At 36.8% G+C, this 72,089-nt stretch overlaps 1 protein-coding gene and 2 long non-coding RNA genes across 5 annotated transcripts; 1 reads left to right on the forward strand and 2 right to left on the reverse strand.

Moving 5' to 3' along the window:
- Positions 1 to 458: 458 nt before the first annotated feature.
- On the forward strand, positions 459 to 2,054 carry LOC145618686 (uncharacterized). The gene is made up of 3 exons (XR_014107971.1): positions 459 to 562; positions 1,028 to 1,108; positions 1,674 to 2,054. It is a non-coding gene; the product is annotated as an uncharacterized LOC145618686 (long non-coding RNA).
- Positions 2,055 to 3,741: 1,687 nt separating this feature from the next.
- On the reverse strand, positions 3,742 to 6,950 carry LOC145616267 (uncharacterized). Its single transcript, XR_014107616.1, has 3 exons — positions 6,853 to 6,950; positions 6,273 to 6,376; positions 3,742 to 3,871 (listed from the first exon to the last, which is right to left on the reverse strand). It is a non-coding gene; the product is annotated as an uncharacterized LOC145616267 (long non-coding RNA).
- Positions 6,951 to 32,128: 25,178 nt separating this feature from the next.
- On the reverse strand, positions 32,129 to 53,214 carry LOC145617875 (uncharacterized). Of its 3 annotated transcripts, none has more exons than XM_081672628.1 (14): positions 53,062 to 53,214; positions 52,769 to 52,962; positions 52,625 to 52,668; positions 51,264 to 51,528; positions 49,228 to 49,574; positions 48,825 to 49,110; positions 47,516 to 47,583; positions 44,877 to 45,128; positions 43,236 to 43,311; positions 40,991 to 41,067; positions 40,851 to 40,900; positions 34,297 to 34,381; positions 32,902 to 33,000; positions 32,129 to 32,547 (listed from the first exon to the last, which is right to left on the reverse strand). In XM_081672628.1, exons 1-14 carry the CDS (start codon positions 53,064 to 53,066, stop codon positions 32,302 to 32,304), a joined length of 2,094 nt encoding a protein of 697 aa, XP_081528754.1. In that variant the 5' UTR covers positions 53,067 to 53,214; the 3' UTR covers positions 32,129 to 32,301. The 3 variants fall into 3 exon arrangements, with proteins under 3 accessions (XP_081528754.1, XP_081528757.1, XP_081528756.1); XM_081672631.1 differs by having other exon boundaries at positions 53,058 to 53,214; XM_081672630.1 differs by having other exon boundaries at positions 32,130 to 32,547; positions 49,228 to 49,571.
- Positions 53,215 to 72,089: the final 18,875 nt, after the last annotated feature.

Consider the following 72,089-nt stretch of genomic DNA (forward strand, 5'->3'; position numbering starts at 1 on the left):
AGGAAAATGTCTAATCTTTACAAATAATACGAAACAGAGGCAGTATTTAATTCATTTTTTTAAACTAGAGGAATCCAATATTATTACTTTCAGATTCACTCTCCTCTAATTTACCTTCTACCAACCCCACTACCTCTATATTTTATTACTTTCTCCAATTTCTCCTAAGACTCTGCGGCATGGAGAAATGGAGCAAGTATTCAAAAACAGAGGGAGTATTAGTATTAAGGAATCTTAAACTTTCTTAATTCTTGTGCAACATTATTACATCCCTTCCCTACCTTATCCCTACCTTATAAAAAGTGGAAAAAATCTCTTATGAATAGTGTGTTTCCAATTATATCCCTACCTTATAAAAAGTGGAAAAAATCTCTTATGAATAGTGTGTTTCCAATTATATCCTTCAAAATGTATATTTACATATTTATCCCTATTAAATATTAACCTTCAAATCTAAGCTTATCGTTTTACTTTCTCATAAACACTCTTTTCACCTCCTCTGCCTCCGTTGAAGCAACCTATGAGTTCTCCATTTCTCTCCTCCATTGAATAAGTTTCTAAGGTGAATTAAATTTATTTATTAATTAATTTATTTATTTTAGAGTATTGAATATCAAATTTCACAATCTGTGTTTATTGTTAAATTTATGATCTACATTTGTTTTATTGGAAAACTCAAATGCATGTATCTGAATCAATTTTATTTTTTGCTTTCTTCACTTTCCCTCACTTTGGTTTGATTGAATTTTACAACCCAATTCAGTCGATGAATTGAATTGAGACGATTTGATTGTAGAAAGGAGTTTGTTAAGGAGAAATCATTGAGGAAGAAAGTATTAAACTTTCAATAGGGTGATCGTACTTAGCGTGCGCCCATCGATACCCGCAATACCTTACCCCAAAACCACCTTTCTTATCCTGTAATTTTTCAACTGTATTGTTATTTATGTTTTTGTTATTTTTTTCCATAATTTTGATGTTTTAATTTAGTATAGAATTTGATTGGTTTAGTGGTTTTATTTGGTAGACTCCTAAATTAACGAATTGAACTAAGGAGCAATGGAAGTACGGTTGCCGAATTTCTCGAACGACTAAGAAATTCAATCTTGTAAGTTTCTCGTTGTTTTGCTATATTTTTACTTGCCGAATAATTTCCGTTTTAGTGTTAATAATGTGAGGTTTTGATAAGTGATATCATCATTTTATGTAGTGGTTTATAAGTTAATAATGTTGTTAATTATTGATTTTCAATTCGTCTTCAGTCTTCTCCTAAATTCTTAGCCCAAAACCCCATTTGTAATTTTTCCCTTAGCTTAATCTTTCTAATATTGAATCTTTTCATAAACAGAGTAGTTTATTTTATTTGCCCGTGCATTTGAATGTGGGAGAATGGGAAACCCCTTCTTCTCTCTATTCTTGTTCATTTGGAGTAGAGCAGCACTATCCTCATTCTTTTACGGCTTCTGAGAATTTTGAAAGTTTTATCAATTGAAATGATACATGGGGTTGGGTTTTCCTCAATACTATGAATTTAATGTAATCAAATGGTAAGGCGAAACTTCTTTTCCAATCAAGTTCATTGCAACCTCGCTAGCCATAGAATTTGTTCTGTTATTTCTTTTAATTAATTATCGAACGACTGGGATTAGGGTAATTAATGTAATACTTCTTAGGTAGTGGAGAAGAGTTTACCATGGAAGTTGCTAGGCTCATCTCAAGATAAGCTTATTTGGTGCTCGCAAGATGAGGAAATTATTACATTAATACTAGGCCAAATATTGTGGAGCACTAGAAGATGGCGATAAAGGCCTAGCTACAAAAGGGTGACCATGAAGTAATTTGATGGTTGGAGGTGGCAAATCTAATTGACGAAAACCTTGTGTTGTATAAAATGTGAAGGAATATTATTCTGTAATTGTTAAATATTGGGTATGTAGTCATATTATTATGTTGTACAGAAGACATTTCAAGCTTTTCAATTTTGAATATTGATTATGAATTATTTTGTATTTTGTTAAATTTTATGTATATAGATTTGCGAGCTCATATATATGTCAAGCACTTGAATCTCATATATGATATATTACTTCTTTCTTTCTAATTAATGTTCTTTTGTGAGATTTCTACACACTACAATTCTTCAACATTTAGTGTGCACATTCATATACATATTGACGGACACTTAGAATTATAGTTCAATAAAGCTCCAATATATTAATAAGGATTTTATTCTTAAAGCAAATCATCACAAGCCTCAATAGCCTTATATATAAGTTATAACTAACCATAAAACACACACTATCGAGGCTAGCTATTTCGCGCGCGTCGGACCCCCTAGTGTAATAAAAGGATAGAGGGTGTATTGACTAAGGTCTATGCCTTGTGCACACTCACCATTTTTATTTTAAGAAACGCTCATCGTTATTATGTTTGAATGAATAAATATATAAATACATTTATTTTGAAGTTTATCAAAAGTACAAGCACAACTCGTGATCTCTATATTGTTGTGAACTTGTGAGAAACTATGTATTTCGTATAAAAATTGATGTGTAAAGATGCGCTTCGTGCAGTGCCGGGCCACCGTAGGCCGTGCCTGGGGGTGGCTCGTGCCTGGCGGGCTGTGCCCGTGCCGGGCAACGGGCCACCACGGGTTTTAATTTATATAAATGAGTTTAAAAAAAAGTTCATATAAATTATTTTATTAATTTATGTTTATGTTTTGTATTATTATATTACTCCGTATTATTTAGCAAAAAACAACAATGTATATAATTAAAAAAATTTACGAGTGCGATAAGTCGATAACACAAAAATTGATGAATAACTTATTTTGTTATATGTCGATACCATAAATCGATAATACAATAATTTATTATGATAATTAAAAATCGTATAATAATTGGTGAATAACTTCAATTTGGGCGGGAAATTTGGTGAAATGGTTGAAAACTTCAATTTCGGTGCTATATTGGCACGGGTCGTGCTGGTGGGCCGTGTCGGCGTGCCGTCCCACGGGCTAACGACCGTGCCGCCCACTGTGCCCTTGCCAATTTCAAATTTTGTGTTCACGGCACGGCCCACTGCTCACAAGTGAGCCGCCGTGCCGTGCTGTGCCGGTGGCCGTGCCATGTCGGGCCGTGCCAGAATCGTGCCGGGCCCGTGCTGCCCGCATGTTGGCACGACCCATGCCCACCTTTATTGATGTGTGAATATAAAGTTATTGATTTATAGAATTGATGATATGTATAGAGATAATCTATGCACCAGACGTGTGCAGCATAAGTAGTTACTCTTAAATGTTTGTAAGAAAAACGTTATCAATTGTCAATAAATAATTTATTGAACACCATCACCCAGCTTTTACTAGTGCTTTTCTTTACTTTGGTAAAATGCTAAGGTTAATGCATTTAAAAGACTACAGACAGTGAGACACAACTTGATGGAACACTGATAGATGACAAAGACAACTTAAAATTATCTCACAAGGGTTCCACTCATAACTTCAACATGTAATACGATGATAACAATATTGAATCAGATGAAGTCTGATCGTAACTAGAAACAGCAAAACATACCCACAAAGATCAATCCAAGGACTGCAAAAAGGAAAATTGATACACAATTACGTTGTTCCATACTTGGGCACCATCTAGTACACATATAAGATCATCACTAAAAAGATTCAATTTAAAGCTAAGATCTTCATCTAAACCAAGGAGTCTTTTACGGCAGCAGGACCACTAGAAGATTCAAATGTCGCATTAAAACCGGCAGCAGCAATACATGTTGAAGGGGTTATAACTTATCCAGATTGCCATTGACAGAGAGAATTCTCACCAAACTTCATCATCCAGTCATCTTTTGATCTCTGCAGCACAAAAAAAAAGAAAGCAAAAATGTAAATATTTATGCTCTTTAGAGATAGTATAACAGTGTTGATTTAACATACTACATATTTTCTTTTTCCAAAATCTACATAACCCAAAAAATTAACAAGTTACTACAATGTCTACAATTACATAAGGGCATAGTTACAAAATCTACAAGATTAGAAGCATAAAGTAAAGTAAGTCCACTAATGTTTCCTATTCTAGCTACTAGCTCTCATGTTTTTCTTCAAGTTACTCCCTCTCTAATAATTTGCCAAAAAGTTAAACATACATATGGAGAATTGGAGAGTAATCTGTATAATGTTGAGCTCCTACAGCTGAAGTCAGTGTTACATGCTCCTACAAGGCTAAGTCTACAACATCCAGGAGATATCATTTAATAACAATTGAAAACCATTGCTTGTAGAATGTGGAGATTGTGGACATGCTTGATAGCATCATGGTTTTTTTTTTTCAATTAGGTATTGGAATTTTGGATCATAGAGACAGAAAACCATGACATGATCTGATCAAAATAAATACATCGGCTGACTTCTTGAAAGGTAATTAAGCTCCATCACATTTGTTAAGCCAGCCAATCAACAGGCAAAGAGATGATGGAGTGTGAAAAAAAATTAGGAATCAGGTCGCATAATTATAGACGGAAAAGAGGACATTGTGACTGTGGTCCACCAAAAAGGGTATTGTCATCTTCAATTCAGTACTCTTAACTATGATCAATTAGTGAGATTATTGAATCAACTAATAGAATTTAACTGCATTCAAAAATTCTAGGGCTGAAAAAAATGGAAGGATATTGCAAGAGAAACTATGGCCACTAATATAGATGGAGACATAAGAGGTGTAAAAAGAGTCATAAGTGCTAAAAACCTATTATTAGCAGCTAATGGGTTCATAACAGTGTACACATTAAAATTTATGATTTAACTTGTTCTCCATGAAAGAGATGACTTTTGATCAAGCTAAGCCATTACAATTTAAATTAATAGGAGTAGGACTACTATTCGGTACAGGTCATAGTGTTTTGCTAGAAACCTACTACAATTTATGGCTTAATAATTTGGGCCTAGTGCTAATTATAACCACATCGTATAAGGTCACACATAAAAGACTGATTGGATTTAAACACACCAAAAGCCAATAAGAGAACTAAAGGTGTCCGGTTAATGGTGAGAGTTACAAGGATCAATTTGGTGGTAATGCACCATTGAGCTATCTAATTACATCCTATAAAGTACGTATATATGTTGTTACATACAACTTAGAGAAAGAAAAGAAAAGTCTATTTTGTCTTTGCTTTCATGCAAACCCAAGACAAGTAAGATAGAAAATTGTTCCTTTCTTCCATACTAGCATACAATGGTCATCTTATCGGTGCTTGTGGAAAATTATCAGAAAAACGGCATTTAACATTCTAATATCTCCAACTAGAAGGTAGCAAATTGGTAGAGTAATTACGCATCAAATGTATAACATTTATATCTCTTGATTCGTATAAATTTATGCAAGGGATCATATTTAAATGCTAAGAAATAGTTTCTTGTAATTCCGCTAATCGCATCTAAAATCCCTTCACTGCATCAGAATTGGTCACCTCATTAATTGATGTATCCACTAGACCACTATAGAAGATGATGTCAATCCACAATATAACCAAAATAATTTTCCAACACTTAGGGGCAAGAATGCTTTCTAATAGCTTAAAAAAGGGATAATCAATATGTTTTCCTTCTTAAATTACTTCGATACCTTTCAAAATTATTCAAATATTTTGTTCATTTTAAGGTCATTGATTTCCCAGCCAAAAGAGAAGGGAAAATGTAACAATAGTGTTTCTTCTCCTAAACCCTTACCTCCAAAATCCCCCCCCCCCCTCGGGCTGAACCCCTAAATTACAACATACATCATTGGCATCCTACAACTTTAGGCACAACCTAAAACTTCATCACAATAGAGTATTAGCCTAAAACCTCGTAGTGTGAAATAGTGCTGCTCAACTATATCATTCTCTAGTCAGGACATTGATAAACCAACGGTGCCAAAGGTGATTACGAATCTTACAGTGTATAACTTATTGAGCAAACCATCATCCTGTACAAAATAGTGATTGTGGTTGTAAGGGCCAAGTAGAAGATATATAACTACTAAAAAGGCATTATAAGTGCCACATTGCATCTTTGGGTTCTAATACATGGCCACATAAACAAGCCTTGAAACTAATGTATTGACATAAACAAACAAATAACAATAATTTTCAATTCTAAACAAAACCATTTATATAACAAAACAAACAAAAATAAACAAGTTCGATACACTATATTTTTAGTTCTTTAAAGCCATTCATGGTGAAGGAAACAAACCATAAGCTTAAATTTGTACCTCTAATATTGTAATGTAGATATACATGAGGATTAAGATCCTACTTTTGGTCAGCATCATTGCCCGTGACTGATTTTAAGATGGAATCATAGTGTTGTAAGAACCTGCAGTGGACAAATGAATTAAAAACTTTCATAAAATTATCTTAGTCAAAGTTTAAGAGTACTTTAAACTCAATCATAGCTTTAAATAAAATAAAGTAAACTAAGAGTTGCTTAGAAACTTCATATAATTTCTTACCGAGTAAAAAACTAAATCAATGTTGATCTTAACATAGAAAAATTGAATTGTCAAATTAATGACCGTTAAGTCATATAGAGATCCTAACATTCATATACAAACACAAAGATCCTACCAAACTTCAGGGTTGATTGCATTTGTTTGCATCTAATGACCACAATGACCTTTAAATAAGAACCAAGATTCAAATGGCCACAAGCTAGGCCCACCCACATATGAAAGTACCAAAGGCGGATTTGTTACAAACAATAGATGTGTAGTTCCCTTTTATCTTTTGTTGAGAGTAAAGCAAAGGTATTACAAAAATCTAGTGAATGCCAAAAGTTACATCTTTGCATACCTCTTTGTTCTCCTCATCAACCTTTGCCGTTTGTTGTTCGTTTTCCGTTGCTGCCTGCTAGCAAGAACATATTCAGCATCCTTGAACATATGAAGGTTCTTTGAACACAAATGTGCACATAAAACTCTAGGGAAACCTGGGGGTTCAACTATCGTAGTCTCCAAAGTTTTCATGTCCAAAGAAGCAAGAACATATGAGTTATAGGTCAAAAACAATTGCTTTCGGCTCGACGAGAAAGAAAGAGGCTAATCCCCAATCATCTGTTGTTTCGGAAAACTAAACACCTTAGTCCAAGTTGCGGGTCTGTTATACTCTTTCATAGTCCATACATCACAATATTCAACATAATTCAGCATTACACACAGACAGTCATCAAGAATAATCCCTAAGTGAGCAACCATATACAACTCTATCTCGAAGTTAAGCAATGGCAAGGAGCTAAAACTTTCATCATTGATTGAAACTAACTATATGGAGAGGCATTACATTAGAATCGTGAATGGGCCAATGCAGAATTCCCTCAAAATAGACACAATAATTAAAGCGGCAATAAAAGTAATATGGAACATCATGAGCCCCCCGCCTCTAGGAATCCGACCTCAAGCTATAAATCATTACTTGACTTTCGAAAGAACCCCCTTCATCATCTGATTTATGCAGAAGAATCCTTACACACTTGTAGTCATCCGACACATGATCATAACCAAACTCAAGGCACTGACTCCCCTTGTGACGAAAAATAGATTTTTGTGGAAAAAATGGTAGGGGTTTGTGTTTTTGTGTAGTGGGGTTGTACAAGAAAACCGTGAAGGGGTAAGAGTGCATGGTGAAGCAAAGCAAGCCACGACACGATCCCTTGACATAAACATCACTCAAATTCTTAAAAGGATAATCAAGTTCAATGGTATTATCAAATGTGTCAAAATCAGTCAACTTAAAACCATTCTCCCAATAAACTATATCCAGATTATTGGATAGCTTAAAATGAGATCCAATGAAATTAGGGTCATTGATAATTTCATACCATAATTTGCACATACTCTTAAAGCTTAGCAAAGATTTTGCCGGCAATTTAAGTAGAATATCAATGATAACATCAACTGGAAGGAGTGACATAATAACTTAGATTGCAAATTGAATTGGGATTTTTGTATCCTGATCAAAAATTCAAGATTGGAAGAGATAGAGAAATGCAAAATTGAAACAAAATATTTGACATAAAAGGTTCAAAATTGCCCATGAATACCGATTTCCATCATTGTGTAAAATTAATGAACAACCAGAAAAAAGTTGAAATTAAAGTGGACGAAATTACCTTAATATAAATTGGTTAAGGAAAACTGAATGTGGATTGCTAATTCATTCCCGGCTTCTCGCTATTGATTGTGTCGTGTTTCATCAAGCTTGAAATGTTTTTGTAGTCGGCAATTCTTAAACAACATAGACTTCGTATATTTCTTGCTCGGATTTTTTTTTTGAAAAGTACTAAATGGAGGGAAAATTTTTACCTAGATGCGGAATAAGTTAATACTACCTCCATTACAGGTTATGTGCAACGATTTGGCATAAAGTAGAGAGGGGAAATGTCTAATTGTTGCATATAACCTGTAATGGAGGTAGTATTTTTAAAATGATTATATTCTAATTTTGCCTTTGTTGCGTTTAATTCTTCACAAACTTTTAAATAAAACGGATGTTCAGTAAATTACTGAACATCCGTTATAAAGTGACAATAAAATGCACAAAAGTTACACTAAAACGCACAAAAGTTACTCAACATATATAAGAGTTATTTATGCTTCATTGATAAATTTGACAAAAGTGACACTAAATTTGACAAAAGTGCACCCGATGTACAGTAAATTACTGAAAACCAGGTGTATAGAAAAGTTTTCCTTTATTCTTTACACTCTTAACTACAAGTATATAATCATCCCTATCGTTATTCAAAATTTCATTCTATTTGATATCCAATACAATAGAAATTTAAGGATTATAATGAAGTGCACCACGACGATTTTTTTGAGGTATGAAAATTATGTATTGTATTTTTTTCCCGCAAAATCAATTTATAGATGAACAATCAAACAAAATAGAAGTTCCATGTTATACGATTTTATTGGGAGGCATGTCAGGGTGACGGGATGTGTTTTTGGGGCTCAACAGTACTCCTCGAATCAGATTTCCAGGGGTCAATGGTAACCCTCAGATAAAATTTCTGGGGGTCAACATTAACCCCCGGATCATATTTCCGGGGGTCAATGGTACCCCCCGGATCAGATTTCTGGGGGTCAACAATACCCCCGGACAAGATTTCCGGGGGTCTACCCCGGATTAAAAAAAAAAAGAACGAAACTGTAGGGAATATTTCAAGCATTATGATAACCCCAAACTTGAACCCCACTGTGATCATACACTAAAGTACGGTGGCGTTCCAAAGGGAAAGACAAAGAGCAAAAAGAGTCGCCAACAAGTTTTAGGAACTTGTAAACCCAAAAGACAATCCAAAAGGACCATCAACTACTCCATAAGGTCTTGAACCAAACAGGGTCCGGGGATGAGGGTACGAATCCAATCTACAAAAGAAAGGACCCGCCCTATAAAATAGGCCTCTACTTTGTTCTGCTCGTATTCATGTGCGCTTTTCGAATAACATACAAACATCATATTGATCCTACCCTGTTTATCTATGTTGGTTGAATATTAATGCACAAATAAATCTATTATTGGCGATCACTTGAGTTAAAATCACATTAGCCTAAACCAAATTATTAATTATCTTATTAAGCGTGATTTCAAGTACAAATTCCCTTTAAACATGCATAAAAGGTGTGATCAAGCAATAACAATAAAATATATCAAGCAACATAAGAATAAACAATGAAAATAATGATGATCATAGCATGATAAGGCATAATAAAGCTTAATAATAATAGCAAGATCCTAGGCATGATACTAACAAGATTAATAACAAATCCTAGCATGTCACTAAGCAATAAAGATCAAAGCTTTAAACCTAACATGGTACTAACATGATATTAGAAAGGATAAAGGCACCCTAAACATGATTCTAGAAAGCATAGCTTTAAACCTAACATGGTACTAACATGATATTAGAAAGGATAAAGGCACCCTAAACATGATTCTAGAAAGCAATAAATAACATCCTAACATGATACTAGAAAGCATTAAAAGCATCCTAACATGATACTAGGAATCATAAAACAATAATAAGCATGCTTTCTACATTGTGAAAGAAATAGAGAGTAAGCTAATATACTTACTTTGAAGCCTCGTACCTCTTTCTAATAACAAAATACACAAGTTAGTAAACTTCAATGAAAATAATAAAGAATAATTAAAGAATTAAATTGAAATCAAATTAAACAAAGTTTAGACTAGTTTTGGACCAAACCCTCAGAAATATCAAACCTTGTACGTCTAGGGCGAAGGCAACTTCGAACTTGGCTAAGAGACTCTAGATCTAGCGAATGCGGAATATTGCATGTAAAAGGAAATTTAGAAAGAGAGGGAGAAAGAAAGCATATATTGCTCAAGAGAGAAAAGAGAGAATTAAGGAATAATTGAATGAGAATGGATGATTCTGAAAATAAGGAGTCGAACGCTATTTATAATGAAAATAGTCCGGAAAAATCATAGAATTTGATAAGGAATAAAACTCCACGCTGTCGCCAGGAATTAACTCTGTTGCGACGCGACAATGTGTGTCGCGAGGCGACAGGGTCTGTCGCGCGACGACAGCGTCTGTCGCGCGGCGACAGACTTGTCGTTTGGCGACAACTTGTATTAGCGCGTTTTTCTTCACGCGGAATCCGATCTTTAATCAACTTGATCTACGGAATCCGTACAGAAGATAAAATATATATTTAAGATAACAAAACAATATTTTATTCCAAATAAAAATTTATTAAAGATAATTAATCATTAAATCTAATAATATTAGAATTAAAAAGAACTTTCTAGAAAATTCTAGAAAACTACAATTAATCCTAATAATTTTAGGAATAATAATTAATATTGGGCCCTCCTCTAGATCATTGGGCCGTATTAAAATACTTAACTAGGCCCAGTTTAGTATTTTGGCCATAACTTCCTCAATACTCATCGGAATCGGGCTTATAATATATCGTTGGAAAGGTCTCTTCGAGCCCCATCCATCTACACTATTATTGGACCTTAGTTACAGACCAAACTAAACTGGTTCGGCTATCTTCAAATAAATGAAGTCATTTTCAAAAACAGAGAGAAAAGAATTTAATTAAAACTAAACCGCAACACTCGACTTTCAAATCACTTTCACCTAATTCGATAATAACACAACGTGCAAGGCATTCATCACTGGGTTTGGTTTTGGGGAGACACAAATGGGTGTCTACAGAAGCCCCCACTTTGACTGAGTTTGGAGAAACTTAGGTTTCGAAAACAAAAGTCAAAGTATCGATAGGGACGGAGAATGATTTAGAACGTTCTGCGATTCCAAATCATTCTTATAACGCCGATACCTGTAAAACAATGTTAGTTAAACAGATAAAAGAGTTAAGAAACGTGTATCTTGCACCGTCGAGCACACGTCTCTGAGCGTAACCGTTTTGCTGTTGCTTCATACGTTGTTTGTGACAACCTCCACAGTGCCTCGTGAACTCCATCGTTGAAGATAACCATATGTCGTCGTCTTCAATTTTCTTGGTGACAATCCTCCACAGTATTTCGGGAACATCGTCGAAAATAAATGTATGTCGTCATCTTCTAGGTTGTGGCCATATGTCGCCACGGCAGTACGTCGCCGATATAGACAATCTCTTCTTTACCTTGAGTGACCGTCGAAGGTGACCTTACCTCGCCATCTCCACTATTTGTGACACTACCTCGCCACGACCGTGCTTCGCCACTAGACAACTCCTCTTTATGTTGAGACGTTGCCAAAGAATCATTTTGCCTATTGACCCTTAATATACCGTTGTTTATCATCGCTTTTGTATATTTGTGCCAGTACTTTGGTGTTTTTGCCTTCGTAAACCATTACTTTGGTACATCTATTGAATCAATATTTCGGTGCCTTATTTGTTGAACCAATATTTCGGTGCCTTATTATGAGCCAATACTTAAGCGCTTTAAGCTAAGTGAGACGGTCTTTCATCAAGTCGATCACTTAATGCATTTCGATCAAGCTGACCAAATCATGTCAATTTGCTTAAAGGGGCTAACTGGTGTACCAAGGAACCCAAATTACTAAACTAAACCCACAAAGCCATAAGGAGGGACCCAGCACTCTGTCGCCGCTCCAGCGCTGGCCAGAAATGCCTGTCGCGAGGTTTTGGCTCTGTCGCCTCGCGACAATTCTGTCGTTTGGCGACATAATCGGGGTTTTAAAAACCCGTCTTCTTCTTCATTTCCGCTGCTGCTCTGCTTCTCACTCTCTCGCAAAAAACTCAATTCACTCGTTCTTGCTCATTTCTCAACCAAATTCGCTCAAACTTGTTGCAAATCGAAGCTTTTCTCATCTATTTTCGCGATCTATGTAAGTTTTGCTCAAACTCTTCTCGGTTTTTGATGAATTGTTAATTCTTGTTCGCGGTTTTTCGAAAAATCCGAAAATACTTTTGCTTAATTTGCTTTGTTCGTTGAATTTTATGCCTTGAATTTGTTTAATTATGCTTGTATATTACCTTGGGAGTATTTTGAGACTTGTTTGACTCAATTTGGTGAAGAAATGAAGGATTCATCATTGTTGGACCTCTTAAGGTCGTGAAGAACAATGTGGGTCGTTCTTTGCATTTTTACTGCTTTTACTTGTACAATTTGTCACAATATTCATCATATGTTTTGCAAGAAATTGTTTATTGGCTTAAAGAACATTTCCATGCTTGTTTGAAATTTTTGCTCAGTTTTAGTACTACGTACTCTGTTTTACGAACATAGTATCATGCGGCCTAGGCGAACTTTAGATACTGTAGAGCCTTAAACTTAATTACTTTTACATACTTTAGTATGGACAGACGACGTGGTTCCGGTTCTCGGTCGAGGGACACGCGTCGAGAGGACGAGCCCACCAGCGAGGGCGAGGACATGCCTTCTACTTCCAGGCTGGGTCTCATGCCGGACAGGGACGAGCGCACCCTGTTTCACGCGCCGGTTCATCATTTGTCGGAGCGGATCCGACGAGGTCTTGCGAGTGGGAGGACCCGTAGCCATGGCTCGGGTAATTCCACCATCATTTCTCTGTACGACAACTTCATCTGCCGCAATGAAGGGCTTCGTCGTCTTTGGGAGTCATGTGGATTGACTCCCCTGCTGCAGGCCACCCGGGCCATGTTTTCATACGACGGGGGTAACCTCGTCGTTCGGGCTTTGGTGGAGTTCTTTTGGGACACCACCAACACTTTTCACTTTCCCTGGGGTGAGATGACAGTCACTCCAGCTGACTTCAGCCTCATTACGGGGCTAGAGTTCCAGTCTACTCCCCTACCTTTCGATGCCGGTGTCACTGTCTATTCGCCGGAGGTTCTGGAGTTATTAGGGCCGATCGTTATTCGGGCCCAGGCTGAGGCTCAGTCGGGACAGCTGAGTTCCCGATGTATTCGTCGCTGCACGCTGGCTGCAGCCTTTGAGGATGATGCGACTACCCGAGAACAGCGGGTGCGCATCTTTGTGTTGATTCTGCTATCAGGGACGTTTTCCCTGATCGAGGTAGTAGAGTACTACTATACTACCTGTCCGCTGTTCGCGACCTCCAGTTGGTCGGGACATATGACTGGGCCAACATGGCCTATGCGGATTTTCTACTGGGCTTGCGGCGCTCCTATCGTCACAAGGCCCTGTCCGGAGAGATAGCCATTTCCAGTTTCTGGAGGGTCGTAGAGGTATATTTCCTTTTTCCCCTTTTTAGGTTTTAACTCTAGATTTAGAAGCACAATCTTTACTGATTTTCATTTTTTGTATAGATCTGGTTCTACGAGTATTTTCCCTCACTCGCACCTGCGAGACCTTCTCCTCGCGTGCTCCCTATTGCTGCCAGTTGGGGAGGCCGCAAGGCCCGCCGGAGGTGCTGCGCCTTCGAGAGATGATCCTCACAGTAGGTTTCTTCAATCCATACTTTTTCTTTTATCATCTTTTGGTGTTAGTATCTTACTTAGTAATCTTTCAGGAGCCTAGCCCGGTCTATCGACCTTGGGCTGCTTTCCCTATCTCTGCGCTGGCGGCGCAGTACACAGCTGAGCGTCGTTACTTTCTGGGGACGTACGACGCGGTGGTCTACCTGGGGGAGAGGGTAGCCATCCAGCACTCCTCAGATACCTTTGTTGTTCCCGCTCCTCCACCTTGGCATATGTTCCACGATGCCTTACAGCGGGATCGTGCTGGTGGGCCTACCCGGGGTACTCCTTGGAGGTCTTACGTTCTCCTTGAGCAGAGCTACGAGGAGGACCTGCTGCCGTTGCTTGCGCCGGCTCCTGTCCTTTCAGAGGAGGCATCGGTATGTTTTCATTTATTTAGTTTATCTTTCTTTAGGTAGCCCCCAAGTATCTTTCTAATCTTTTCATTCTTAGCAGGCTGGCCCTAGGGAGTTCATCCCTCCGAGGATGTCCATACGCTATCAGGGCACGTATGGGCCGATCGAGGAGCTTATTCCGCCAGCTCCAGAGGGTGAGCAGTTTGTGGAGCGGTCTATTCCTCGTCACCAGACTCGAGTAAGTAGCTTTTCCCATACCATCCTTATGTTTGCTTTATAATTGTTACTGACTTGGTTACTTTGGCAGTTTTCTTGTGAGGTGGTGACGGCTATGGCTAGGTGCATGGATGCCTTCCGCAGCCAGCTTGTGAGGTTGCGGAACCGTGCTACCTGTCGTAGCAATGACGCTGAGGAGGTATTACTTTTTGTTTTTATTATATATATATATATATATATATATATATATATATATATATATATATTTATTTATTTATTTTTATTTTTTTTATTCTTGTCTGCATTTGCTAACTTTGATTTACTTTTTGCAGGGGCAGCCTATTCCTTCTCCACGCACTCGGTCGAGACCCGAGCCTAGGAGGGAGACTACTAGGTCCGACTCGAGGCGTCGCCGGACTACTTCAGGTGGCCGGGGTGGTCGTTCTGAGGCCGCAGCGGTAGAGGACTCGGCGTCATCACCTGAGGAAGTTCCGACTGGGCCGACCGTTCGAGGTGGGATGGGTGGTGGGACGTTTGAGTTTGGCTCGTCGTCGCAGCAGCCTTTGCAGCCTCAGCCTCTTTCCGTCGGATTGCAGGGTGAGGTTAGGTGGCCTGGCCCTGAGCTGCAGTTCGCGCCGCCTGGTGGTTCAGGGGACGATGATGGACATACTCCACGGAGTAGGACTTTTTTCGATACATTCGGCATCCCTCGGGACTTGCGACCTCCGGCGCCATAGTTGTACCTGTGTTTATTTATTTTTGACTTTTGTAGGACTTTGTCTATTTTATTCATATGACTCATGTACTAGACACTTGTATATATATGCACTTTATTATTTATCAACATTTTATTTGCCTGATTTATTATTGTATAACAAATGTGTTGTGCATATGAGTGTGTGAGAAAGTGTAATTTTTGCGCGAAATTTCCGTCATTTTTAATATTAGTAGAGGGTACCGACTCTCTCCCCCAAAAAAAAGAAATGAAAAAAGAAAATTGAAGGAAGAAAAAATGATAAGCCTAAAATTAATCAAGCTTAATATGATATAATGATAATAATAATAATAATAGTAATAATAATAATGATAATAATAATAATAGTATTAATAATAAGGGTGTATGAATAGGAATAGAACAGTAAGTCAAACCAAAGTTGAAATCAAGTACGTAAAAACACGGTTTCCTATGCGTAACAGGTGTCGCTGCAAAGAAATAGACTGGTGCCGTGTAATTCATCCTGTCGCCACGCGACAGAGTTTGTCGCCACGCGACAGCCTTTGTCGCCACGCGACAATTTTGTTGCCTGGCGACAGACGCGCTTTCCTGTTTCCTACAGGAATTGAAGTCTGCCATGAAAAAAAGTTATAAATAGCCCCCGAATCATCCGTTTACTGCATAATTTAACCAGTTTATTAATTAGTTAATTAACTAGAAATCATGCCTTTAGCTAAAAGAACTTTTTGTGGATACATGGATGAATGGTGTCGTCACTTAACTGCTAAAGATAAAAAAGCATTAGATATTTCTCATATGGGGGGTATGTTTGGAATCAAGGGGATGAGTCTTGACATTGATTTTATTTAATCTGCCATAAACTATTGGGATATTGATACTCACTGTTTTAGATTTTTCCATGATGAAATATGCCCTTTACCGGAAGAATTTGGAGCCATTATAGGTTATTATTCCACAGATCTTGCGGTAATGCCTAGAATCAATGAATATTATTATAAGGATTTTGAATGCTTTTTTGATTTGAGGGGTACGGCTTTAAAACATATAGTGCATGGTAACATAGTTGATTTGACAGAATTTGCACATTATTTTTATAATAATCCTAATCCTGATTTCCGTGTCTATAAGAGAAGGGCTTTTCTTTATTGCTTGTTTAACCAATTGCTCTTAGTTAGTGGTAAGGATAATGAAGGCCAATCAATGATTATATCTGTTATAGAACAAGTTGAATCTGGGAGAAATCCAATGCCGCTAATTGTTGGAGAGACTATGCTATGGTTGGATGCATTAAGAAAAAATTCAAGAGCACCTTTTCGAGGTTCTCCAATTTTATTACAGGTATAAAATAATGCTATTTTTAATTTATCAAGAACTAAAGAATATTATTTTACATTGTAATGCTAATTAAATACATATTTTACAGATATGGCTCATGGAGAGGTTAAAGCTTATTAATCCTCCTGACGATATACACACATATGTTCCAAGTTGCATAGTCCGGCGAAAGAAACGATTTTTGAAAATAGGTCGCCGTGAGTGGAGCAAGGTGTTCGCTGCCGGTGACTTTACCATAAACTGGATTATTCCTTGGTGGAAGATTGAGGCGATGGTTGGTTGTAGTAACCAAGCATATTGTCGTCTCCCGAGCTTGTCGAGATTAACTTTTTATTTTCCTTGTAGAGTTATGAGACAATATGGTCTTGCACAAACCATCCCTATGGGAGATCTCCGTCGTCCTTATGAATTTCCTGTGTCACAAGAGATTGAGCGTTTTGACGGATACTGGAGTGGTAGGCCCTTATGGGAGGTGATTACCCACAAGGAGCCACCTTGTTTGTCAAATAAAGTGAAACAATGGCTTGATGGAAGATTCCAAAAATCTCAAGTCAAAATTGAGAAGACCAATGTGAAGGATCGTCTAGGTGACAAAAAGGTCCCTGCTAAAGAACGTTTAGGGGAAAGGATTGAATTCAAAACTCCTATTATGCCAAGAAAGAAAAGTTCTAAGAAAAATCAAGGAAAAAGAAAAGTTGACTCTACAAAGAAAGAGGCTTGGGTAGAGAAGAAACATGGAGTTCTAGCGGAGGGAGAAACTATCTATACTAAAATAGAGTGTAGATCTTCTAATGGTTGTCTCCTAGCAAAGGTTATGGATCAAGAGGAAGAGAATGAAGACACAAATTGGAAAAGAATCAAGAAAGAGAAAAAAGATTAGAGCATTGCTTTTCCTTTGATTTATTAGACAAAGTTAATTTGTTTTAGTTAATTTTTCAACTTTTATTTTATCAATAATGTACTTTCTTTATTAATTAATAAAATTCCAGCTTTTATTTTAATTAACTTTCAATCAAAGCAATGAAAACAATTACAATATTTATTTTTCAGAGAATTAATTCGAGTACGGAAGTCGAATAAATTTCCAGAATATGTAAAACTGGTCTAGACACTCGCAGAAAGCTGGCGCTGCTATCTGATTCACTGTCGCTGACGATTTGGCTCTGTCGCCTGGCGACAAAATTGTCGTCTGGCGACATAGTTTATTTTTTGGCGCCAGTCTTGAAATTTTGCTGTAACACCCCAATAATTCTCCCTTTTTCAAACCACTTACTTTAAATAAAATAGTGGAGAACCATTGACATGTTACCGCCACGTGTTAAAACGTTAAGGCTTTATCAAAGTATCGCAGCGGAAAAATCAAACTTAAGTATTTAAAATAACACAATTTAGAAAACGAATAAGTCAAAGCTTACAAATTGGAACCATATAAGGCCCTTATTTAAAACCAAACCAATATTAAAAATCCAAAACATAAACGAAATAGCAAAGCATAAATAAGTTCAACACAAGAATCGAATACTCTCAATCACACCAATCCCTTGACAATGCGTTTGTCAAATCCCTTAACTTCACATCATCAAGCTAACCTGTGCATACTGCTCCCCAATAATACAAGTGTAATAATTGGATCATCACAGGGTCATTGAAAGGCGAAGGCCATGACCAAAAGAAAACACACACAAAAGCACGCAATCAGCAAAGCTGAGTACATACAAGCTACAACGTACCAAACCTAGCATGCTCAATTAATTAAAGTAAATAAACATACAATGTGAATTCAATAATCAAGACTCCACACTTAAACAATTCAATTGACTCAACATACTACTAACCAATTCCAAACACTTGACTCATCATATTCAATTTAATAAATTTAATTTAGTTTGGAGTAAGCAATAGACCAGGTTGTCCAATCCAGGTCTCAAATGACCATTTGAAATAAAAGTTTAGCGCGATGCAAGAATGGGCGCGACTCCATTCTCACAAAGTTAGTCTAGGATCCCATCTAACTTTCATTATAAAATAAAATGTAAATACCAAAAGAGAAGAGGACATGTTGATCAAACAAGCCTCGAAAAGCCACGGGCTACCACCGTGTACCCCAACCCATAATTGTCAATACTCTAGAAGTGCACGCTTTCCAGAGTTTTATTGCTCATCCATGTTTCACTTTACGTGATTACAATTTTAATTAATAGCCAACTCAATCAAGAAGACCATACATAACAATCATACATCAATTCGTTTTTAATCTTATTTAGGACAATGGTGATCACATCACAAATTAACCTTTAATTCCATTAAACTTCCAAATTATCCAAAATTGTTGAACATACTCAACTCACCTAGCCATTTCGGCTTAATCCACCTTTACTCAACATACTAACAAGTTATGATTGAGTAATAAATAAATAATAATAACCTTGTGGAATAATTAATAAATTCATTCCACTTAAATCATTCAATTCCAATCCTTTAATAAATCAAATGTGGTTGACAAACCAATCCAATAAAATTATGCTTGTATCAACATTCCATACAAACATTTTATCCAATATAATTCAACATGTTTGCATCCATGATTCCATACAAACATAATCAATTCACCAAAACATGTTTCATAAACATAAGCACATGAATTAAATCAATGCGTAACCAAACAATTTTCATCCAAATGTTCACTAATCATAAAACTAAGTTCTTTCCTTTTGGTACCTAAACATGATACTACTTATAACGAAGTAGACATGTACGTACCTCATACAAACAATCCTTTTGAGCCACTTTTAATCACTTAAAATTCTCCTAGGGAATAATCACTTCCTAGAAAACAACCAACAATTAATATTACTATCCCAAGTAATTTCCAACAATATAATATGATGAAAAACTTATTAAAATAAATAAAACATATATTTATATGCTTAATTAACTTTAAAAATAATTAATTTTATTAATCAAACTCAAGGATAAAATTTTAAAAATAAAAAAACTTCGTTAAAAATGAAAAACTGCCCGAAAATCATATTTAGAGGCAGAATTTGGCCACGAGAGGGTGGTGCTCACTACCAAAGGTAGTGAGTCTTTCTTAAAACATCGTTTCCACATGGAAAACACTACTTTTTTGTCAAAATCGGATGAGTTCAGAACCTGATCGGGATTAAAACGGGATTAATATTAACGAACCGAAATCTAAACATTAAAATACGAATTTACGTGTTCAAAATAATCTGAAAACTAATTAGTAATATAATCACCAAAATTTCAAAACATCATTACTATAAAAGCCCTAAATCAATTGTTCATAAAAACCCTAAAATCATGATTTTCAATAAATTGAAACCCTAGGTTTATAATTCATAAAATATGAAATTTATAACATAAATATAATCTGAAATTTATAATCTTTATACCATTAAAATATAATTTAATACTAAAAATATAATCTTTATACTAAAATCAAAACCCAAAACAATTAAAATAACATTAAGCAAAATAATGAAACAAAGGAGGATGAAAATAAGACTAACCTTTTTGTGTGGGAAATTTTGGGGATGTATGGGGTATTTATAGGAGAGAGAGTGGTGTAGGGTTAGTTTTAAGATTGGGCCTCATAAAATTAATGGGCCAATTAAGAAAAGAAAGTGGGTTTGGTTTGTTTGCTGGATATAAATTAGTGAAGAAAGGTTCATAAAAAGTTCTTTGTAATAAAATCGTTCATCAAACCCAAAAATAATTTGAAACTTTTGAAATTAAATCCGAAAAAAATACAAATAAATATTATGAATAAAATATAATTTCATTACTAATATATTTAAAAATACGGGGGATTACATTTGCAGACATGCGTTTTTTACTTCGGGGATACTGAATTTAAAGAGATTAAAGTGGTCGCACCCTGTATGGGTTGCCTACGTATCCTTTGCTTAAGGAATCAGACCAAACGTAGCTCTCTTGAGTATTTCACTCAAGTACTTATGGGTAGTATTTCTTAAGTTGGTCAAGGTTTGTCATGTTTGAAAATTCATTGCCATCCATATCAGTTAATTTAGCCGCGCCTCCTGACAGGATTGTTTTGACAATGTATGGTCCGGACCAATTAGGCCTGAATTTGCCTCTTGGATCTAAAACATTTTTTCTTAATGCTTTTAATACCAAGTCCCCAACCTTGATATTTCTAGTCTTGACCTTTTTATTGAAATGTCTAGCCATGCGGGTTTGGTAACATTGAGTATGATGTAGAGCTTCTAGTCGCTTTTCATCGAGTAGGATTAGCTCTTCATATCGTGCTCTAGTCCATTCGACTTCATCGAGTTTACTTTCTAACGCAATGCGTAGAGAAGGTATTTCTAACTCTACAGGTTGTACGACATCCATTCCATATACTAAGTTGAATGGCGTATTTCCTGTTGATGTTCGGATTGACGTGCGATAACCCCACAGTGCGAAGTGAAGTTTGTCAGGCCAGTCCTTATAATTTTCAGTCATTTTTTCAATGATCGTTTTCAAATTTTTATTAGCGGCCTCAACTGCTCCATTTGCTTGAGGTCTATACGGGGAAGAATGGTGATGTTGAATACCATACTTTTGTAGCAATTCTTCACATTCGGCTTGAAAGTGAGTTCCATTGTCACTTATCATTTCATGTGGGACTCCGTATCGACAAATTATGTTTCTTTCGATAAAGAGTGCTACATGTTTGGCGGTGAGTTTGGCATATGATTGTGCTTCCACCCATTTTGTGAAGTAATCTATTGCAACTAAGATGTATTCATGACCTCCTGTTCCGGGAGGTGTAATCTTTCCAATTATGTCTATTCCCCATGTAGAGAAAGGCCATGGTGAAGTGTAGGTGTAGAGAAGAGATGGTGGGATATGTTGCAAATTTGCGTAAATTTGACATTTTGGGCATCTTTTTACATATTGATGACAATCTTTATTCATGGTAGTCCAGTAATATCCTTCTCGCATTATCTTTTGGACTAGCATTTTGCCATTAACATGTGTTCCACATATACCTTCATGGATTACTCTCATAGCTTTTTGGGCATCTTTTTTGCCTACACATAATAGAGCTCGACCCTTAGGTACTCTTTTGTGTAGTTCATTTCCTATGAGTACAAACTGGGAAGCTAAAAGTCTTAATGCTCTTTTCGCTCTTTTGTCAGCATGAGGAGGATATTCTCCTTTGGTGACATAATTTAATATATCTATGAACCATGGTTCTTCTTCAGGTTCCTCATCTTGAATCACTTCGTCATCTTCTATAGCTTGAATATATGTTGGTTTATGCCTTTTTTTCTATGGTTAAAGGCATTTGCTCAATTTCCTTAGGTATTCTAACTATTGAGGCTAGTCTTGCCAAGGCATCGGCGAATTGGTTTTCCTCTCTAGGCAGGTAAGTGTATTCCACCTTTTCCAATTGATCGGTGAGAGTTTCCAAATACGTTTGGTAAGGACCTAAGCTTTCACTCCTAACCTTCCATCTTTTAGAGATTTGATTAATAATTAGGGAAGAATCTCCAAATATCCGGAGTTTCTTTACGCCTAAGGCTAAAGCGGTTTCGAGGCCTACCACACATGCTTCATATTTGGCTGCGTTGTTGGTGACGTTGAAATCCAATTTAATGGATATAGGGACATGTTCTTCTTTAGGTGATACTAACAAGATTCCTACGCCGCATCCCTTTTGGTTTGAGGCTCCATCAAAATATAGAGTCCATGTATCATCCTCTGTCATCATTAAACTTTCATCTGGGAATTCATTCTCTTCTAAGGGTGTCGAATCTTCTATTGGGAAATCTGCTAGAAAATCCGAGACCACTGATCCTTTAATCGCCTTTTGAGGCATAAACCTTATATCGAACTGGGCCAAATTTACTATCCATCTTGAGATTCGCCCGTTAAGTGTAGATCTTTCGAATAGGTATTTAAGGGGGTCCATTCGTGAGACTACGTAAACGGTATGCACGAGCATGTAATGTCTTAATTTAGTTGTGGCCCACACCAACGCGAGGCACAGCTTTTCCAATGGTGTGTAGCGTGTTTCATACTCGAGCATTTTCTTACTTAAGTAGTAAATAGCATTTTCTTTGCTTTCTACCTCTTGTGCAAGCATAGCTCCCATTGTTTCCTTTGTGACGGTTAAGTATAGTCTTAAGGGTATTCCAGGGAGTGCTGGAGCTAATACGGGAGGATTCGAGAGATAGGCTTTGATCTTTTCAAAGGCTTTTTGACACTCATCGTCCCATATGATTGGTACATTTTTCTTAAGCTTCTTGAATATTGGTTCGCATATCGTGGTTAACTTGGATATGAACCTATTTATGTATTGCAACCGGCCAATAAATTCCCGAATTTGCTTTTCGGTTTTAGGCGGTGGCATGGACATGATTGCTTTAATTTTAGTGGGATCTATCTCTATTCCTCTAGAGCTTATGACATATCCCAAGAGTTTCCCTGAGGTAACTCCAAAAGCACATTTGGAGGGGTTTAATCTCATGTTGTATTTTCTTAATCTTTCAAAGAACTTTTTTAAGGCTATTGGGTGTCCTTTGCGGTCTTTTGATTTTACAATCATGTCATCCACATAGACCTCCACTTCTTTATGCATCATATCATGGAGTAGGGCAGTTGCTGCTCGTTGGTAAGTAGCACCCGCGTTTTTTAACCCGAATGGCATTACCGTGTAGCAATAAGTACCCCAAGGTGTTATGAATGTTGTCTTTTCCATATCTTCTTCAGCCATGAGGATTTGATTGTATCCTGCATACCCATCCATAAATGAGAGAAGTGCATGATTTGCTGTGTTATCTACCAAAATATCGATGTGTGGTAAAGGGAAGTCGTCCTTTGGACTTGCCTTATTTAAATCTCGTTAGTCGACACACATTCAAACTCTACCATCTTTTTTCGGAACCGGGACAACATTGGCGACCCATTCGGGGTATTTGGATACCCTAATAAAACCTGCAGTTATTTGTTTTTGTACTTCTTCTTTTATCTTAAGAGCCACGTCGGGTTTCATTCGACGTAACTTTTGTTTTACAGGTTTCATTCCTGGAATTAATGGTATTGTGTGTTGAGCTATTTCTCTATTAATGCCTGGCATATCTTCGTATGACCAAACGAATACATCGATAAATTCTTTAAGTAGATTAATTAAATCGGTTCTTTCTTCTTTGTTTAGTGTTAGTCCGATTTTAACTTCTCTTTTGATGGTTGGATCTTTTGAGATATCAACCGTTTCTGTATCCTCAATTATTGGAGTCTTATTTTCAAGTGTTTCCATTGCTTTAATTATTTCTTTATCATTTTCATCATTAGTTAAGCAATGCTCGTCATCTTTAGATAAAGAAAAACAAGAGGAATACGGGGAAGAAGACATATTATTAAATTCAGAAATCATTACATCAAATAAAGAAATGTCCGTCGGGACTTGATTGCTAACTATCCTAGGAGTAGAAATAGAAGATGAGGGTGCTACAACTAAAGACTTAGAAGACTCGATAGGGGAAGACTCTAACTCAGACTCTGACTCAGACGATTCTTCGAACATTGGTCCTTGTCCTGTAGTTACTAAAATATTCTTTCCATTTGTAGTGGTTATCTTCACCGTCTTGCGCCATCCACGCTCTTGATCTTCTATTGGAGTGATAAGTTCGGAGGGGTCAAAACTTTCACTTTGGAGAACCGCTTGGATAAGTGAAGAATCGTCCTCCGTGTATCTTGATTTATTCTTTTCCCTTCCAAAGAGGAATCCCATGACATTAAAGTCGAAACAAGGGGGTGCCTTCTCCTTATAAATTGGAGCTGGTATCTCGTCTAGGAAGCAACAATCCAAAAAGATTTCGAACCCAGGTTGCCTTATACCATTTACAACGAAGGGTTCAGGAAATTCATGACAAGGGTAGTCCTCTCCTTCTCTTATAAATTGTCCATTTAAAGTGAGAGGATATTGATCCATGGGTATCTCCTTTTTTTGTGTGCGGGCATTTCTTCGTGCTCTTGATTTTTCCTGGGCCCGCTTAAGGTCTTCACGAGTTGGTTCAAAACCAAGTCCGAAAGTATCCAATTTAGGGAGGCCAGGTAAGCCCATGTGTTTAGCTATTCCTTTCTTCTTTCCTAGAGTCATTCCAGGAAAGTGTCCTTGCTTTCTTAGGATAGCATTCGTTGTCATGTTTGAGTGGAGGTCGTAATGAAGAGGGGTCCTTTCATCTTCCTCTATTAAGGAGACCTCTTCGCTAAAGCCCCACAAATCTTCATCATTTTCATCATGTTCCACATTAATTAGTGGATTTTCTACTGTTTTGATTCTCATAGATGAAGCATCAATGGTAATTGGAATGCCTCCAACTATGGCCTTTACTTGTTGATGAAGAGATGAAGGGACGGCCTTTAAATCATGAAGCCAAGGGCGTCCCAGTAGTAAGTTAAAAGATGCTTTGATATCCACTACTTGAAATGTGGTGGCATGCTCAATTGCACCCTCCGTTATGTTCATGGTAATTGTCCCTAGTGCTTGACGACGTGAGTTATCATAAGCTCTTATGCCTTGAGTTGATGGGGATAAATCCTCATCTCTTATTCCCAACATTCTTCCGGTTCTAAGTGGGCACACATTAATTGCTGAACCGTTATCCACAAGAGTCATGGGGACGTTCATTCTTTTGCATATGACTGTGAGGTTTAGAGCTTTATTGTGTTTGTCACCTTCCGGTGGTAGATCTTTATCCGAAAAAGTGACTAAATTGATTGGACTTGGAAGGTCACTCGTGAGGAAATTAGCAAGTCCCTCAGGAGTAGTGTCCGAATCTATGCCTACTTTAGCCAGCGCATCCATGACTACAACTCTATGTTCTCGAGATGTGGCTAAAAGTTTCCATACATTCATTTCCACTTTAGTCTTTTTTAACTGTTTGACAACATCGTTGTCTTCTATAATAGGCACGGGAATTTGCTGAATAGAAGGTATAGGTTGTGTTGAAATGGGAGGTTGTATTCTCCCGGACCTAGTGAGGACATCTATGGGCGAATCCTCCTCGTCCCAAATGTCACTTACTGGGTATATTGTTGATAGAGGAGTTTCTTCAATGTCTTTAAGGTAAACATCCTCATCGTCACTGTCCCATACTCCATTAATCATGGCATCTTGTGGAAGTTGAACTAATTTCTTCTCATCAATCAAACGTTGAACCAAGTCCTTAAACTTGAAGCATTGCTCTATTGTATGTCCCCCTGATTGATGATATGAACAATAATATTTGTCTATTCTTTTCAGTGATTCAAATGGTCTTGGTTCGAGAGGTTGAATTTTTCCATTCTCGAAGAGCATTTTGAACATGTTTGTGTATGACGTCCCAATTGGAGTATATTTTCTATTACTATTTTTGGGAGTGTCAATTACTTGGAGAGAAAAGGGTTTCTTTTGTTTAAGTGGGGGTCTACTTTTAAGTAACTCATTTTTCTCTTTTATAGCCTCAAAGGTTTGTGAGATCAACTTTTTCAATTCTGTCAATATTGATGTCAACGCCAATACTTCTTTCTTAGTTGCAGGTTCCTGACCAAGGAATTCGAGAGCATCTTCGAAGATTTCTTCTTCAATGGTCTCGATAGGCTCTATGAGGCTAGATGGATCCTCTTGGTTTTCTTCGTCGGAAATGGCCAAAGAATCTGATAGTGGTGCGGTATTGATACTTGGCTTCTTACTTGCAGGAGGCAATGGGAGCTTGTTATTATCGATCAAGTCTTGAATGGCTTCCTTTAGTCTCCAACAATTTTCTATAGGATGACCCCTACCTTGATGATATTTGCAATGTGCATTTGGGTTCCAGCTAGCCGTTCTCCTTTCGACAGGTGGGTCCCCAAATGGTCCAATAGGAGTTATAAGACCTTTTGCATGTAAACGATCAAATGCGGTGTCATAACTCATACCAATAGGAGTATAATTCTTCCTAAATAGTTTCTTTTGTCCTTGATTATTATTCATTGCCAAAACTTCATTTAGAGGAAAAGTGCTAACATTATTTGAGTGGGTAGATTTGGATGAAGAAGGATTGTCGTTCTTCTTATTTTTCCAGCCACTACTTGAGTTGTTATTAGCAACTTTTTGTTTAGCAAGGTCATCTTCGATATTAATTCCAATATCATATACAGCTTTGAAAGTGTTTAAGTTGCTTTGGTACTTAAGGTGCTTAGAGTATTTTTCTTGGAGGTTCTTAATGAACATCCTAACGGATTCTTTTTCACTAGGCACTTCAACCATTTTTGCAGTAGTTTCCCTCCATTTATTAAAGAAGGAGGTGAAACCTTCATTTTCTTTTTGTTTTAGCATTTCTAGTTCTCTATGATCGGTTTCAACTTGTATATTGCATTTATACCTTTCAATGAAAGCGCTCACAATGGATTCCCAACTAGAGGTCTTCTCTTTATCAAGTGAAAAGTACCACTGTTGACATACAGCTTCTAAGGATAATGAAAATACAGAATGAAATGCTTTTCTATCTATCCCCTTAATACTCATTACAGTTTCAAAAGCTCTTAAATGAAAATAAGGATTGTCCGTAGCCTTGAACTTAGGGATGTCATTGGGATTGAACTTTTGTGGGAGAAGGTCCTTATCCACCGAGACCCCTTGGGAGCTAATCTCTTGAAATCTAAAGTCGTTGGACAGTTTGCCCAAGCTTTCCTGGATTAGGTCCATTTGTTTTTGTTTTTCAAGATTACTTATTTGCAGCGATAGGTTTTGCAACATTTCAGCCAAGTTGGCTACCTGTCCCTTGACTTCATTAAGTTCTTCTTGACTAGCCATTGCCTTCTTAGCTTTCCTTTTCCTACCGATTGGTTTGTCAAAAAATAAGACTTGAACAAAAGTGTTGTCCTTGATTAAACGCCCTTCCTTTCTTGACCACGCGCTGTAATTTAAACCATATTTGTTTTAATACTCAACTCTAATTGACTTGACTTTATGTTCAAAAGATTAAAAGAAAAAGAAAAGAAAATGGGGTAAATATTTTAAGGGAATTTAAAAATTGGAGGATTAATATCCGACTTACCCCCCTAAAAAAATGACGGAAAACACGCATTCAAAGACTCTCTAGACATGGTCATAATGTGACAAACATGTTATGTGTGTGCCTTATGTGTATGTGAGTGACATGCTTTGACTGCTAGTGTATGACCATGGGACTTTAAGTGCCTAAACTCAATTAAAGACTTAAACATGGTTTGAACCATTAATAAATCGATTGATATGATTAGTAGACTGTTAATTAGACTCGTCGTGATGACTCGAGCAAGAAAACTGGACTGTCGCTAAAACGACAGAACTGTCGCCACTGTTTAGAGCCTGTCGTCAGACGACAAAATTGTCGCCAGGCGACAGACACTAGACTGCAGCGCCACAGTCCAATTTCCTGCGCCATTGCTGGAACATTAATCTGGACTGTTTCCAGTAATTTTACTCTAAATGGACATGCCTAAAGTCATGCTAAGTCGAATTGATTAATTTATTAGCCTTTAATTAATTCAAAATTAATTAATTAATTAATTAGACAAAGTCCTTTTAGTCATTAGTCAATTTATTTAGTCTTTAACACAATTCAAACAAACGGTTAACACATATATAATATATACAAACAAGGTGCACAAGTAGTTCACATAGTCACAATATGATGAGTTTGCAACCTGACCATGGCTCTAGTTCTCTAAAGTTCGAGGATATGAGTTAAGTCAAAAAGGTCCATGGTTAAGAATCCATATGCATTGCACACAAGCCTACCGGGAGGGTTGGAGCGAATGGACAAGATTCCGCGAGTTCGTGATGAAATCGAACTCGACTCCATGGTTTGGTGGATTCACAAACTTTGCACGTACCCAAATCTGAACTTTGCACATGATAGTGGGATATTCCATTCGGCAGGTGAAGCAGGAACCCCCAGAGGGTTATATCCATATGTAGAACACATATGGGTTCAGAAAAGTGAGAAAAGGACTCAATCAATAAGCAAAATCGAGCCAACAACACTAGAAATGGTCAAAGCAAGAAGGCAGACCCCTGGCTCGGTATTGGAAGAACTTGGCGCCAGACTACAGGGATTGTCGCCGCAAAAAAGCTCCTGTCGCCAAGCGACAGAACTGTCGCCAGGCGACAGAAACTTTTTACGGGCGACAAGCCCTGTTTTCTAGACGCTAGTTCCTACATGCCTTGGCAAGTTTCTGTGTTCTTCGAATTTTCCAGATTTCGCATCATTTTTTCGATTCTAGTCATGAAAGATATTTCTCAAATTTCCTACGTGTAAAATTCCTATGGATTGACTCTGGGGTACTCCCATGAGGACTTTTTAATGCATATGACAATAATATTAATCAAATCGCGCACATGAAATACTTAGAATTTTTCGAGTCTCATCCGCTCATTCTAAATAATTGCCAAAATTAAATAAATTTCAGGAATATAAATAGAAATTCTCCCCAGTGGAGTCGCCAAAAACTGTAGGGAATATTTCAAGCATTATGATAACCCCAAACTTGAACCCCACTGTGATCATACACTAAAGTACGGTGGCGTTCCAAAGGGAAAGACAAAGAGCAAAAAGAGTCACCAACAAGTTTTAGGAACTTGTAAACCCAAAAGACAATCCAAAAGGACCATCAACTACTCCATAAGGTCTTGAACCAAACAGGGTCCGGTGATGAGGGTACGAATCCAATCTACAAAAGAAAGGACCCGCCCTATAAAATAGGCCTCTACTTTGTTCTGCTTGTATTCATGTGCGCTTTTCGAATAACATACAAACATCATATTGATCGTACCCTGTTTATCTATGTTGGTTGAATATTAATGCACAAATAAATCTATTATTGGCGATCACTTGAGTTAAAATCACATTAGCCTAAACCAAATTATTAATTATCTTATTAAGCGTGATTTCAAGTACAAATTCCCTTTAAACATGCATAAAAGGTGTGATCAAGCAATAGCAATAAAATATATCAAGCAACATAAGAATAAACAATGAAAATAATGATGATCATAGCATGATAAGGCATAATAAAGCTTAATAATAATAGCAAGATCCTAGGCATGATACTAACAAGATTAATAAAAAATCCTAGCATGTCACTAAGCAATAAAGATCAAAGCTTTAAACCTAACATGGTACTAACATGATATTAGAAAGGATAAAGGCACCCTAAACATGATTCTAGAAAGCAATAAATAACATCCTAACATGATACTAGAAAGCATTAAAAGCATCCTAACATGATACTAGGAATCATAAAACAATAATAAACATGCTTTCTACATTGTGAAAGAAATAGAGAGTAAGCTAATATACTTACTTTGAAGCCTCGTACCTCTTTCTAATAACAAAATACACAAGTTAGTAAACTTCAATGAAAATAATAAAGAATAATTAAAGAATTAAATTGAAATCAAATTAAACAAAGTTTAGACTAGTTTTGGACCAAACCCTCAGAAATATCAAACCTTGCACGTCTAGGGCGAAGGCAACTTCGAACTTGGCTAAGAGACTCTAGATCTAGCGAATGCGGAATATTGCATGTAAAAGGAAATTTAGAAAGAGAGGGAGAAAGAAAGCATATATTGCTCAAGAGAGAAAAGAGAGAATTAAGGAATAATTAAATGAGAATTGATGATTCTGAAAACAGGGAGTCGGACGCTATTTATAATGAAAATAGTCCGGAAAAATCATAAAATTTGATAAGGAATAAAACTCCACGCTGTCGCTAGGAATTAACTCTGTCGCGACGCGACAATGTTTGTCGCGCGGCGACAGACTTGTCGTTTGGCGACAACCTGTATTAGCGCGTTTTTCTTCACGCGGAATCCGATCTTTAATCAACTTGATCTACGGAATCCGTACAGAAGATAAAATATATATTTAAGATAACAAAACAATATTTTATTCCAAATAAAAATTTATTAAAGATAATTAATCATTAAATCTAATAATATTAGAATTAAAAAGAACTTTCTAGAAACTTCTAGAAAACTACAATTAATCCTAATAATTTTAGGAATAATAATTAATATTGGGCCCTCCTCTAGATCATTGGGCCGTATTAAAATACTTAACTAGGCCCAATTTAGTATTTTGGCCATAACTTCCTCAATACTCATCGGAATCGGGCTTATAATATATCGTTGGAAAGGTCTCTTCGAGCCCCATCCATCTACACTATTATTGGACCTTAGTTACAGACCAAACTAAACTGGTTCGGCTATTTTCAAATAAATGAAGTCATTTTCAAAAACAGAGAGAAAAGAATTTAATTAAAACTAAACCGCAACACTCGACTTTCAAATCACTTTCACCTAATTCGATAATAACACAACGTGCAAGGTATTCATCACTGGGTTTGGTTTTGGGGAGACACAAATGGGTGTTTACAGAAACATAATATTAAAAAAAATTAGAATGAAATTACACATATAAATTACCTTATATGGGAGGAAAATTGAATGTAAAATTTCTGGGATCAGCAAAAATTTATGGGATTAGCAAAATGTCGCGGGATTAGTAGAAGTAGACCATAAAAAAGGAGATTTTTTAAAGTTGAATTTTACGTTCAAGTTAAAATGGGATATTAAGTTCTTAAAATTGAATAAGGGTATTTTAGTCTTTTATTATTTTCACATAAATAAATAATTCTTGCATTTAGGTTATTTTTGTACAGCATTTAGTAATTGTGTTTTTTTTTAATCTTTTTTTCATTTTAACTTTTTACACTATTTATTTAAAGTTTTAAACCACTTTGAATAATGTTAATGACTTATTTATTACGTATAAGAAAATATATATAGTCTAATTAAAATATACTTGTATAATCTAGTGTTACACAACTTCATTCCCACTAGTGAGTAGTCAGGCGTTGTTGAGGTTGCTACTTTTACATTAGTGAAAATGGTGAAAAAAAAAAATTAAAGGCTTTTCAAAACTGAAGTCAACATTGTCAAACCAATCGTTGTAATTTTTTTTTGTTTTCCGCCATTTTTATGTTTTTTTGGAAATATTATTGTGGTGTAGCAAACCATACGGAGTATTTAATTTAAAGTCATTTACAGGAAATTGAAAAAGTATTGCAAATTACGGAGTATTTAATTTAAAGTCATTTACAGGAAATTGAAATAGTATTGCAAATTACGAAGTAGTAAACATAGGTCCTTTATTTTGTGTCTTTGCCTTTTGAGAATGTCTATGTGTCTTTTTTTTTTTTTTTTTTTCTTATTTTAATTAAACCTTGTGGCTTGCACTTATATACATTTTTTTTCATACTTATAATGTGATAGTTAGCTTAAATGGTTATATATGTTATCAGAGGTTTCTTTTTTTTTTTTTTTTTTGAAAAGAGATTAGATGTTCAAATCTTTTTATCCTTATGTTTTTATATGGAGTAATGTTTGTTGCTTGGGTGCATAGCATCATGAGATGCTAGGTGATGACTTTATGTGACGTGACACATAAACGTCTTCTAATATAATAGTATAGATATAGATTTGTTCAAGCATACAATGATTGGTACTGGGTATCAATTATTATCAATAAGTAAAACTTAATTATAACAATTACTGGTAAAATTTAGTACATCACCAGGGATTGGTACCGGGTATTATTAGGCATCATATTATTAGGTGTCCAGCATTTTCTTGTCCATCAAATGAACATTATTGCCTTTCTAAATTACCAGCTATCTTTTTACCCAACATCAATCTATACATGGGAGCCCCGCGAGCAAGGACATGTCGTTCCCAATCAGACCGAACTCCAAATGGATTTTCTTTAAGCCATCCTCCTGGGCCTGCTATCATACTCTTATCATCATTGGCAATAACAAGCTTACTCTTTCCTTCATCTAAGAATTGCGTGCGCATTCTGATCGCAACTTCTTCAATATCTGACTGAAGAAACACCTACAATATGACAAAGAATTTGGGGACGGGGGAAGCTTATATATGTCAGCTCGAATGTCAAAGATATAACAGCAGACTAAAGATTGAATTTACAGAAGCAGCAAAGATATATGTAGTCCTAATACGGAATATGTGAACCGTAAATAATTTGACAGCTTACAGATGTCCAACCCCCTCCCCCTCACCCAGTCAAGCCCTCCAACATAAACATAGTGATTCAAAACAATAAGATACTGTCAAAATGTAGCCGTGCAAGTTGTTGTACAGCAAGTAGGAAATAAAAGGGGTGCGCAGGAAATAAAATTTTGAAAAAGGAAATGAAATGGTTAAGATGGTCGTGTAAAATTAATCTACCTTCCCATCATCAGCAAGCTCATTGGCTATGGCTTCAACCAACGACCTCTTCACCATCCTCCACCTATGCTCAGGTTCATTGAAATCAGGGTTAGGACACTGTAATATAACAAAACAGTTAGCTGGATATATAATTATTTCGAAGATAGCACAATGAAACGTGACAAATTAGCAAGCAGTCATATCTAAGAGAGCAAGAGCAAAGTGCACCATGTGAAAGGCATTAGCTACGAGAAAATCAGCTATGATAAAACCATATATTAGCACATACCACAAAACTGGTTCTGACACGGTCTAGGAAAAATATGCTTGGGTTCCAAATCAACCTTTTGATTACTTACAGATGCAACAAACAGGCAATTCAGCTTAGGATTCTATTGAGGCTAATGTGTCTTAAGTCACTTCAGAGAAATGATGCATTTGATTTAATTTTAGTAAGTTCATATTAACAGAATTCAACATATACGGGTCTATCATCAATTAATTTTATACGAGAAAAATCAATCACATACTCATTCTAGACGTATTAAGTATTCTGATCAAATCAAGCCAAGTTCATTTTTGTACAAGGTTGGGTTTCTGGATTCAGGTCGAGTTCAGATCTCATGCAGATAATCTGAAACTAGTTATTTGTATGGGTAAGTTGGGTCAAGTTTACTAACTTTACTTATTATATACAGATCACCAATATTGTATTTGATTGTTCGTTCACCCCAATTGAAACTATTTTTTTTTTTTAAGAACCCACTCTAATCCAACATAGTTGCACTTAAAGATTGCTAGATACAATTAGTTTGACAGAAGTGTGCTAAATAATACAGAAATTTGTTGATTGACAAGTATACAAGCGAGCAAAGATGTCACAACAAATGATATATCAATTCTGTAGGATATTAACAGAAAAGTGGTGGACTACATAATTTTAAGCTCCAGTTTTGACGGTTCAGATAGCAACCGTGAAGAGGCAGTTTCGCCACGCCTTGGTATTACTGCTAATAGCAAATACATATTGCTTGAGAAGAGGGTAAGGGGAACAATATAAATATAGCTGGAGTTTTATATACCATAAGTTGATAAAGCCCAAGTTACTAAACCTAAATGGATACCAGTGGAGCTACTATAATTACCACATACACTAAGACTTTAAGAGCTAATGCTTGAATGCAAAACCTACAGAGACAATAACACAATCTAGACAAAGAAGAATGAAGCACACAATTGCTGAAAATTTACGTATGGAATATTTACATTTGCACATACAAAATAAGAAAAATCTGTTCTAAAGGCTGAAAGTATATGACACCTCTAGAAACACTATCAGTCACAGTTTCTGACAGTGGGGTATAACTTAGATCAATATAAAAAAATTACAACAATAATATTATATTTACTTACTTGAATTGAAACAAGAATGAGTCGTCCTGGATAACTGGAGACAATGGTCCGAAATGATGATGTAGCATTTGTTCCTATGAAGTGTCTTATCACAGATAAAACCAAAACCAAGTTAAATAAAAAAATGGTCCGAAAATATGTTCCAGGACTGAACAATATGAATAAAGCCACTGAAGAGAGAATTGGCATGTCATGCATGTGGTATAGATAGAAGTTGCTGTTTCAGTTGAGTGTAATTGTGCTGTTTTCTATCCATAAGAAGGATTATAATCGTACTCAAGCTTGAACATCTATTCTCACTCCAGTTCTATGCTTATGCAATTCAAGAAAACTGTAATACATATCTCATAAAAACTGCAGACATTCTAAGGTGCTAGATTTACGGAATCACGGCCCAAGTGTATATATATGTGCAAATGTCTTATCAGATAGATTGGACAGATAAACAGGGTCTCGTATATTTTTTGACAATTAATTAAATAGACGAGCTGAAAAAGTTCTGGCATTTCTTTTGCACAGGTAACCAGACCCTCCTTTGTGCCTTTAACTTTTCTTTTTTAATTTATTTTTATTATTTATTATTTCAGTTTTTGGCAAAAATTTAATTAAAACAGTCCCAACTATCGAAAACTTTCTTTAAACAGTTCAACATTTTGATTGACTAAGGCTAGTCCTAACTACGGGGAGTACAATCCTAAATTGGTCTTGACCAAACAGTTAAGAAAGACAAAAGAGGAATAAATATGTTTTTTTTTTTCTTAAAAAGAAGGAATGCTCGCAAAAGAGCAACATTGGTTGTAAATTAATCCCAGAAGAGAGTAAGGCAACCCAACATAGACATTTGATGCTTAATTTTCGAGGTAGAAGATGTATAAGGTAGAGAAGACCACAAAGTGGAGCCTAAGATTAAATTGTGGCAACTAGGGGTGAAGCAACTACATATTGTAGATAGACTTGCTCATCTGAGAGTACGAAGAAATGAGAATATTTTTGAAAGGTAAGTGTGTGCAGAGATTAAGGTTGACTGGAGGCCCTACTTTGATATAGATGGGATTGAAGAAAAGGCCCAATGTCATCCCTATTGAGGTTTAGAAAGGTCAAGTAGAATGATTGGCGACACTGTTGGGGACTTTGGAAAAGTATTTTACTCTCTTTTTGTAAGAATAAAAGTGTGAAACTTTGGGAACAATTAATTGAACAAATGCTAAGAAGAAGTTGAAGATCTCGGGAATAGGAAGATCAAATAATAGGATAAGGATTTACTTATGGTTTTCCTTGACGTACACAATGCCTATGATAAGGTAAAAATGAAAATACATTGGTGGGATTTGACTAAAAACTATTTTGTGGAAATACATTGATATTGATAATGACAAAAATGTGGTAAAATATGATTATTATTGACAACGAAATAGTTTTTTCTTGTTTCAACAAAATAGGATGGAAGGAAGAATTTTAAGGAGATGGAGAAAATTTAGAATGGAAGATAATGAATGTAAAGAGCAAAAAGAAAAGTGCGTTGTTCATTCCTTTTGTAGCCATTCTATATTTAGTGCCTTAGAAATTATAAAAGGCTTATGATGCATGTATTATAATTCAATCATTTTTATTCACGTCAAAAGTTTATTAGCATTCAGAAGGTTTATTTTCTTATATTAATTATTTCCTTCATAGTGGTTATTTGTCTATCCCAAAATATTATTTATCTTTATGAGGTATCGGTTTCATATTATCTAGTACAAGCCACATTTCCTCTGCGAGAGCTCTAACAATTGGTATTAGAGTTGACGTCAAAATCTTAAGTGGTAAAATTTTTTATTTTGAAATTAATTATAATGACATCTACTAGTGGAACAGTTAAAGTTAAGAAATATGAAATTGAAAAATTCAATGGTAAAAACGATTTTTTCTATTGGAGGATACAAATGAAAAATTTGCTTGTATCACAAAAGTTGCATAAGGTATTAGAACAAAAACCCGGGGAAATGAAGGATGAGGATTGGGAAGAGTTAAAACTTGAAGCACGAGCGGCTATAATCTTATGCCTTGAGAGGGACGTTGCATTCTTGGTAAATGAAGAAGCAACAGCTGCTAACGTGTGGACAAAGTTAGAGACTAATTTTATGACAAAAACTCTAACAAGTACGATCTACATAAAATCCAAATTGTATACATGCAAGATGGAAGAAGGCACCTCAATCCGGGAGTATATTAATAAGTTTGATAGGATTATATCAGAAGGATATTGATGTGAAGGTATATGAGGAAGACCAAGCACTCATGTTATTGCTTTCATTACCAAAATCCTATGAAAATCTGGTTTAAACATTGATGCTTGTGGGTGATACTCTAACCATGGATGAGACTAGAACATCGCTTTCAGCGGATGACCTTCGAAAGGTTGCTACAAGCGGAATGATATCTAGTAATGGAAGAGAACACAATGAACAAGCTCATGGATTGTTTGCAAACAGAGGAAGGACTAATGAAAGAGGGCGAGGTAAGGGAAGAAAGTTATATCAAAATCTAGACCTCTTGCGGAAAGGCCAAGTTTCAAATGTGGTGAACTTGGTCATTTTAAAGCTAATTGCCCAAATAAGAGGGTAATATTCAATAAGAACAACAATGACAACTCCAGAGGAAGACAACATGAAAAACAAGAAGCTAGTTTTGTCTCAAATGACAAGGATGATTATTGTTACTCGCACGAAAGTAGGTGTGGCAAGCATTGCAGACAAACTAAGGGAAAATCGTCTGCGTTTAAGACGGAGCGAAGAGTGGAAGAGTGGGACCATGGAGGGATTAGAGTGGAAGAGTGGGACCATGGAGGGAATAAACGAGGGAGAGGGAGACCAAAAATGACTTGGTTGGAAAGGGTTAGGAAAGATATAAAGTGCAAGGATTTACATGAGGATGAAGCCTTGGATCGTAAGGGATGGAGGGGAAAGATTTATGTAAATGACTACACGGAATAATCAAATTTGGTTCATGTTAGCCGACCCCACTTTTGGGATTAAGGCTTTGATTGATTGATTGATAGATAGTTTCAAGAACAATGCAACGAGATATCCGATAAATAGATGCTTGATTCATGTGCATCACATCATATGTGCTCAAACAGGAAGTAGTGGTTTACTGGTGGTACTGTTTTGATGGGAAATGATCATGCTTGTAAGACTGTCGGGTTAGGTACCATCTCAATCAAGAAGCAAGATAGAACAATAATAACCTTGAAGGATGTTAGACACATCCCAGATTTGCGGAAGAACCTTATTTCATTTGGGTTATTAGAGAAAAATGGTTGCAAAATAGTCCTTGAGAATGGAGTTTAAAAAGTTGTTCATGGTTCCTTGGTAGTGATGAAGGGAATTCGTCACGGTAATCTTTATCCTCTTTTGTGGACAACCCGTGATTAGCATTGGAATTGGTGGAAGTAAAAACCAAACAGAATGCACGAGGATATGACACATGCGTCTTGGGCATATGTCAGAAAAGGGTCTATCATTGCTTAGTGGACAAGGTTTGTCGAAAAACATGAAGAAGTCACAAATGGAATTTTGTGAGCATTGTGTATATGGAAAAGCACATAAGGTGAAGTTCTCTACAAGCAAGCACAAGAGCAGAGGATTATTAGATTATGTGCATACGAATGTTTAGGGTCCGGCTAAAGTTGCTTCCAAAGGTAGGTTTTTTGTTACATGTTGATGATCATTCTAGATGTGCTTGGATTTATTTTCTTAAGCATAAGAATGAGGCATTCGACATTTTCAAGCGGTGGAGAGCGATGGTTGAGAACAAAAAGTTCAAAAGCTAAAAATTGTACGGTCTGATAATGGTACCGAACACACCACAATAGAATAGAGTCGCGGAAAGAATGAATCGTACACTACTTGAGAATAGAGTTGGTTGCTACAACTTCTTATATAGTAAATCGATCTCCACATTCTTATTTAGATGTTGACAAAGGCGTGATAGGCAACATGCAGATTACACGAGACTAAGAGTCTTTGGGTGCACGGCTTATTATCATTAACATGATTATAAGCTTGATGAAAGAGCCAAGAAAACAATCTTTTTGGAGTGTAGAAGATTCTAAATTTGTAAGATGTGACCTTTGATAAATGATCTATGGTAGCTTTATCGAAAGTTATGGTGCCTAATGATGGTGATGTTGGAATGACTACAAACACTCAATGATGTGGTGGAGATTGAATCAAGAAACCAATAAGATTCTAGTCATGTTCGGGTGGAGCATCCTGGTGTTTCTCAAGATGAGAAGGAGATGATAAGATCATGAGGAGGTTCAGCAAGAAGATGCACATGTACTACAACAGCAGTAGGATTCTTTAGCATCCACTAAGCCAAATAGGAATTATAAATTAGTTTAGAAGTTTGGGTTTAGCAGTAGGATTCTTTAGCATCCACTAAGCCAAATAAGAATTATAAATTAGTTTAGAAGTTTGGGTAACACAAACCTCTGAGCATTTAAACTTGGTAAAATATGCACTCTCGGTGCGCAGGATGACGAGCCGCTTCAAACAAGCTGTCAAAGACAAGGATAGGGAGAGTTGGATGGTTGCTGTGGAAGAAGAGATGCAATCTCTTCATAAAAACAAGACATTGGAGGTAGTCCCATTGCCCATGGGAAAGACTGCTATAGATTGTAAGTGGGTGTATAGAAGAAAAGAGGATCCTTCTAAGTTAGATAAAATAAGGTATAAGGCTAAGTTAGTGGCTAAGGGTATTGCATAGACAGAAGTTGTTGATTACAGTGAGATTTTTTCTCCGGTGGTAAAACATACTTCTATTTAGGTGCTGTTAAGTCTTGTAGCACATGGAGATCTTGAGCTGGAACATCTTGATGTGAAGACAGCCTTCTTACACGGTGACTTGGATAATGAATATATATGTATTAACCCGAGGGATTTAAGGTTAGGGGTAAAGAGAATCAGGTATGTCGCCGGATGAAATCACGTTATGGATTAAAGCAATCTCCTCGGCGGTGGTAGAAGCGATTTGATCCTTTTATGTTAAAACAAGGTTTTACTAGAAGTAGTTACGATTGTTGTGTATACATTCACAAACTTCATGGAGGTGATTATATTTATCTCCTATTGTATGTAGATGACATGCTTATTGCTTCAATAAGTAAGGTAGGGATAGAAAGGTTAAAAATTCAACTCGGTGAAGATTTCAAGACTAAAGACTTGGCGGCTACTAATGGGTATGGGGATTAGAAGAGAGAGATCAAGCCGGAAATTGTTCTTAGCCAAAAATGCTACATTGAGCGATTCATTGAAAGGTTTGGGATGAAAAGTGCTAACACATTGGTGACTCCATTCGCTCCACATTTTAGGCTCTCTAGTAAACTATCTCCCACTACAACGGAAAAAAAGGCATACATGGATAATGTAACTTATACTAGTGCAGTTGGCAGTTTAATGTACGACATGGTGTGTACACGTCTAGGCATTTCACAAGCAGTTAGTGTTGTTAGTATGTTCATGGCGAACCCAGGTAAAGCACATTGGGAAGCAGTGAAATAGATTTTACAATACTTGAAATGTACCATCGACACAGGTTTATACTTTGGTGGAAATACATACCAAATAAGCAGCTTTGTTGATTCGGATTATGCTGGGGATCTAGATAAAAGACGATCTACTACTGGTTATGTCTTTAAAATAGATGGTGCTCCGTTGACGATCAATGTTACAAGCCTTATCCTCCACCATCACATTCCTCATTCTCCACCCACATCCCATCCTTTTCCATTAGCAACCCTTATCCTTCCCCTTTCATCTTTAGCCAAAAACCTTCCTATTCCCTTTAAAATAACTTCCTCCAAAATTCAAGAACATGATGCACATGGGTTTTTACGAAGATGAGGAGTCAGAATTTTGTTAATTTGCTTTTGAAAAACAAGATATAATCATGAGAAAGGGTTTGTGGATTTCACAAACCACAACTAATTCATGAAATGAGAACTTGATGATTCAGCCATAGCAAGGAATAAATGAACCGTGACGATAAATCATGATTCAGTCATACCTTCAATTTTCATTGGTCTATGGCTTTTCATTTCCCTTTCTTCTAGGTAGCAGATTTCAGGCAATTAGGAAAAAGGCAAGAGTAAAATCTGTGGTAGAGGAAGGGAAAAAGGACAGATGATTTACTGGTGGTAGCTGTGGCAGTGAGAGATAGTGGTGGGCATGATAGGGCGAGTATTGTGTGGTGGTTGATAAGAGGAGGGGAAAAGCAGCAAGGGAGGATGGTTAGACAGTTGGTGATGAACAAAAGTGGTTAGGAAAAGAAACCTGGGGAAAAATAATTGTTTACCTACTTATCAAGTTGTAAGTCACAACTCACAAGAGACCAAATTTGGACTCAAAAGGACTATTTACAGTTTATCAATTAGTAGGTAGGAATATTTAGAAAAGATGGGACACAGTTGGGACTGTTAGAGAGTTCTCACGAGAGTCTTCCCTTATATTAATAAATTTCTGCACATTCATAAAGCAATACTCCATATATAAGGAATAAGTTATACATACAAATTCTTCAGTCCTGATTGATCTGCAGACTCCAGACAGCGTTTGACCAACTGAAACAAGTTATAAAAGGGAGATTTAATATTCATCTGCATATAAGCCAATTTGGGGGTTCACTGAATTGGAAGGGAGCATGTAATAACCTTTTCATTAATCTCTAGACCGAGAAAATTTAAATCCTTCCGCATATTAGCCATTCCCATGAGAAATAATCCATTTCCTGCAATAATTGTAAACATTTAATCAGTGGTAGGAATGTCACAATGTTCTTTGGCATAATGATAAGCTAGTTTAGTCTAATACATTGAGTTTATATATTAGAGACTATATACCAAAAAGATTACTACATCCTCTCGAGGCTAGGATATATGATAAATATATTCTGTTTATATTGTTTATATCTTAAGTTTGTTAAGTAGTGCATGTTTATAGCTAGTTAGTTCCTTAATCTTAGGCTAAAGAATTTCTTGCACTTTGTATATACACACTGGCTTTACTAATGAAAAGACACTGATTAAACTTTTTCATGGTATCAGTTTAAGTTTGATCCTTAATCCCTAACAAACACCCATTGCCCTTCTCAATTTCTTTTTCTTCTGCTGCTCTTCTCAATGGCCAAATCACCCAAATTTTACCCTACTTTGACAGTCACCAATGTCAAGTCCCTTATTCTCATTACATTGGATGCAGAGCATGGTATGTATCACTCTTGGGCGGCCTTATTCAAGGATCTTGTTAGGGTTCATGATCTTGTTAGGAGGCGAAGGAGGCACCCGCCTGGCACCTGCCTCTGCCGCATCGAATCCGCAGACCAACCCTCTGGAAACGCGTACGCCTAGATGCCACAGTTCTTCAGTGGATATACGGGACAATATTCATGGACATTCTTCACGCTATCTTGCTAAAAGACAACACTGCTCATGGGGCATTGTCTCGTATCGAATCTATGTTTCTGGCTTCCCAGGCTACTCACTTCAAAAACTTGTGGACCTTGATTTGAGAATTTTTCGTCAATTAATAGCTATTGTAATCACATCAAGTCGTTGGCTGATTGCCTTGCTAAAGTTGATGCCCAGATCTCAAACTCACCGGTGGGCTACTTACATATGCCGGGACGATTGATTTTATTCAAAACCAAGAGCTGCTTTCTACTTTCGAGAGTTTTTGGTCTCGACTCAAGCTTACTGAGCACACAATTAAAAACCGCTTGGCAAAAAAGAGTTGCTCCGGCAGCCGCACTTTGACGGCCCTCGTTTCTTCCACTGGCGGAAAGAAAAACACACCTTGTTTGAAGACCACCATTGATAAAGAGAAGATAGACAGAAGAAGACTTCCATTAATTGGGAGAATTTACAGAGGAAAGAATTAAATTTAAAAAAAGCAGGGGTGGACGTAATGAAAAAGTTAAAGCTTTTGTAATACACTATATTATAGGAAAATTTGTCCCAACTTTGTCTAATTTACTTTTTATAATCATATGGATTATTATTTAATAATCCCAACTTTAAGGGGTATTTACTTTCTTTGGGTCTAGGTGACTGGTTGAATGAGTAATTTTTTTTTTCTTTTCCCTTCGACTTCGGTCAACTAACTACCACCACCTCTTTATCCCGGTCACCACCTCCCCTTCCTTTTTGTCAACCTACCTCCCCCACCCTTTCCCCTTGTTCGAGATCATCTCCTCCATATTGCATCCTCTTTTCGCCGCTGCATCGCCATTGATGATGGAGTTCGTGTTTCTTTTCCTGACCTTTATTGGAGGTCTAACATTGCCAATCATGGCCTCAGCGAATTTGGGGAGTTTGATCACCACTCAATACTTGCTTGCATTCTTTTTTCTTCTTTTTTTGTATCATTATTATTGAAACAAGAGCATCCTTTATTTTTGGCTGAATTTGAAGATAAATCTCTGTAATTGGTTGAGGGTTTCTACTCAAATTGCATTTTAAAAGCATTGATAACATTTAAGTTAATGAAATTTTGTGTTTTCCTTTGAATTAATCTCATAATCTGCTCTTTCCAGAACAAAAGGCGGCCTATGTGCATCGCCTTACGCTTCGTCAAAGGTGATGGAAAACGTGCACCTTGGCTTGCTTTCTGCCTTTCATGTTCAAGGCAAGCATTGACGAGCCTTGCGCCTAGACACGCCTTGGCGTGCATTTTTAAACTAAGCAAACGCCTTATATATATGGTGATGAGAGCATAGGCCCAAGGTCACCTTGTCAACAAAACCCGTTTCATAGCTTATAAACCAGCCAACTCACAGGAAAAGGCACCATAGTTCTGTATTTTCCTTGTGCAAAATTAGCCAATAGCTTAATTAATAGTGAATTTATTTCTAGAACCTCTATAAACATGTAAACCTAAAAGGGAGGGAAAAAAAAATACCACTTCCAATATCAACAGCCAAAGGTTGAGAAGGATCAGGGTAAACCATGTTCCACTCTATCTCGGATGGGTAAGCCTGCAATATTTGCCATGGTTTACAAGTATCTCAAATTAGTATGCTCTATTCCTTGGTTTATACAACTTATAAAGCGTCATACGGGCATCACTTCAATGGCAAGGAAAGTGTAGAATATTATAGAAATATTAAGAATATCAACTAATTAGGAAAAAATAAAATCTACTCGTGCAAGGAAAAAAAAATAATTTTATTTTTTAAAAGGTATTTTCAATGGTTTTAGTATCATAAAAAAGGCTCTCTTACAACTTTACAAGGTTCTATTAGTTTAGAGCTAAATCTTGGACAAGTAAAGAACTACATATAAACAAAGACTTAAGGTTTTTTCCCCCTCGTTTGAGAAGAAAAACCTCAGATTTTCTAAAGCCTCTCCCTATCTTCCAACAATATTTTACCTGGTTCCTAACTGATTGTTCTATTTGATTTTTACAGATTATCCAATGCAATATTATCAAGCAAAGTATGCAATGCGCCAACCTCCCACCATCCTTACCTACAGCAGATGCCAGAAGGGGCAGCAGCAGACCACCAACAACATCAAACCGTGACCAACAAGCCCAAGCAGAGGACCGTTAAAGATACAGACAACCTGCTTTAGTGTTATTTGTTATTATGCAAAAGGGGGAAGAAGACAAAGAATAGTACTAGTAGTAATTAAGGCTTTGTTTGCCAATTTATGTATTGCAATAGTAGTATAAATAGAGGTAGACTAGAAGGAGGAAATTATCCAGAAAATTGTAGTTTTCTTATTGACCCAAAGCCAACTAGGATTCAAATCTGATTGACCATTGATCTCTTGAAATTTTAGTAGCTATATACCTTATGCCATCTCTATCCAACTTTAGGGTAAAACCTTGCAAGTTTTAGCACCATTAAACAGCTCCTTTGAGCATATATATCTATAATCTGACCTCCCTTAGGATAAACACCAGCTAAAAGATAGGGCAATTTTTTTTTCTTTTAACATTTATACCTTTGAAGAGTAATATTTACGGTTGAGGATGAAAATGAAATTTATACTCTTATTAAGTGCTAGAAATTGTCTTGAACTTTCTCTACAATATCCTAACTGTTTATTATAGCAGTCACCTAAACAGCATAGTGTGCCAAATACACTTTCGATCCCTTCGACATACTATAGCACCCTTTTTAGAATCGTAATCAACAAATGAAAAACTGATAAATGAGGATCCTGTGAATGGTATGAAAGACTGACAAATGGTATACCAAGCACTGATTGGGCAATTGGTGCAGCCAATGGCAGTAGTTGTCATCTAAAAGTCCAGATAGTAAAAAATACTCAAATGACTACACATAAGTTGGTCACAGAAATTGTATACCACTACAAAACTTCAACCTTTTCAGGATGTCAAGCTAGTTTGTGAATCCAATTATTATACACAGAAGCTGATAGCATAATCAATGGAATCTAATAGGCTGTCTAGCCATAGAATGCAAACTAAAATAATTAAATTCTCTAGTAGAAAAAGCTAAGTTTGACAAAAAAAAAAAAAAAAAAAAAAAAAAAAAAAAAAAAGAGAGAGAGAGAGAGAGAGAGATCATACTCTGTCCATCGCGAGAACACCTGGAAGATTTCTTCCTTTCAGATATTCCCAAACAACAGATGCATGCTCAATCATAGTATATGTTTGTGCAGATCTAGATATCTGAAAAGCTGCTTCACAAGCTGTATGCCCAACAATTGTTATATGACAGCCGTTTTGGCTTACTTCATCAAGAATACATGCCAATTTACACTCTCCACCACTATTCTGATGAGACTGTCTAACTTTCACAGGACCTATCCATGTAATTTTCTGAAAACGGAAAGCATCACATAAGCAGGTAGTTAAATTTCGATTATGACTAATAAAAAATGTATCTATACTGCAAAGGTCTAAGAAAGTGACACAGGTAAAACCGGATCATTACTGCAAAAATCCAACAGAGGTAAAATAACAAAATATGAAATGCCAAATGCTAAAATTGGAACAAGTACTATGGAGATGATTAAGTGCTTATGTCTTCTACAAGACTGAAAATAAAACTCCAGTTATCCTGCAGAAAAATAAAGTTTTATTTCATTGGTTTATATGTGGTAAATTTTGTGGTTCAACTATGAAAAGTTTGAATGTGAAGGTGACAAACTTCTATTTTAAAATTCAATTGACTCATTAAGCTGATCTGAAGAGCTTAAAAAGCAGAAAGGACACAAATCTAGGGATAAATTGAGGATTGGGAAGAGTAGTCTCAATGAGGAAGCAGCCAGAAATGGCTACAAGCATAATTGAACTGTAAATATATTGGTTTACAAAATACCCAAATTTCCACACTCACCATGAATTGGAAAACAGAGGAATAAAATAAGGAATGATATACAGAAATATGATGGGTTATGCTCACATACATACAAAAGTCAATGATTATCTAGTCCTTCCATCACATTCACCAGATTATCTAGTGCTTCCTCTGAGTATCTAATCCTTTTATCCTATTCACCAGCTGATACCATTCAATGCCTTCTGGCTCATGGTTTCATGGTGTTCATGTTAGAGCTGCCTCTCCAACATCATAGACTGTCTAACATTATATTCCTCTCTAACATTAGATTCTCATAGAACTATGCCATGAATCCAGCAGCCCAACATTATTAGTTGCAACAAGAATGACCAGAGGGAAACTCCATCAGCTTTTTGAGAATAATATAAGATAAATTTTGAGAACATCTTAAGATCAAAAGAGAAACAAATTTACTATATATCCATGTTTTATCCCCTTTGTTCACAAGTGTGATCAAGAACTTGCATTTCTCCCACTAAAACTCTAACCCAACCCTTAGTACACTTTAGTGCATATGATCAATAGGGTTCCTTAGTGTTGAATGAAGTACTTGAATCAAAAAGATTGAATATTATTGTTATTGATATGGTTCACCAAATCTTATTAGACTTGTCAATAATGGTTATTAGTATTATGAACATGAAAAAGATGGTGAAATGCTAAAAGCTTAAGGCCATGTTTGGTAAATGGCTTTTTGGTGGCTTTTTGGTTAGCTTTTAGCTTTTGGCTTTTATGTGGTCAAACAGCCAAAAAAAGTCAGAGAAAAAGTTGGCTTTTAAGCCAAAATGAAATAGCTGCTATGAGTAGCTTTTTTTGTTGGCTTTTGGCTTTTTGGCCCACAAATTATCTAATAAACAGCCAACAAACCAACAATTAAATTTATCAAACACTTCTATAAACAGCCAACATTTTCAAAAGCCATTATAAACAGCCAAACATCCCAGCTGGTCAAACAAGCCAAGTGAATCCCCAACCGCCAACAACTATTTGCCAAACAGGGCCTAATTCATAAATCAATTGGTATGATTTACCAAATATTATTAGACTTGTCAATAGTGGGTTATTAGTAATAGGAACACGGGAAGATATTGAATAGTGAAAGCTTATTTTATGAATCAATAACATTCAATAGGTGCATCATGTGGCATATCTGTGCAATCTCTTACATTGCATGACATAATTCATGTGTAGAGTAAGAGCCATACTAAATAGGAAGGACCATAAGCAAGGTGTTGGGTAGGTCAATAAGAGACTCACAACTCAAATGAGTTATTATACTGCCTTTACAGGGGCTAATTATTTAACGTCGGAAGAAGATAAAATCACTGATTTGTTGTCAGTTGTAGAGAGACACGTATAGAAGAGTATAAAAATAGAGTTGAGACGTCTTTGAGTTACCTTCCCGTGGAAAATTTCTTTAATATGGTGCTTCTTGTGTATTTCAATTGGACCCTTGCTTGGTTATATACACACCCTTAAATCTGCCTAATCAACATTAAAAGGTATAGGACTTATAATCAAACTTGGACATTGACATTCCTAATCAATTTTGTGCATATTGGGGAATGCCAAGAAAGATAGTTGTGACAACCTCTTAAACATTAGAAAGTGACTTGGAAAAAGGATAATGGAAGGGTCAAAAAGTATGTGAATAGCACTATTTGAAAACTGTGTCCTCAAATGGGATCATCTACCTTTCTAATTGATATGTTCAAATTAACCAACATAATATTTCACTCTCCATGTATTCACTATACAACATACAGCTCCTGTAAAAACCATTCGTATTCAATCTTTTTTACTTTTCATCATCTTATAGAGAAGTCAAATAAAATGAATATTATGAAACAATGGAAGTAGTCACCTTACATCTTGAAAGGTAAGTGGCAATTTCATTGAATGAGTTTGATCCAAGATCAACAGGTTCCCAACCTAATACAGTAAGAGAAAACACTAATGAATTTTTATTCCATCATTAAAATCAACATTTTGTAGAAATCCATCTTCCATATAATTTACAACAAACATTACCCTCATTACAGCTTTACAAGTGAGAGCACATCAAAAATATCGATCAATGTCTTAAAGTACAAGAACTACAAAGAATTATTAGGGCTAATCAAAAAATCAAATAAACAACTTTAAATTTGAAGTTAGCTCAATACCCAACAACCACTAAGCAAGGCAACTTTAACACCAATATGGCCATGTCATCGTAGTATAACTTCCCTAATTCTATAAAATAACTAAGTAATACCCACTACTAGTGCATTTATGAAAAGGTTTGAGGTAAAGAGATACATAACTTGCTTGCCCTTCAATATCAACTATAGTAGATAATAAGTTTTGGAAAGACTAGAAGAAAAAAAAAAAAAAAAACAATCTCAAAAGTAGATCACAATGAAGAGATACTAATAAGAGTAATAAAAGCTTTGAATAAAATCAATACATAGTAAAATCAAAATATTAAGAATAACAGTAGAACAAAACTTAGTTATCTGACAGTCCAAGCAATGAAATTCTGATATGATTGGAGTGGTATCATCTTTTCAGCTTGTCTTCATAGCTTAAAAAGTTGATTTCACAACCTAGTTTTGCTTCTTGTTAATAAAATAAATGGGGACTTTATATGCCTCTTGTTAATAAGCACAGGCTAAAATATTCATCATTCACCATATGTATACTTTTAAAGTTTAACCCAGAAATTCCAAATACTTGATATTCAGATGTAGAGAAGCCTACAATATGAATTTCTGAACTTTATTTACAAATAATACTTCACAAACTAGAAGTACATATAGCCTATATTGTATCAGCTTCTTCTGTTCAGATTCTTTGATGTCCTTCCTTTTCTTTAAAAGGCTATTACATAAGGGGTATTATTATAATGCTAGTCATAATGCTAGTCAAGTTTGATGCTTGATAAAGCCAACTCATGCTTTTAGATCCCAGAGAAAGAGATAGACACAGAAAATAGAAAAAAGAAGATGAAAAGACCTAACATAAAAACTGAAAGAGGCAAGACTGCAGACCCCAACAAAAGCATTCATTTTTAAAGATCTTGAGCATGCAAGTCAATAGATATAGCAACAAAAGTGTTTCAAGGATACACTAATTTTATCCAGTTTTCCCGCACAAAATGCAAGAGCAAACTCAAAAAAGGAGAAACTTACCATCCACAATATTATGAGCAAGAAATGATTTTTCTTGCATCTGCAAGTGATTATGCTTGCATAAGAAATCACTTGGTAATAGAATATGTATGCTTCTACTTTCAGCATACCTCACTATTTCTAGAGCCTCTTTGACTCCTTCATGCTCAACCAAATACACGGGAACAGGCTTTCCCATGACATGCATAATTTGTAGTGCCATCATCCCCACAAAAACCAAACCATCGCATTTAGAAGCTAAAATGCGCAAGGCTTTTACTTTGTCCTTAATATTTCCTCCTCCTACCTATATCAAATGATGAAACATTAATTAATGTTAGTAATTATGACTTATCTTGAAATAAGCAGCATGATTGAATAAAACAAAATAGATATTAAGAAGTAACTAGTAGCAAGGGAATACCACTGCAACACTGGGACTCAGATCACATTCTGGAATTGTCTTCAATTTGGCCAAACACTCTTCAAAATAAAAACCAGCTAGGCAAGCATAACAAAACTGGGTAACTCCAACAGTTGATGCAAGAATTTTGTGAGCTGTTGAAAACGAATCGTTGACAAAAATATCTATCCCGGAAGCTAATCTCCTAGCAAATCCTGAGTTGTTGGCAAGTTCTTGTTTGTAGTTTGTAAGATTTTCAAGAAGAATGATATCTGCTTCCTCAACTTGCTCCAAATTTGGCTGCTGATGTTCATAAAAGCATTTACCAGCGAGAACCTTCAATTTGAGCACTGATGAAAGAAATTCTGCTAATCAACAAATGCAACAGGAAATAAATTAGCATCTCTACTATTCAAAGTGGGCTAATAAGAGCCGGAGTAAATGAACAAACAAAAACAACAAGTAATAGATTAGTGTTTCATCCATCAAAAGCATGCTTGATAAGAGCTGGACTACTAAATGAAACAATGAGGTCATCTGTTTTAGTTTAATCCCAACCTGTGAGATTACAAGAAAGAGAAGGTTGAGAGGTGTACAAAGGAGAAAATTGAAAGAATGTTCTAAAAATATTTGAATGAACTAACTAATACACTACAATAGTCAGTGATAAAGCATATAATTAGGGGCAGACCATAGAGTAATCCTTGACCACAATTTTTAATTGTAATCCACCAGTTTCATGCTAAGCTTGTAACTCACCAGCTGCACCGAGCCAATTAATAAGGTACACCTTGTTTGTTGTTGAGACAGAATTATGTTGGCTCATTGGAAAATGGGTAAATTCTCTCTTTCAGTCTCTAATACCTTATTGTTATAGGTTGTACCAGTTACTCCATTTGTTTATAATTAATTGCAACACTTTTCTTTTTCATCCATTTTTTATTCATTACAACACCTATTTGGTAAGGACACACAACTATTTTATTATTTCCCTCTCATATCCTCACATACACTACTGTTTATTATTCGTCTATCTCACTGACAACTAGATAAACCCCCTCTTATTATACTTTATATATATAATTCAGATTTTAGTCCCCACCCTATAATTTCCCTAAAACTTTATGAAATGCCTAATTTTGCAATCAATCCAAAATAGAGAGAGAATCAAATTTGTAGGATCCGACACTTAAAAACATTTCAAGAAATGGTAATAGTTAAAGAGCAATGGTGTACATGGAAGGACAATTTGTTACCCCACACCTCACATATAGTACCAAATGATGAAAGCCTAAAAGGCATCTATATTTCTATATAATACTTCCTCTATTTCACAATACTTGCATCATATGGACTTATCACACTATACCCATATGAACTTAGACTTTGATTAATAACAGCATGTAACAAAAAATACCATTATTATAATAGTCATTGGATTAATCTCAATTCATATGACTTATAGTTTTTTATGATTTTTATTGAAATATAGTAATAGATGTTTAAGTTCAAAATAATGCATAGGCAAATGTGCATGGTCAAAATGACACAACGATTGTGAAAGACAGGAAGTATAAAATTATACATCTTTTTGTTGAAGGCATATAATAGGCGCAACATTGTAATTAGGTCAACTCATATTAGCTAATAGCATTGAACATCAAAGCTTTTGAATTTTGTTCATCTTTTTTAAGTTGAGTATTTTTACAAGATTGTCATTGATTGTTAAATCTCTAAATAAATTAATCTATTGGAAATCATAGTTTTGTTGATTAGCCTTATAATTTCATATATACAAATTATTAATTTGAAAAAAAAAAAAAAAAAAAAAAAAAAAAAAAAAAAAAAAAACCACAATCATGGCCTCAGGTTATACTAGTGATAAACTGATAAATTTTCTCCCTGAACTAATAAACTACAACCACACTCCTCACCAAAAGCCACAATGATACTATCCTTGAAGCAGAAAAGCTTATTCAAAAGAACTTTAGTGCTACACTATCAAATCAACAAGCTGCAAATCAGAAAGCTGCAGAAAATAACAACCAGAGTCATACCTGCAACAGTCTCTTCAGATAATACCTTGGAATTGCATTTGACTGTCCAACTACTAGCCAAAACTACCTTTGCTCCGGCTTCATGTATGTATTTAATAGTTAATAATGCATTGGAAATTTTTGAGACAGATTCGTCCAGATCCTGGTGAAGCAGGATGGAAGAATCAAATCTGACCATGACAACTTTTTCAGAAAGCTCCTCCTTAGGGAATCTTTGAAGAGTTTGTATAGGTGGAAAGCCTTTCTCTTTGTCATGATCTTTGGCCTATAAACAAAGTAGAATTTAATTTCAAACCAAGTCAACTAATAAGGCATTGCAATTAGATTTCAAGCTTTATAAATGCAGCTAAGGATGATGAACCTAAGCAAGCTACTCAAGATTGCCTTGGACCATCATAATCTTATAAGGGAAAAACATAGATAAAACCCTTACCATCTTGTATTTGTTTTAGGAGTTCTTATGTTACATGAGCTTACACATTGTAAAGTTCACAAACCTAGGCTACCACAGTAATTATGTGTAGTTTTAATCAGGGCCATAGAACACGATAATGTAGTTCTGACTGAAAATTTTCACTGAAACAGATGAACTATAAGAGAGCTCGGAAATAGAATAGGAAAGCTAATAGAGAAATTCTTTTTGTCACAACTTGTGAAAAGAAGTTGATTAGAACATATCTGTTACTTGCCACAAGAACAAGTCCATGATAGCCTCATACTTATGACAGATTGGCTTTACAATTTTCTGGCGTAATTAGTGCCATATAGTAAGCCCGCATAAATCAAAAAATCATTTCAATATTGGACAATAAATAAATCTTATGCTCAATGGGTTAAGCGAGTTGAGAGCACCCTATATACCTTATTAAGGATGTAATTCTTCCATTACAGACAAAAGACTTTTGATGTCTGCATGTGAGTTGTTACTAACATTTTACACTATCAATAGCTAACTAGACTACAGTAACAACAGACAAAGAGAACAGACTGCAGCGTTTAATAACATTAGAAGACGCTCTCTAGTTCATTATATGCTTAGAAGCTTTCGTCCTAACAAAGAATTTATGATACATGTATAGGGGAGTGCAAGGTGTGAATGTGTGATTCAAGCTCTTTACAAAAGTCTGACAACAGGCATAGCTGATACTCTGATAGTTTTCACAGTGTAATTGTACCATAAGAAACTCAGGAGATTTAAACACCCGGGTGCAAGATACACCCGAAATAATTCTTGTTTATTTTGATGATTATTGCTCATTACCAAATGAGCAAAAATAATACCTTGCGCCCAAGTGTATATAATAATTTTCAATAAAACACAAATCGAAAATGGTAAAAAGTAGAGCATTGAATTATAATACCTTACAAGAGATGCTTGCAGCATTACTTGCAACATCCCAGGACCCTATTAAAAAGCACATTACAACATCAAACAAATTTTTCATTTCATCTTATAAAAGAATCAAAATATTGAACCGTTTGAAATAAGATGGTTAATTAATTACCTAACCATGAAGATGAAAACCCTCCATTTCTGTAAAAATTGGCAAATTTTTCATGATATAAACTTGCTTTATTATAAGTAATTAACACAAGGGGTTTGCTGCAAACCCCATGAAAGCTATATTTATAAGAAGATAATGTTGTTCCTTGCAAAAAATTAACTCCAGTTGTACATTGAGCGATTTGAGCCATCATCCTAGAATAAAAACAAGAAACCCAAATTACAAAAATTAAATAAAATATATAACTAATTTACCCAAAAATGTGTAATTAATGGAGAAGTAGAATTACCCACAACATTAATATTGACAAACGTCACAGACTCACAATTAGCACTCTTAGCAGCTTACTCCATGGATAGAGTCTGAGAGTCATAGAGATAGAGAGCTCTGTTATGGTGTATGGTGTACGGAGTAATAAAAATAATTTTTTAATGGGTACTATATGTTTTTTTTTTTTTTTTTGATGCAATGGGTAATGCGGTAGCCTAAGGTCTATATATAAGTAGACCCGTCAAATGGGACATTCGGGTCGGGTATGGGTTCTAGTCATTTCGGGTCGGGTCAAAAGATTATCGGATCAAGTTCAGGTCGAATCGGGTCATTTCGGGTTTCGAGTTGATTTCGGGTCAATTAATAATCGGGTCGGGTCGGGCATCGGGTCAACACTTCGGGTCGAGTTCCAGTCGGGTCAAGTTTGGGTCGAGTCAGTTCGGGTCGGGTCACTTTTTGGGTCCAATTTTCCGGTCAACTTCGAGTCGGGTCATAGTAGGTGATGCATTGGATTAATTAAATTCAACTCTGTATATATATATTTATTTATTTATTGACGAAAAACTCACTATATTTATTTAAGTCAATTAGATTCCGGCTTTTTTTTATTTCGGTTAACTAAGGTCAAGTCTTTAGCTTAAATAGATTCTGGTCATTTCAGGTATAAGATAATTTGGTTAAAATCACTTTGGGTTTTGACTCTATATGGGTCAATTCATTCAAGTTAAAGGTCGAATCAACTTCGAGTCGGGTCAACTTTGGGTCTCGGGTCAACTTCGTGTCGGGTCGTTTTCGGGTCTCGGGTCAACTTCCGGTCGGGTCATCTTGGGTTGGGTCGTTTCGGGTTGGGTCATTTCGGGTTTTGGGTCAAGGTCAGGTCAGTTCCACTTCGGGTCGAGTATGGGTTAGGTCGGGTGGATTCGGATTTTGGGTCAATTTCGGGTCACTGGTTTCGGGTCGATTTCGGGTCATTGGTCGGGTCATCGGGTCGGGTCAAGATTGCCAGGTCTAATTGTAATACTTCCTCCGTTTTCTTTTACTTGCAACACTTCCTTAAAAAGGAAATGTCACAATACTTGCAACACACTATAAAAGGAAAGTTACTTTAGAGAAAAACTATACTAGTTCCTTATTTAAAGCACATGGCCCACTAAATTACACTCCTAACAACCACTCATCCTATTTTAAAGTGTATTATATCATGTAAACCCCACATTTCTTAAATACCGTGAAAAAGTGTGTGTTGCATCTAAAAGAAAACGGAGGAAGTATATCATTGGAAAGATAATTTCAAGATCTATCCGATTATATAAGACTTGGATAAAGATAATGAGGCACGAAAATAAAATCTGATCATCTTTGAACATCTCTTTAAATTCGAATAGAGTTAGGACTTAAAAAGGGAAAGTTTTTATTCAATTTCAAATTCTTTAATCTTATCTTTTCAAAAAGGATAATTAAGATCTTTTAGAAACTTATAGAAGCTTCTAATTAATACTAATTGGTTTAGGATAGGGATTAAACCTCGTGGACCCTCCACGTGATCATTAGGTCATAGGTAAAATCCGGTTTGGGCCCAGTTTAGTATTTTGGCCATAACTTTCTCATTATTCATCAGAATTGGGCTTATAATATATCGTTGGAAATTTCCTTTCAAGCCCCATCCAACTACATAATTATTGGACCCTTATCATGGACCAAACTAAATTGGACAGGCTATTTTTATAAATAGAGTACGAAAAAGGAATATTTTCAAAAACAGAAAGAAGTATTTTTTATTAAAAACAACCGTATCACAAGACTTTTCACACTTTTGCTTTGTTCGATAATCAATTACGTGAAAGATATTCATCACTGGGTTTGGTTTTTGGGGAGACACATTTAGATGTCTACACATATTATCTCTCTAATTGCAATTATATACGTTATACAAGTATATAATTAGCTGTCAAAATACTGTGTATATATACTCTTCTTCTATTATGTTTTGCCTTTTACTTCCTACAGTTTACATTCGGCATTATACTTTCCTAGTTTCCTTTAATGATTTAATTATAGAACACAAGACAACTGTCACCATGAAGCCAATTAACTAATAAAACATACCAGATTTGTTTACTAGCTCCGTGTCTCTGTCTTAGTTTTTTACTTTTTAGTTTTAAATTTTTTAAATTAGCAAATGATTTATATTAGTAAAGTACTTATATGGGATCATATCATATACATGATTTTATTGTGAATATTTCAAGTGAAACTTCCATACATATAAAGAGTAGAAACTAACGCTAAAACATACTGGTGGAAAAGAGTGGCAACTAACGCTAAAACGAATTAGTGGAAAAATTATTCGAACTCTAAAACAAATTGAATTCCTAATTATCATTCTTATAGCTAATAAAGTATCATTGTTACATAAAAAGCTATAAAATGAGACCAAATCCAATAAAAATAAAATAATTGTACTACTTACAATTTGCTATTTAAAGATAGAGACGGAGATAGGTTCAAGGAAACAGAATCAACTAACCCCATCTAAGTTTTGTAAAAAAAAATGTTACAAACATTTAAAAAATCAAAAATAAAAAAAAAAAAAAGTTACGAATTTAAATTGAATTATTTATAATAAAAAAGTTATGATTTCAAAATTCAGAAAAATCTATCAATGTAATATGCAGAAAATTGTATGTGCAATATGTGTGTAAGATATAATATATTAAAATTTTTGACCAATTTCAGAATTTAAGTTATTTCTTTTCTTGCAATGAATTTCAGATCTAATATATTCTTTAATTTATGTACTGCAGCTTGGCCTTACAATATGTACAAAGCAGAGAATATATACACCTTAGCAATTTATGACATACATAATAATGATAATAATGATTGTGCTTATTGTGAAAATAAAACACTTAGCTTGCTGTTATATGCATTACAAACTCTGAGAGATGAATAGTTAACTATTAAAAAGCCTTTTATCAAACTAAATTGAGTTAACTACCTACAACTTTTTCTGATTTCCCCTGTTGTACCAGTAAGCACTTCATTAGATCCCATTTTCACCATGGCTTTTGCAAACTTTCTGGGCCTCACGCTAGGCTTGTTGATGAAGTGATCCTTCTCTGTTAGATTCCCTGGAGTAAAATGGATGCACCACATCCCTGAAGAGAAAACAAAATACAAGCCTACGTTAATGCTGGCTTGAACATAAAATGTGTTTGCTGAAATAAAAGGCACATCCATTGTAAATTAAAGCAAATTAAAAGAAGATGGTTAGGAAAGGCAGTTTCTTAGTGCGCTTATAAGCTAATAACACCATTAGCTAAATAAAAAAGGGTTCATGCAGAAATAGATCTTATGCTAAAATCAGCCAGACAAAGCAATATGAAAGTGCATCACATAGCTTTAGATGGGGAAAAATTCTAAAGCAAGAATTACCTAAATTGCATGAATAAAACTATGTTGGTGGACTTGCTATTTCCTGGTTGATTATGTCGTATATTAACACCAAAGACCAACATGTAATGGACCATGGTGCAGCACCTATGGTCCTTATATATGCTAGAAGACAAAGAATACCCACCTAAGATAAACCAAAAACTCGTAGACAAACAGGCTGATAAAACAAAACATATATGAATGCAACTTGAGGCGCTCGTGTGGGAACTGAGAAGCAGTTCAGCACAGGAACAAATGGACAACAGGACGTTGGGTTCCAGGCAACAATGAAGTTAGAAAAACTCAAATGCCAAAGACAAACAGATATAAACTAATAGGTTACAACTAATGACTTCTTTCCACCTTAAAAATTCCTAGGTTAAAGGCAACTAAACAAGAGAATTAAGGTGTATAAAAGTTTTGATAAGAAACCATTAAGCCCCGTTCTCTTCACCTTAATTTTGCTGAACTGAAATTATTTTTCTGAACTGAAATTAATTTTGCTGAACTTAAATTATTTTTACTGAACTTAAATTAATTTTGCTGAACTGAAATTATTTTTGCTGAAATGAAATTATTCTGATTCTCTATTATAATTCATCTTTTAGAAAACTGAATTTTACTGAACTGAACTTATTTTTACTGAACTGAAATTATTTTTACTGAATAGAAATTAATTATATTGAACTGAACTTATATTTATTGAATTGAAATTATTTTTACTTAATATTATTTTTTTTTTAGGTAAAGAGAACAGGGCCTTAGTGTATATAAAGGTCATAGGTTTAGAAAGAGGCAATAATTTCATGAATAAGTTCATACTCATTCATGTGTAGCATCCCTAAGCAAGCCAAGCTGCCACTAACTAGGGGAGGTGCCAAAACCATTGCCTGAATTCTAGTCTCTTCCTTATGTTGGGGTTTGGTGAGTCCGACTCACCGCGGAAACAAACCCAAAACCAAGACCACACTCGCAATAAAGAAAACCATAAACATAATTAAATTAATCACAAGATTAAGATAAGCTAATTACCCTTGACGCGTGCTTCGCTCCAAATGAGCTCTTACTTGAAAGCTTCAAGTCCCGCTCGCACGGAGACCTCCAACGAAGTCCACCCGCACCAACAAAACCGACTAGGTCCAATGTCTTGGAGTTAGCAAGACCCGACCAATAAAACCCGAGTAATAATATTGAGTTCAAAGGTTTTCACTAATTGTGATGCCTTTTCCAACTCTTACTCAAGCATCTTTCCCAATGCCCATACTTGGGTATTTATAGGAAATGATGGGAGTATCATTTACTCTCCCATCAATGTGAGATAGTATGATTTTTCCATTTTATTTTAAAGCTAAAATAAAATCAATAATCAAGCTAGTAATAAATCAACAAGTGGCAAGCTCATGTGAGTGGTTAGGTGAGGACCATTTGGAGAAGGGGGGGACCAAACTTGCTCCCCACTCCCTCTCCCATAACCGGCCACCTCACTCCCCACACACTCAAGGACCACAAGCCACATGGCACCCACCCTTGGGCACCAAGGCAGCCAAGGTGGGCTGCCATGTGCTGCTGTCCGTGGCAGCCACGCCCAGCAAGCCCAGCAAGCCCAGCACTTGCATGCGGGCTGCTGCTGCTGCTGGCCAGCACGCCCAGCATGCTTGTGCGGGCTGCTGCTGCTGGCCTTGTGCCTTGGCCAGCGCTGCTAGGCAGCAAGCAATGGCCTAGCCATGCTGCTGCTAGCTGTTGCGAGCTGGCGCGCCTAGCGTGCTAGCTCCGGCAGCTTGTTGCGGCATGGCTTGCTAGCCATTGCGCGCACAAGGCTGCGCCTAGCATGCTAGCACGCACTAGGCAGCGCCTAGCCTTGCGATGCTAGCATGAGTGCGCTAGCACGCACCAGCCAGCCTAGGCTCGGCTTGGTGCGCATGCTAGCCACCATGCTAGGCCCATACGCCCTTAGCACTCGGTTTGCTAGGGCATTCCGATGCTAGGGGTATTTCGGTCTTTTGTTGATTTATTACTATTTCTCGTCTCGTCTTTCACTATTTTTCGACTCGACTTCCGACGCTCGGTTTCGACGCTCTAAGCTCGAATTTCCGACGTCTAAATAAATATTACTCGGTCGACTCATTAATTCCTTCCGAATTAATTCGTCGTTTCGGTTTGTTGAATGCTTGGGTGTGACCCGAAGGGTTCAGTCAAGATTAAGCTGTAACATTAATTATCCATTAATATTACTGATCGGAAGCGGCCTCCACCCAGGCATTCCAATCACTTGACCTTACTGAATATATTAGCTTTCTAATAATTCTAAACCCGCTAACGGAATAGTACACTTGTTCGAAGGACACCATTCCTTTCAATCTCCCACTTGTCCTTCCGGACAAGTGCTCATTTTGTGTACAGCCCTTTCCTATGTCGCTTAATGTCTCTTCATGAACTATAAGGTAAGATTTATTTTGTCATCCTTATTACGTCCAGAAGTGTTTCCCGATTCCGAGTCCGACTGTCAATAAACAGATGATTTCTAAAATCCATCCGAGCACGGCCATGCATTTTACAGTCTCGCTCTACGAGAGGCCTTGAATACAACAAAGACATCTTCCCTATTTTACTAGGGGGACATTCCCAGTCTTGTAATGTAGCTCCTCTTACTGAGAGGACCTAGCCGCCCGAGTGTTGCCGTTATAATCCCCTATTACGGCAGACGTTTGACAACATCAAAGCGAACTAGTACTCAAACAAGAGAACTCACAGTACTCATGGTCGAGGAAATAGGTTCCGATAGCCATAATGAGAAGTATACTTATGACAAATTTTTAATTTCTTAAAGTATTCTCATAGGTCGATCCAGTATGGTTCTAAACCAATACCTGTGCAAATGATTTATGACAATCATGTCCTCGTAGCACATGAAACGGTGCTATAAATCAGACTACACACTAATCTCAATTGGTCATTAATCGTCCATCGTTTAAATGACCTTGATTAGGGATAATTTTCGATTATAATATTCAATGTTCACTTAATAGGTGTTTCCTTACCAAGACTGGTCTTGATACCCTATTTTGAATATTCTCAGAATCGAATGGACTCATTATTTAATCCTAAACCACAATTAAATAGCATAACGGAGTAATAAAATGTTGCATGAAATTTTATATTACTCCAAAACATGAATGGTTTTCCTTAGTGTCTTACATTAACTTTTCTCAAAATTAACTAAAACACTAAACAAGGAAATCAAAGCCAGTCTCCTACATGCTTGATTCCCATTGCCTCAACGTGCTTGTTGTGCTTCACTTGAGGCAAAGGTTTAGTAAGTGGATCGGCTACATTGTCATCCGTTCCAACTTTGCAAATTCTGATTTCACCCTCTGATTTCCATTCTCGAATCATGTGAAATCGCCGCTTGACATGTTTGACCTTCTGATGTTCTCTAGGCTCTCTGGCCTGAGCAATAGCTCCATTGTTGTCACAATAGAGGGCTATTGGACCCTTTATAGAGGGTACAACATCAAGTTCGCCAACGAACTTACGAATCCAAACAGCCTCCTTAGCTGCTTCAGCAGCTGCCAAGTATTCGGCTTCAGTTGTAGAATCTGCAGTTGTACTCTGCTTTGCGCTCTTCCAACTAAACGCCCCTCCATTTAGACAGAACACATATCCAGATTGCAATTTGAAATCGTCTCTGTCTGTCTGGAAGCTTGCGTCGGTATAACCTTCCACAACCAAATCCTTTGTACCACCATACACCAGGAATTTATCCTTGTTCCTTTTCAGGTACTTTAGGATATTTTTGGCCGCAGTCCAATGCGCCTCTCCTGGGTCTGATTGGTAACGGCTCGTAGCACTCAAGGCATACGACACATCTGGCCTAGTACATATCATGGCATACATGATAGATCCAATAAGCGAAGCATATGGAATCTGATTCATTCTTACCCGCTCATCAGGTGTCTGTGGACACTGCTTCTTGCTTAGGGTTATGCCATGTGACATTAGCAGGTGACCTCTTTTGGCCTCCTCCATGCCAAATCGAGCAAGTACCTTATCAATATAAGTACTTTGACTCAATCCAATCATCCTTTTCGATCTATCCCTATAGATCTTGATGCCTAGTATGTACTGAGCCTCTCCCAAGTCTTTCATTGAGAAGCACTTTCCAAGCCAGGCCTTTACAGACTCTAACAACGGAATGTTGTTTCCAATGAGCAATATGTCATCGACATATAAGACTAGGAAGGCGATGTCACTCCCACTGACCTTCTTGTAAACACAAGATTCATCTGGATTCTTGATAAAACCAAACTTACTGATGGCTTCATCGAAACGCAGATTCCAACTTCTGCTTGCTTGCTTTAATCCATAAATGGACTTCTTAAGCTTACAAACCTTCCCAGCATTGTTTTGGTCGACAAAACCTTCAGGCTGTGTCATATACACAGTTTCTTCCAAATAACCATTAAGGAAGGCGGTTTTGACGTCCATCTGCCATATTTCATAGTCGTAATATGCAACAATCGCTAGGAGGATCCGAACGGATTTAAGCATTGCAACTGGTGAAAAGGTTTCATCGTAATCAATACCATGAACTTGTCTGTAACCTTTTGCCACCAATCTAGCTTTGTAAATGAATACATTTCCATCTTTGTCGGTTTTCAACTTGAAAATCCACTTACATCCGATCGGTGTATAACCTTCGGGTAAGTCAACCAAGTCCCAGACTTGATTATCAAACATGGAATCCATTTCAGATCTCATGGCCTCTTGCCATTTAGCAGAGTCGGTGCTTGCCATCGCTTGCTTGTAGGTTGCCGGTTCATCTCCATCCATAATCAGGATGTCCTGATTCTCGGTTAATACTAAACCAAGATATCTATCAGGTTGAGATCTCGGCCTCAGAGACCTACGTAGGGTAATGGATTGAGCATTTGCATTGTCGGTTCGACTTTGCACATTTTGATCATTTTGACCTGCGTCAACAGATGCTGTTTGAGCACTCTGACTGTCATTATGATTTTTTTGCTCATCATCACGAACTTCGTCGAGTTCGATTTTCCTCCCACTTGTCATTTTGGAAAGGTGCTCCTTCTCCAAAAAGACACCATCGCGAGCAACAAACACTTTGTTCTCCGATTTGTTGTAGAAGTAATACCCTTTGGTTTCTTTTGGGTAGCCCACAAAGTAAACCTTGTCAGATTTGGGATGAAGTTTGTCAGAGATCAATTTCTTGACATATGCTTCGCATCCCCATATCTTTAGAAAAGATAACCTAGGAGGTTTCTTCGTCCATAATTCATATGGAGTCTTTTCTACAGCTTTTGATGGAGCACGGTTCAGTGTTAGTGCCGCAGTTAGAAGTGCGTGTCCCCAGAAAGAGATAGGAAGATCACTAAGACCCATTGTTGATCGTACCATGTCTAACAAGGTCCGATTTCTCCTTTCGGATACTCCGTTCCATTGTGGAGTTCCTGGAGGTGTCAATTCTGAAAGTATACCCTTTTCTTTCAGATGGTCATCGAATTCTTGGCTCAAGTATTCACCACCTCGATCCGATCGAAGGGCTTTGATTTTCTTGCCAAGCTGATTTTCAACTTCACTCTGAAATTCTTTGAACTTTTCAAATGATTCAGATTTATGCGACATGAGGTAGACATAGCCATATCTACTATAGTCGTCTGTGAAAGTGATGAAATATCGATGTCCATTTCTTGTGGTTGAGCTCATTGGTCCACATACATCGGTATGTATAAGACCCAATAAGTCACTTGCCCTTTCTCCCAACTTGGAGAATGGCTGTTTAATCATCTTGCCTAATAGACATCCTTCGCAATTCTCAAACGATTCTAAATCGAAAGAGTCAAGAACACCTTCTTGTAGAAGTTTCTTGATGCGTTTGATGTTAATGTGGCCAAGACGACAATGCCACAAGTAAGTCTGATTTGACTCCATGGTCTTAGCTCTTTTGGTATCATTATAAACAATTTGTCCAAATACACAAACGTGTCATTCCATAAATATAAACAAGATGATATGTCTTGTGATCAAGTTTACAATGACGTCCAACGCCACAAGATCAAAATATGGTAGATAAAACTAAACAAGTTTTAAATCTAGACAAAATATGAGGTTACAAGTTTTCTTTGAAAGATTATCTTCTTCTTCCACTTGTACTCATATCCACTTGAAAAGCATCACTCACTTTGTTCCTGAAATAGGAGCATATAGTGAGCCAATTTTTCCGGTATCTAATACCTCATAAATTTCTTATGTTCAAGTGTAAAGATGATACCTGAGATCGAGGTTACTTTTCCTTTCGCCTCATCTGCTAGATACATGCTACATTCTCTTTTGTAGTGTCCGGGTCTACTACAATAGAAGCAGCGCATCTTAGCTTTGTTCTTGAACTCCTTCTTCTTTGTTCTCAGGGCAACCTTAGCCTTCTTGCAAGAATAGGTTTTCTGGAGCTCTTGAACAACTTCCATCAAGGAAAGTTTGTTCCGTTTGGCCGTAAGTCGCATCTTTAATGCAACATACCCCGAGTGGAGTGAGCTTAGTAGCATGAGAGCTGCTTGCTCATCTTCCACTGGTTTGCCAATTAGCTCCAGATGGGTGAATAGCCTTGTCATGTTGAGCACATGAGCTTGAAGTGGCATCCCGGGTCTAAGTCTTGCATTATAGACCTTAGCCCATACTTCTTGTCTCTCTTTGATGAGACATCCATCTTGCGGTGGCTTGATCCTCATGTTCGAGAGTGACCTAGTCACATCTTCCACAAGTCCATCATAGTTGCCTCTGGTACTCTTGGTGACTCTCAAATTGACTACATCTTCTAGAGCTTTGAGCATCATGTCCGGAAAATAGTTGGAGAACTTCCCCTTCCATTGTACTGGGATGGAGTTTGCCATGAGTCTGGAAACTCTTTTGCAATCCTCACTCCATTCCTCATGTGCCTCATCACTCATAATCCCCTTTGAGTAGAAACTCGGGATTTGAGTGTCCAGAATGTGCTGTAGGTAGCAATTTCGGAGGGTCTTTCGGAGTTCCTCTTCCCATTCCTTAAAGTTTACCAAGTTCAGAGAAATTGGCAACTCTTTGGGCAATTCCGGGAGCATAAGGTCGTTGTCATTAGTTGAGACATGATTCTACAATTTGAAAGAATTTAAAATGAAAAACCATTCATTATACTTAAATAAGATTGAAATCATGCATTTTAATCAAACTTATTTAAAACGTCTTATTCACACATTAAAGATTGTCCCCAATTTTGGTGAGAATAAGTCGATTCCAAGATCCAAAGAAACAAAGAGTGGTTAAGCATGCTTTGGCTTGTCTTAACACTCAATCTCCTAAGGTAAGCAACGCTTTGCTAATGGCTCCAAGCCACTCTTGGTTGAATAAATCGTCGCATCCAATGCTCTCTAAACAATTTATTCACTTTGCCACGACATGTTAGGACTCCATCACTCATATCGTTGAGTATAACCAAAACCACTTGCATACCTAGTATGCCTTACGTTCCTTGGAGAAGTAGTGATGCCTCGCTTTGGCGTAGCCCATCACTACCCTCGTTCGGTTGGTAAGTGTGTTTTGGAATGGCAAGTTTTACTCAATTTTAAGGGACCTAGGGTTTCTATGTTGGTTGATTTAAGTGAACTTAATTAATCATCTCAACATTCGAAATCCTAACCATGCATCTAACATATAATTCAAATATATAAACATAAATATATATATCGAAAACATAAATGGAGATGCATTTGGCAACTAGCATGACCCCTTGAGATCTTCAAGTCTTCAAAAGGTCTTCTTTTGCAACTTCATGGCTTCGTCTTCTAAGAACTCCGTCTTCAAGACTTGACCAAATAATATAATTGCTAGTTACTACGATTAGGACTAATCTAAATATTAAGGTACAAAAATACTCAACGGTTCGCAGACCGTATTTAGATTTACAAAAATACATCACGGATCACAGTCCGTATTTTCTATCCTAATCGGGCCCCACTAGTTGCCATTTCATAAAACCTGTGAGAGAGTTTTACATTCCATTCATCCATTCACTATCTGTGAATGGCCCATGCATTTTACAACGATCAAACAAGTAACAATGCATAAAACCGCGCGGGAACTAGTAATTAATCTAGGTGGTTAATTCAATTAACACGCCTAATTAAACTAGTCAAAGTTGTTTTAACCGGTTATGGTAATAACTAAGAGACGCTCCCACTAAATTCCGCATCCAATCTTAACTAATCCAATTAATTAAGTCGGTGAACCCAAATATTTGTCAAAATTAATTTTGCAAATGTCGCTCAAAAACCCGAGGCCTAGCCTCCAAAATTTTAATTAAATAAACAAAATAATTAAAATAATTAAAAACGACAATCTAAGCAAAATTACGTATTCCATAATGTCTAAGTGCCTAGCACTAAGACTTGGAACCCAAAATTGCCCTTATTTACATCTTAAGCAATGCTAAAATTAACTTAAAATAGCATCGCCTTAATAACCCGGGGTTATTGTGCCAATTATGGGATCGTACGTACCGTACAACAAGCTCGTAACATACCCATTCGCACCCCCGCAACACCAAGCATGCCCATGGGCTGCTTGTGCTCGCACACGCCACGCCCAGCCAAGCCAAGCGTAGCAGCACGCACAGCGCGCACAGCACTATGCTGCTGCTGCGCCATGCTGCTGCTTTGTTGCTGGCTGGTGCGGTAAGTGGCTGGCAGCGAGCAGCAGCCCACGCCCTTCCTCGCACACACAGACGCATAGCACCACGCACCTAAGAACGAAGCACCCAGCAGCCTCGGCAGCCACATATGGGTTGCGTGAGCAGCCCAGCTGGCCGAGAGCTAGCTCGGGGCTCTTAGGCCTCGTGTTGCGTGCTAATGCTTCGAAAATTATCGAATTTTGTGTGTGACATTATAAATCAATTCTAAATTAATTTTAGAATCAATTTTGAGGAAAAATGAAAAATAACAAGTCCAACTTAAATAATTCATCCAAAGCAATTAACCAAATTTATTACCAAGAATCATTCTTTAATAAAATTGGTTTAACTTGGTGTAACAAAATAAATTAGGGCATTTCTCACTATTAATTTAATCACTTTAAATTAATCTTGAGATTTTGACAAAATAAAAGGGAGTTGGAAAAATGAACATAAGTTCAATAAAGACTCCAACTTTAATACTTGTGACTTCATGAAAAATTACATCTTCCAATATGAAGATAAACCAATTTCTATCACAAGTTTTAAACTTTATGATTCCAATCAACTAAAAAATGATTAAATCAACAAAGTTTAACCAAAATTCATGGAATTTAGTAACTCAAAGTTTCAATCACTTATCATAAGTAAAGATTGAATCTTTAATACTTGGAAGCATCAAAGAACAACTATTTCACACTCAATGCAATTAATTTGCAATTATGTGAAAAATAAAACCAAACTTTCAAGCACCAATTACTACCAAGTAATCATGCTTAAAGTGGTCTAAAAATTGCATATAAAATAAGGAAAGAACCATTTACATAACCACCATAAATATGCAATCAATTTTCAAGGTTAGAAAGACTTAAAATTTTTCGTCAAAACGAAAAATCCCTCGAAAAATGCATTTCTGGTCGTTTTCTGGCTAAAAACCGAGCCCTAAAAGGGTAAAACCATTTCCAGAACACCTTTTCCACCCAAAATTCACTATTTTTGGGTCGAAATCTGGGTTCATGGCTGAAGATAGCTCTAAAACGAGGTAAAATTTGAAAAACGAGTTACTAATATAATTAGCAACTTAAAACCAGAAAAAATAAGCCATAATAACACCTTGAAAATATTATGATTTTAAAATAAACGAGCGAGGCTCCGATACCGCTGTTGGGGTTTGGTGAGTCCGACTCACCGCGGAAACAAACCCAAAACCAAGACCACACTCGCAATAAATAAAACCATAAACATAATTAAATTAATCACAAGATTAAGATAAGCTAATTACCCTTGACGCGTGCTTCGCTCCAAATGAGCTCTTACTTGAAAGCTTCAAGTCCCGCTCGCACGGAGACCTCCAACGAAGTCCACCCGCACCAACAAAACCGACTAGGTCCAATGTCTTGGAGTTAGCAAGACCCGACCAATAAAACCCGAGTAATAATATTGAGTTCAAAGGTTTTCACTAATTGTGATGCCTTTTCCAACTCTTACTCAAGCATCTTTCCCAATGCCCATACTTGGGTATTTATAGGAAATGATGGGAGTATCATTTACTCTCCCATCAATGTGAGATAGTATGATTTTTCCATTTTATTTTAAAGCTAAAATAAAATCAATAATCAAGCTAGTAATAAATCAACAAGTGGCAAGCTCATGTGAGTGGTTAGGTGAGGACCATTTGGAGAAGGGGGGGACCAAACTTGCTCCCCACTCCCTCTCCCATAACCGGCCACCTCACTCCCCACACACTCAAGGACCACAAGCCACATGGCACCCACCCTTGGGCACCAAGGCAGCCAAGGTGGGCTGCCATGTGCTGCTGTCCGTGGCAGCCACGCCCAGCAAGCCCAGCAAGCCCAGCACTTGCATGCGGGCTGCTGCTGCTGCTGGCCAGCACGCCCAGCATGCTTGTGCGGGCTGCTGCTGCTGGCCTTGTGCCTTGGCCAGCGCTGCTAGGCAGCAAGCAATGGCCTAGCCATGCTGCTGCTAGCTGTTGCGAGCTGGCGCGCCTAGCGTGCTAGCTCCGGCAGCTTGTTGCGGCATGGCTTGCTAGCCATTGCGCGCACAAGGCTGCGCCTAGCATGCTAGCACGCACTAGGCAGCGCCTAGCCTTGCGATGCTAGCATGAGTGCGCTAGCACGCACCAGCCAGCCTAGGCTCGGCTTGGTGCGCATGCTAGCCACCATGCTAGGCCCATACGCCCTTAGCACTCGGTTTGCTAGGGCATTCCGATGCTAGGGGTATTTCGGTCTTTTGTTGATTTATTACTATTTCTCGTCTCGTCTTTCACTATTTTTCGACTCGACTTCCGACGCTCGGTTTCGACGCTCTAAGCTCGAATTTCCGACGTCTAAATAAATATTACTCGGTCGACTCATTAATTCCTTCCGAATTAATTCGTCGTTTCGGTTTGTTGAATGCTTGGGTGTGACCCGAAGGGTTCAGTCAAGATTAAGCTGTAACATTAATTATCCATTAATATTACTGATCGGAAGCGGCCTCCACCCAGGCATTCCGATCACTTGACCTTACTGAATATATTAGCTTTCTAATAATTCTAAACCCGCTAACGGAATAGTACACTTGTTCGAAGGACACCATTCCTTTCACCTTAGTATCTTCATCCACCACTATAATAGACACATAACAAAACGCCAAGGGAACATTCATCTTAGTCTTCTCTTGTATCCATTGCTTTCTACAGTTTCTTACCAGGTTCTAATAAATGGTAATCCTCTCCAAGCTTTTCAACCTCAATATGGTATTCGTCAAGGCGATCATCTTTCCTCCTATTTGTTTGTTCTTTGGATAGAGGTCATGTCCGCTATGCTCCGGAAGGCAGAACGAGCCTCTCTCTTTAAAGGAATATGCATTTCTCGTGGAGCTCCTGCAATTTCTCACCTGTTTTTTCGTCGATGATTCCTTATTATTCTTGCATGTTACTCCTGAGGCGTGTGAGAATCTTGAGGCCCTTTTATCATAGTTTTGTTCTTTGTCAAGTCAAGTGATTAATCTTCAGAAATCTTATGTAAAATTCAGCCCCAACACTCCGACAGACTATCGTGATTTTCTCACTCAAAGTTTGAAGCTTCAGTATAAACCTACCTTAGATTCATATTTAGGCTTGCCGGTGGAGTTAGGCCATAGTAAAGTTTCTGATTTTGGTTTCCTCATTGATAAGGTGGTTCGACGTCTGTCGAGTTTTGCCTCTCTAGGTCTTTCCTCTGCTGCGAAGCTGGTTATCATAAATTTTCAATTTTGGTTGCCTTGTTCAATCATGTTCTCTTGGTGTTTAAGATCCCTTCTTCGATATGTTTAAAGGTGGATAATCTGATCTTTTGGCTCGCTTCTAGTGGAAGTCGGATCCTCATTCTCGGGGTCTTACTTTACAATTGAAAACTCTTCTACATCTTCCTAAAGGGCTGGGAGGTCTTAGTATTCGTCGTCTTGGCTCCTTCAATTCTGTTCTTTTGGCTCGTCAATAGTGGTGTATTCATCACCACCCTTAGCTTCTTGTCTCCAGGCTTCTTTTCAGACAAGGACGATTCCTAGGTCTTCTTAGGGCTGTCGAGGGTTGTTGCAAGGACTGTCAGTTTTGTCTGATGGTATTGCTTAGAAGGTTGGTTCTGGATCTCAGGTTTGCATCCTTGAGGACTCTTGGGTTTCTGGGGAACCTCTCTCTTTTCGTGATAATAGTGAGATGCCTCTTCCATCTCATGTTTCTTCTATCATTAATCAATGTTCTTACGCGTAGGACTCGACTTTAGTGCATCGGATGTTCGATTCCTCTACAACCAGTCGTATTTTGGCTTTGGAACGTCCCAGTAGGCCAATGGATGATTTTGTATGTTGGAAATTTTCAAAGGATGGTAATTTCACTACCAAGTCAGCTTATGCTAGGTTGCTTCATTGGCTTAATTATTCTGGTGGAGTAACTTTCTTCCCCTCTTCATGGTGGAAGTTGTTTTGGAGTTTGCCACTTTTACCGAAGCTGCAGTGTTTTTGTTGGAAATTTCTTCACAACGCTTTGCCTCTCAATGGAGCTCTACAGGCTCGAGGGATCCCAGTGGATCCAACCTGTGTCCTTTGTCTTGGTAGTCAGGTTACGACCGATCATCTGTTCCGTGACTGCTCCTTTGTCTCCACTCTTTGGACTACTGCTCCAAATATTTTGTCGCTTGTTATGCGTCGGGATAAGCCTTTCACTGATTGGTTTGTAGACCTGGTGTTAACTTTGTGGCAAACTAAGTCTTGGGAGCTTTTAATAAGCTTGGTCTCTTTTTTATGGGCCATTTGGATCGCTCAAAATCATAAGGTGTTTTGACAGGTCGTGCTTTCTTTTTCTCTTGTTCTTCACATTATGCAGGACTAGGTCTCTCGAAGCCTCGCAGTTCAAGACTTTAAGGCTTCAGCTCACTTGTCTAGTGCAGGCCCTTATCCTAGGCCTAGATCTTCTATTTCGTGTTGTTGTCTCCAAGGTCCCTCCGGGTCTACATATGATATATGCCTTGTGTTTGATGGTGCATATAATGCGCAGGATAATCCTGCAGGAGCTGGTTAGATTTTTCGAGACCTAAATTCGGATATGGTGTTTGGTGGTGGTTCTAAAGCTTTCATTTCTTCCTCTACTCTACACTCAGAGTTGCAAGCTTGTCTTTGGGCTCTTAAGGATGCCGATCGTCGTGGCTTCAGGCGCTTGTTGATCTACATTGACTGCTTGACTTTATCTACTTTTCTTCGAGACAAAGGAGGTCGAGATATTTCTTGCATCTGGTTGCTTCAGGACATTAGGGATATCATTCTTAGGTTCCCATCTTGTGAACTTCAAAAGGTTCCTCGTCAAAGGGTAGCTCCGGCTCAGTGGTTGGCAATTCAGGCTCGTCGTCGTTTTTTGTTCTGGTCCTTTTAATTGTTTTTTTCTGGTTTTGTTGTTCTTTTTTTTAGTTCGTCTTGTCAAAAAAAAATTAAAAGAAGATTATAACATAAACTCACAAAACAATCATAGAAGTGCATTCTGATCAAAGCAGCTCCAAGTTCAGGATCCTTTGCAATCAGGGACTTTACAGCTCCTCTTACAGTAGTTTCAGCGCAGGGACAGGTCTTGTTGTAGAACCTAACTGTTAGAGGAGCAGAAGTCGGCTTCCATGCCTTGTTACTTGAACTTTGTCTCATGTTAGCTTTATGTTAAAAAAAAAATAAGCCTCTGAAGTTTTTTGCTTATTATTGTTGTAATTGTAGTCCATTGTGTTATGGGGTACGATGTAAAGAAGAATCATTATTTTTCGAGGTACTCGGATAATTTTTGCAAATCATTAAAATTAATTAGCTACAAACACCTTGCTTAGCTTAAATTTCAAAATTTGCTCATACACAAAGAAATTGGCCTTTGTTTCTTATGCTTACTATTCTAAGTGATGATTTTGTCTTGTTTGATCTATAAATCATTGGCTTGTAAGTTTAAAAGGCCAAAATATTAAGTTGGCTCTTTGTAAGTTTAAAGACTCTAGCTCTGATACATTCCTCTGGCTTCGGTGAATAGCCCCGTATGCATTCCATAGGTTCCATCTGAATTTACTCTTCACGTTCCATAGTTAAATTACGCCATCCAAATCGATAAATTAATAAATTTAATTTTCTTCTTTCTATTTGTATTTAAAAAAAAAAAAAGATGTTTTTTACATTCGTGTGTGTAAAATTCAAATCAATAATAAACATTACTTTAAATAAATTGAAACATATATAAATGGAATAATTCATATCCAAGTCATAGTTATTAAAGTCTATTCCATTTCTAATTAATTGTAAATATTCATGCAAAATGATTATGCTAACACATACTATGTACAATTTTCAAAGAATTAAGCATGCATCGAGTGCACATAAAGTAATAGGGAAGGGGGAAGTGGTGGCGGTGTCCACATGAAAAGACGTTGTTTCTAGTGTAACAATATGATCCGAAGATGGAACTTAGTCAATCAAGGAGACTATATATAACACCCCCGATTTACTAATTAATAACAAAAAAAAAAATAAAGGAAAAATAAACAACCTTTGAATAAAACTGCGGAAGCATACACCTAAATCAGAGGTATTACCGCCACACTTGACAACCTGTCAAATCCTAAGGCTTACAAAAATCCCAATAATTACAACCCAATAAATCTAGGTGAGCTATTTATACAATTTTACAACTTGTTATAGCAAACTAATCGAAACACTTGAGCTCCTTTAGCTACGATCATCACTTGATCAACCTGTTACAATCTTGACTGCTCACTATTAAGGACAAATTCCAAAATAGATCGTCGCAGGGCCACCATAAGAAAAAAGACATGGCCGCAAACACAAGTAGCACAACAAAACAACAAACACACACGTCGGCAAAAAGCTGAGTAATTACCACTTATCATAACACAAAGAATGATAGAATAATTAATATAATTAACTCACTTAAACAATGTAGTCCGAAACTACATTACACATTGTACTATATTAAAATGAAATAACCTTTGTCAACTCAAACTCGAATAATAATACGAACTTCTACTGAATTAACTCATATAACCCATAAGTGTGCCACACTCTTTGTTTTATACCTAGCCTTGGACATGGGTAATTCGAATAAATAAACCAACAAGTATAAAAACTTGAATACTCTCAATAACCAGAAAACACCTTACACCATATCACATACGGGTCAATTCCCACTGTATGGGACCATAGAAAAATAAATAAATAATAAAGATTGTACCTCATTCTTAACTCATGATTATTATCTCCTTACCAACATGCCAAGGACTAAGTTATATAACGCCGAGCCTCAAACCAAGAATAAAATATAATTCTCAACCTTTTGATCTCATACTTTGATCAAATAATCGTTTACAAACTAATAAATAGTAT

Source organism: Chenopodium album, chromosome 26 (genome assembly GCF_948465745.1).
Source record: "Chenopodium album chromosome 26, dcCheAlbu1.1, whole genome shotgun sequence".
NCBI classification, from domain to species: domain Eukaryota; kingdom Viridiplantae; phylum Streptophyta; class Magnoliopsida; order Caryophyllales; family Amaranthaceae; genus Chenopodium; species Chenopodium album.

What these genes read in the sequence shown, in the direction of transcription:
- LOC145617875 (XM_081672628.1), bottom strand. An exon ending in GTGTTCTCGCGATGGACAGA is followed by an intron (nt 43,312 to 44,876) that starts GTATGATCTCTC and finishes CAAATATTGCAG; the next exon opens with GCTTACCCATCCGAGATAGA. An exon ending in GGCTGTTGATATTGGAAGTG is followed by an intron (nt 41,068 to 43,235) that starts GTATTTTTTTTT and finishes CAATTATTGCAG; the next exon opens with GAAATGGATTATTTCTCATG.